This window comes from Ascaphus truei (assembly GCF_040206685.1).
Source record: "Ascaphus truei isolate aAscTru1 chromosome 12 unlocalized genomic scaffold, aAscTru1.hap1 SUPER_12_unloc_1, whole genome shotgun sequence".
NCBI lineage: Eukaryota > Metazoa > Chordata > Amphibia > Anura > Ascaphidae > Ascaphus > Ascaphus truei.
In genome coordinates this window covers 1,267,911-1,339,999 of record NW_027453837.1, presented here as the reverse complement: position 1 = coordinate 1,339,999, position 72,089 = coordinate 1,267,911, and the positions used below count along the sequence as shown (strand labels likewise).

The 72,089-nt window shown below is 46.8% G+C and overlaps 3 protein-coding genes and 1 long non-coding RNA gene across 4 annotated transcripts in view; 2 read left to right on the top strand and 2 right to left on the bottom strand.

Annotated features, from left to right (window-relative positions):
* Window positions 1-4,382, bottom strand: part of LOC142473445 (uncharacterized) — a 17,572-nt gene extending 13,190 nt beyond the window's left edge. The window contains exon 1 of the long non-coding RNA XR_012790080.1: window positions 3,269-4,382. This is a non-coding gene — a long non-coding RNA (uncharacterized LOC142473445). The remainder of the gene's footprint in view (window positions 1-3,268) is intronic.
* A 36,290-nt stretch (window positions 4,383-40,672) lies between these two features.
* Window positions 40,673-43,202, top strand: LOC142473417 (histone H3-like). Its single transcript, XM_075580662.1, has 2 exons — window positions 40,673-40,690; window positions 42,810-43,202. Exons 1-2 carry the CDS (start codon window positions 40,673-40,675, stop codon window positions 43,200-43,202), a joined length of 411 nt encoding a protein of 136 aa, XP_075436777.1.
* LOC142473444 (histone H1.4-like) lies at window positions 43,137-44,601 on the bottom strand. The gene has a single exon (XM_075580685.1). It carries the CDS (start codon window positions 44,575-44,577, stop codon window positions 43,945-43,947), a length of 633 nt encoding a protein of 210 aa, XP_075436800.1. The 5' UTR covers window positions 44,578-44,601; the 3' UTR covers window positions 43,137-43,944.
* A 15,244-nt stretch (window positions 44,602-59,845) lies between these two features.
* LOC142473415 (histone H4) lies at window positions 59,846-60,157 on the top strand. Its single transcript, XM_075580661.1, has one exon. It carries the CDS (start codon window positions 59,846-59,848, stop codon window positions 60,155-60,157), a length of 312 nt encoding a protein of 103 aa, XP_075436776.1.
* Window positions 60,158-72,089: the final 11,932 nt, after the last annotated feature.

The window sequence follows — 72,089 nt, the reverse complement described above, 5'->3', positions numbered from 1 at the left end:
CGCTCTGATTGGTCGCTCCTCCTAACACCATGCTAAGTATAGCTTAGTGGAGTGTATGTAAGGAGATGACCAAGGCAGAGAACCAGACCATCCAGTGACTTGTGTCGATGAAGGTAAGGTGGGCTTTTCAAAGTTACTCTTTTCGAAAAAGCAGAGGAACCGGGGGTATATTCCAGTCAGGGTAAGCCCACTCCAAGCGGGCGCCCAGCACTTAGGAAAGTGTACATTACCCCCCAGACCTCCATTAAGTGTGCTTTTGTTGTCTGTCTATTGTGTATATCTTCTTGTTGTACGCAGGTTTTCCAAAATAAACTCCATTTTGTTTCTACTACTCAGTTTTGCCTAATGTATGATCAATGAACAAATATAAAAGGTGTTACAAGTACCTGGTCTCCCATGACAACCTCTCCACGCTAGCCTGAGCGAAGTCTCTAGAGCTGAGATTGGCTGCCCTTTTTACAGATTCCCAGCCTCCATAGGAAATCATGGAGAACAGGGCAGAACTGATCACAGCTCACATACCGTGAGTTGGGCCAATCACAGCACGATGGGCAATCTGGGCGGCGAGTATGATGAGGAGGCTGAGGTAAGGAGGGTGTAATTATAAATCAAAAATGAGAACCGCTCTTACCTGCCAATGTTCTCAATGCTGACCCGATATCTCTTTATACGCCTCTCTGTCTGGGCAGACTGGCACCCAGATAGGAGGTCGACCAATCCCCACTCTTTTTTGTCATTAACACATTACTCAAAAACAGCAAGCTTGACCCTACCTGTCTTTCTAACTATTGACCTGTCTCCCTCCTGCCTTTTGCCTCAAAACTCCTTGAACGTCTTGTATTCTCTCGATTGCTCCATTTTCTCAATACCTATTATCTCCTAGAGTCTCTACAATCTGGCTTCTGCACTGCTCACTCCACGGAAACAGCCCTCACTAAAATAACTGACGACCTCCATGCTGCCAAAGACAGAGGTCATTACACTCTGCTAATATTACTCGACCTCTCTGGAGCATTTGGCACAGTGGACCACCCTCTTCTCCTCCACATTCTCCATACTCTTGGTATTCGGAACAAAGCTCTATCCTGGATCTCATCATACCTCTCCCATCATACTTTCAGTGTCTCTTCTGCTAACACTTCCTCCTCTATTGATCTCTCTGTGGGGGTACCCCAGGGCTCTGTACTGGGACCTCTTCTCTTTTTTCTGTACACACTCTCTCTAGGTGAACTAATAACATATTTTGGGTTTAATTATCACCTCTGCCGACGACACACAAATATACTTTTCAACACCTGACCTTACACCTGCTGTACAAACCAAAGTTTCTGAATGTCTCTGCTATGTCATCCTGGATGAACCCTCCGACGCCTTAAACTCAACATGGCTAAAACAGAGCTCCTCATACTTCCTCCCAAACCTGGCCCTACTACCTCCTTCCACATTACTGTTGGAACTACAGTCATTCACCCAGTAGCCCAAGCACGCTGCCTAGGGGTCACACTCGACTCCTCTCTCACATTCGCCCCTCACATTCAAAACATTTCTAAAACGTGTCGCTTTTTCCTCCGCAATATAACAAAGATACGCCCTTTCCTCTGTTGCTCGACTGCTAAAACTCTGACTCAGGCCCTCATTCTCTCCCGTCTTGATTACTGTAACCTCCTGCTGTCCGGCCTTCCTGCCTCTCACCTGTCTCCCACACAATCTATCCTAAATGCTGCTGCCAGAATCACTCTACTCTTTCCTAGATCTGTCTCAGCATCTCCCCTCATGAAATCCCTCTCCTGGCTTCCGATCAAATCCCACATCTCACACTCCATTCTTCTCCTCACTTTTAAAGCTTTGCATTATTCTGCCCCTCCTTACATCTCATCCCTAATTTCTCATTATGCACCATCCAGACTCTTGCGTTCTTCTCAAGGATGTCTTCTTTCTACCCCCTTTGTATCTAAAGCCCTCTCCCGCCTTAAACCTTTCTCACTGGGAGGCGCATGCGCGACGGTACAGAGTATGGACGTGTAAGTTTCATGCTCCGTGCTCCGTGCCCCGCTCGAGAAATAAATGATAAAATAACCACAGAAACGAGTAAAAAACAGCATATACAACACAGTTATAAAGCACAGGATCCCAAGATGTCCAAAAGAGGGGTGCGAGTAACAAGAAAGAAGGGGCTGCCAGAATACTTCGGAAGAACGTGGCCGGGCAGAGCGGAGTCAGAAATGGCGCCGATTTTAAACGCGGGCTCAGAGTCAGAGCCAGACGGAGAAGGAGAAGAAATCAGCGATCAGGGCCTTGGGCCGGTCCGGCAGTGCGACTTCATGCGGCTTTCTAACGATCTACGGTCCATGTTACAGGCTGAGATGCGGGATCTTAAAAAGGAGGTATCAGGCCTGGGAGAAAGGACGGGGGTCCTCGAGACGAAAATGAACCAGTCCATCAAAGCCATTAAACGACAGGACAAAAGGTCTGGGGATTTACAGGCACAAATAAATGAGATCCGAGACAGGCAGGAGGACGCGGAGAACCGCGATAGGAGAAACAACCTGCAGATCAGAGGAGTGCCAGAATCAGTCCTGGACTGTGATGAATACATCACGCGGTGGATGGAGTCAATACTGCCGGAGACGCAGCAAAGGCTGCTGGCTATGGATCGCTGCCATAGGGCACTAAGGGCCAAACCGCTGCAAAATGAGCAGCCAAGGGACATTGTGATCAGACTGCACCACTATAGAACGAAGGAGGCTGTGCTCCAGAAAACAAGACCACTACCAGCAGTGGAGTTTGAAGGGGCCCGGTTACTAATATTCCAGGATCTTTCCCCAGTAACGTTGGCTAGGTGGAGAAACCTGGGCCCCCTAACCAAAACTCTGAGAGACAATGGGGTGAGGTACCGGTGGACCTTCCCCTTTGGCCTTTCGGTAACGAGAGGTGGCAAGACCATGCTAATAAGAGAGCCAGAGGAAGGCCCTGCCATGATGCACAAGCTAGGGCTAGGGGAGGCCCCCGTGCACTCGAGCCCCCATGAACCAACCCTGGACCCAAACTGGTCACAGAGCCCCAAAGCTCCACGAGCGAGAAGAGACAATTAAAGGCCAAAGAAGTAATAAACAAAAAGCAAAGAAAGTTAAAAAGTTACTCTGTTTTAAAGTTTAAGAAATGTCCCCAGCAGCTACAGATGTTGTGCAATTTATTAGCCAGTTTTAAGGTGATAATCGCACGCCACCAAAGACTCAATCACCGAGACCTGCAAAAGAAATAAAGGTACCTGGAATCGCTGGCCTTCAAAGCAGAGAAAGCATGGTCTCCAAAGATGGCGGTGTAAATGGAGGCACCGCTGGATCCACGCTGAACCGCAGGAGCAGGAAGGTAAAGGAAGGCGGGAACCTGGAGAGAGCGCGAACACCTCCGTCCGGCCGAGCAACGAAATCCAAAATGGCGGCGGAGCGGAAGGACGTCATCACCCTGAGTCGGAAGATCGGGCGCCATCTTGGAGGTGGCAGCCACGGATGCGCACGGCGGGCCCGGATGACGACAGACGGAGGAAGGCAAGACTAATAAGGACTCTAGAGGTGGCCGAACATTGCCGGACCGGCTTTTCTACACTAGTATAGAGGAGGAAGTGGACGGGGAAGGGTAGCGGAGGGAAGGGGAAGTAGCGGGAGATAGAAGGGGTATGTTAATAGTAGAAAGAAGAGGGGAGAAGGCACTCCACAATAGAAGGATAAGAGGAAGAGGCTTAAGAAGGTTAAAGTAGGTTAGACAGCAAGGGGTATCAAGGAGAGGAGAGGGAGGTACGGCGATAAAGGGGAGGGGAAGGAAGTCAGAGCTAGGGAAGTGAAGAAGTGGGGCAGTAGCAGATGAGAGGAGGGGGAAGTTACGACAGGGAGGCAGCAGGTGTACAGAAGGGTCAAATAGGTAGATAGAAGGGCAGCGTAGGTGATGAGGGAAGAGGTAGGTAACACTAGAGAGGGTAAGATTGGAAGAGGTAGATGGGAACAAGGGAGCTGGAAGGCAGGGAACAAGGGAGCCGGAAGGAAAAGAAAGATAGAAGGGAAGTCAGGCAGGGAGTAGAAGACCGGCAGCAACACGGAGCACGGCAGCGACCATCTAAGCGATAGAGGGACCAGGTGAAAAAGAGAGGAAAGCACTAGTGAGGAAGGTGCAGGACTCAGGAGCAAGGGTGGCGGGTCAAGAATGCTAGGAGGGGATAATTAAGTTTCTATGTGGTTTCAGTTTCAAATTTAGGGGAGGGAGGCTCTTCGCTGGCCTAACAAAGTCCTTTGAGCCTGAGCAGCTGGAGAGGGCTACACACACTCCAGGATGTCGGAACTAGCCCCGCAGACCGGGCTGGAGCTCAAAGGCAGCAGTCTCGGAGCCGGAGGAGGAAAGAAGAGGCTCCGAGAAATGTCATTTTATGTTAATTGTGGTCTTGTGTTTATGTTCCCCCAGGTTCCCCCTTTTGTGTGTTCCCCATCTCTTGTTTCCTCAGGGGAGCGGGTCAGATGGAGTGAAGAAAGAAGAAGCGAAGAGGATCAGTGGCATGCGAGGCCAGTAAGAATACGACAGAGCAAAAGGCTGAAGCTCACAAATGAGTAAGGAAATAGTCTTAATCTCGCACAACGTTAAGGGTTTCAATAGTCCAGCTAAAAGAAGGGTTGCATTCAGGGACTATAAGCGGAAGGGAGCAGAAATACTGTTTATACAAGAAACGCATTTTTCAAGGAATAATAGGCCAAACTTTTTAGATAAAGATTTCCGGACGAGCTTCCTGTCCGTTGCACAAGTTAAAAAAAGAGGTGTAGCCATCTTAGAGGTGTAGCCATCTTAATCCATAACAAACTACCATTTATAGCTGACAGAACATACACGGACAGGGAGGGACGGTACATAATAGTGACCGGGACTATTCAAGCCCACCCCATCACTCTGGCGACAGTATATGCCCCATGTGAATCTTCCAACGACTTTTTCACAGTATTTTTTTCTAAGTTACACAAGGTAGCGACCGGCAATATCATACTGACAGGAGACTTGAACCGAGCACTCAACAGCGACTTGGACAGATGCTCTAGCACTAACAAAGCCCACAGACAGGACGTACTAACCATATCAAACGGGATGAGACAGTGTCAACTCTTGGATATATGGAGGGAACAACACCAGGGAATGAGGGAATATACGTTCTACTCCCACCCACACAACAGTTACAGCAGGATAGATTATTTCCTTGTGTCTAATAGATTGGTTCCTGGGGTCACTCGTTCAGAGATACATGATATTTCATGGTCTGACCATGCATCAATAGAGCTGCGATGCACCTTAATTCCACTAGACAGACCCAGAGCAAATTGGAAACTAAATGAGATCCTGTTAAAAATACCGGCTGTAGAATAGGAGGTAGGGGACAAAATTGAAGAATATTTTCTGGAGAATGAGGGGAGTGTGACCACACACTCCACGCTGTGGGAGGCCCATAAGGCAACCCGCAGGGGGATATTAATGAATTGGCCACCAGACGAAGAAGGGAAAGAGAAAAAAAGATAAGAGAGTTAGAAAAACAATTAGCAGACCTTGCAGCCAATCATAAAGCGAACAAGCAAGATCATATTCTGAAACAATTACTAGATTCCAAAACAAAGCTCAGTCTCCTGCTCTCCTCCCACGCAGAGAAGGAAATGACTTGGTCTAAGCGCAAATTTTATGAAAAAGCTAACAAGCCAGATACCCTACTTGCCAACAAGCTAAAAAATAAGCTTTCAAAGTCCCACATTCACGCAATACGAACCCAGAGTGGGGAACTGACATCCATTCCTGGGAAAATAGTAGAAGAATTTAAAACCTACTATGAAACACTATATATAATGGAGATAAAGCCACCCACACTCGCAAAACACAAGAGATGTTACAAACATTTCTGACAGAGGCAAAACTACCCACACTGAGCAGGGATGAGAGAGAGGCGCTACAAGCTGACTTCACGTTAGAAGAGCTGTCAGAGGTGATTAAAAATCTCAAACCAGCTAAGGCACCGGGGCCGGACGGCTTCTCGAACCTGTATTACAAAAAATATCTGAAATTATTGGCCCCTCACATGCTCCGATTATTTAATGAGATTCTAGCGGGGGCCTCCTTCCCAACTCAAATGCTGCAAGCCTCAATATCAGTGATCCACAAACCTGGAAAGGACCCGGCAGACTGTAAGAGCTACCGGCCTATATCTCTGATTAATTCCGACATTAAAATATACTCCAAACTCATAGCCAACAGAGTGGGTAGCGTCCTTCCCGGGTTGATTCATGCGGATCAAGTAGGGTTTATCGGGGGTAGGCAGGCGGCAGACAACACCAGGAGGATAATTGATTTGATTGATCTGGCCAAACAAAAACATTCACTCCATGGTGTTAAGTCTGTACGCAGAGAAAGCCTTCGATAGAATAGACTGGCCCTACCTAACAGCAACACTTGGGGAGTTAGGTTTTGAAGGACGCCTCCTAAAAGCCATTTTGGCACTATACGAGAGCCCAACGGCTCGGGTGAGACATCAGGGATTCCCCTCCGAGCAATTTAGTATTAAAAGTGGAACAAGACAGGGGTGCCCGCTGTCCCCACTGTTGTTTGCCCTTTGTATTGAGCCCCTGGCAGCCCACATCAGACATAGTCCAGATATTGCAGGAATCTCGATCGGTGATCAAACACACAAAATAGCCTTGTATGCTGACGACGTCATTTTGACGCTGTCAAAACCTCTCACATCCCTGCCCAATGCATTTGAGGTATTAAGTTAATTCAACCAAATTTCGGGTTTTAAAATCAATCAGGCCAAATCGGAAGCCCTCAACATAAATGTACCCAAAGAGGTGGAAAAATTGATAGAAATAAACTTTAATTTCAAATGGCAACCCTCCGCAATCAAATATTTAGGGGTATATATTACACGGGACTACAAAACGATATACAAAGCCAATTTTCCCAGGTTAATTAAGACGCTGAGAGAGGATCTTCGAACCTGGATGAAAGGTAGTATCTCATGGATCGGGAGGATTCATAGCGTGAAAATGAGCCTCCTCCCAAGGATGTTATATCTTTTCCAGAGTCTACCTATACCTTTTGTAACAGCAGACATCCTCTCTCTGCAGTCCCAAATTATGAAATTCATTTGGAATAAGAGAAACCCAAGAATCGCAAAGGGGATCTTAAAGAGACCCACCGTTAGAGGAGGACTAGCGGTACCTTGCTTGATAGCTTACTATAAAGCGGCCCAACTAAATCAAATTACACAGTGGCACATGGACCCACAACTAAGGAGATGGGTTGAATTAGAGAAACACTGCTGTGCACCTATTGATATACATAATGTGATCTGGATACCCAAGAGGGGATTAAACAAGATGGGCACGCCACTTCAGACCATAGTCAATTCATTAAAGGTATGGGAGGTCACTAAATTCAGATGCAATCTAACCCCCAAGGACTCACTTATGACACCGATCATTGGCAACCCAGACTTCGCTCCAGGTCTGAATAGAAATAATTTGCTAGCTTGGGAACAGTCGGGTATTACACGGCTCAAAGATCTGGAGGGTAACAAATATATACACACCTTTGACCAAATTAAGGCCACAACAGCGATATCAAAAAAGGAATTTTTTAGATACCTTCAGATCAGAGACTTCTATAACAAAACCCCAATTAGACCTGTAAGAACAAATTTTGAGCAGCTGTGTTCTAGGGGTACGGACACAATGGACTAACATCTAGAATGTACATTGAAGTGATCTGTCCAGAGACCCCCAATGACCATCGATTCACGTACATTAGACAGTGGGAATCAGACTTAGGTGAGACGCTAGAGGACGAGGAATGGGACAAGATCATACAGGGAGCGGCGAAAAGTTCAATATGCACCACATTAAAGGAGAACGCATATAAAGTCCTTATGCGCTGGTACTACACCCCGTTAAGGTTAGCTAAATTTGTTAGGGGCCACTCCCCTCTCTGCCCAAAGCAGTGTGGGGAGGTGGCGGACTTGCAACACATGTTGTTGTCCTGCAACAGAGTAGTCCCGATTTGGGAACAAATTAGAGATTGGCTACAGAGGATTCTCGGTTTGGAGATCCCCCTGGACCCGTGGTTCCTATTGGGCAGGCGGATCCAGGGTATATCAAATGCGTCGCATAAATTGATGGCGCATTTGGCAACCGCCACTAGATGCGAGATCGCAGCATTATGGAAGCAACAGAAAATACCAATCATCCCCACAATTAGAAATAGGATTTGGCATGTCTGCCGGATGGAACAATTAACGAGTCTAGTTAATGACACCGGCAAAAATTTTCTAAAAGTCTGGACGCCATGGCTGGCCCAGACAGATATTCCAGGGTTAAGTGCCACAGCAATCTTCCAATGATAGCAACAAATGCATTCTCCTTTGAGGGCAGCGAGACACGACATCACACAGCGACGGACAGGTAGGCGGACATCAGACGACGGTCCCGACCACACTTAGGGAAGAGATATGTCGGGCTCAAGCTAAACCCCCTCCGCGAAAAAGTTGGAATGAGACTCCACAGGAACCCAAGACGGATCCAAAAAGCCTCAGAGGTCGACACCTTACCTCGCACAACGACTCCTCATACCCACCCACCCTCCTCCTCCTCCTTCCCCCCCCGGCCCTATGTCATGTATGTCTGGTGTGTCGCGTCTATTGTGTTAGGTAATTCCCAATGTTCGTCGTGTTTAATATGGTGTTCTTTGTTCTACTAACAAAAGAAATGGTGTACTCTATAATGGGTTGTGATATACTGTATGCTTTAAAACACCAATAAAAAATTGAAGTTGAAAAAAAAAAAAAAAAACCTTTTTCACTGACTGCCCCACACCTCTGGAATGCCCTTCCCATCAGTACCCGACTAGCACCCTCTCTATCCACCTTTAAGACCCACCTTAAGACACACTTGCTTAAAGAAGCATATGAATAGCACTGTGGATATTCTGAACACATGATACATAAAGATTGGCCCCCTGTAGCGCGAGGCACAGTCCAGGTGAGTATAAATTATGCAGTATTGTGTATGTTTGTCACCTTGATAAAGTGCTTAGTGCACGAAACGCGTAGGTGCGTTAGTGTTGTTCCGTTGTCCCCTTGCTGCACCACCCTGCAATAAAACCTGACCTGTTGTTCAATTGAAAGCTTACCTCATCATTTTTCCGGTTTCACTGGGAGCTGGAAATTGCGGCAGTGCTACACATCTATACTCTTCTTCTTGCTGCATACTTACCTGGATGAACAGCACGCCCTGGATATCGAGGAGTACTGCTAGCACCAAGGTAAAGGGCCATAGTGCCCCCACATATATGTATATGGTTACCGGTGCCTGTTATTACGTCCTATTGGTTACTAGGAGGGGCCGTTATGGGGTTTCTTTCTGTGATGGTCAAGTGGACCTCACTAGACTCCTAGCCCTTACCTGACAAATTACCACATCATTCATGGACTTTCTCATGTTATCCAGTATTATCTACATATGTCATGGAGGAATTCTGACCGATTTTGACGCATCACAAACACATTTTTGTTTTAAGTGTATTACCAGCCTAGCATTCCCAGGGAACAAAGAAACACACACAAAGAAACACACAATTACACAGGCACAAATACATTTCACAGAAAATACAAGTTTACACATAACATGCTGGCCACATGAGCCACAGGTAGATAGGTGTACAAGGTAATCCTGTATATCCATCAGACAGATATGGGGCCAGGGAGTGGGCTTACCTTTAATACTCTGGTTTCTGGGACCCTACCGTTATAGTGAGCACCACATTGAAGGCTTACCAAGGGTTTTCTTCCACACCCCATTGGGTTGGGATCGTCCAAACCTCTCTGGAAAAATTTGCAGCAGAAGACTTTCCAATCTCCTGCTTTAAAGTCCTGCTCTCCGCTTCTCCGGCAGAGCCACAGTTCCACAACACAAATCATGTTTGAATTTCCCGCTGGCAAGGATCTCAGCCTCGTTTTCAGGTGGCACAGCATCAGAGCTCAGCGCTTTGTTCACCACCATGTTAGGATCAGAATGAACTCTGGAGCGCTAATCGGGTGCCACTTATCTAGCTTTCCCGCTACCGTAGGAAAGCATGGAAGAGGGGATGGGACCAATCACCGCGTGGAGTTACTCTTGCAGAATACTTTAGAGTAAAACAAATAACTCTGGGGTTAAGATAATTTAATGCCTACAATATTTAGTGACAATAAGTGATGTTGTAACGCAAAAGAAAGTGCTTAGGCGCTACAAACCATAAAAATAGAAATACAACCAATATAGAAACTAAATAGAACATGTAACAGTACACAATGTATGCAGGGCAGCCAGGAACACTAGCAGAACACCACCAGAGAAAGCACAAAGAACATATACAGACCAGCGCCCAAAAAGTCCAATAAGTCCCAAATAGAGTCCAAACAAATGAAGGGGGGGAGAATCCAGTACTTCTCCAAGGCGCCGTGACCTCTGACCCTATGCATTTCGTGACTGACGTCACTTCCTCAGGGGAACATCCCCTGAGGTAGTGACGTCAGTCACAAAACACGTAGGGTCAGAGGTCACGGCGCCTTGGAGAAGTACTTGTTGTGAGAACGTGTCAGTCAAGTAAAGCAGAGAACAGCGTCATCGAGACATTGCGAGAGAGGCTGTTTTGCATGTGTGTAGGTGTGTGTGGATTTCCCTTCCTCGGCATCCATCTTGGAGAGTGCTCCGAAGTCAGAGGAAAATGGGACATATATCACACATTGGGGAGCCCGCAAGGACCCTTACTGCTGCCGGCGTCTACCTTACTTGGTCACACACACACGTGTTATTCCAGTCCTGCTGTAAGTAGGGTTTTGGGTTTTAACCCCCCTGATGACCCGCTGCATCAGGCTCCGTTTGTTTTAATAAATAGTTATTTTATTTTCAGCTTGTTTGTTTAGTGTTATGTCTCTTGTTATGTGTTCTATGTTGTTTGTTTAATTTTAATATTACGTATTACACTTATATTATTTTTGTTTCTGTCCCTATGTCACTGACCACCGGATTGGAGATCTTTCAGTGATTGGACCATCTGGATTCTCTCCCCCTTCATTTGTTTGGACTCTATTTGGGACTTATTGGACTTTTTGGGCGCTGGTCTGTATATGTTCTTAATAAGTGATGTTGTGACAAATGTGAGAGAATTCTGAATAAGTGTTCTTTCGATATTATAATCCTAACCATCGAAGAGATCCAGAAACTGCCACAGTACTGATATCTAAAGAAAAAAAGCACAGAATTGGAGAGCAAGATACTACAGAAATTCACCACTGAAGAGATTGAAGCCTTAAAATGTAAAATCAGGCGTGACGGCTGAACTGCATGGACGTATGAGCCATTAGCTCCGTTCACAGCCGGCGGCAAATTTAATAAAAAATAGCATCACAGCGTAAACACCAACACCAGAACCTTACCCAAAGCTGCCTTATATAGCCAGAATGTCAAAAGGGACCCATTCAAAGTGAACCTCCACAGTCCTGACTGATTATTTTGCGAAAGGGGACTCAGCACACGCCAAAAGCCAAGAGGGAATGGCGCGAAGTGACTCAGACTCGGAGGAGGAAGACAGAGTGGAGAATCCCAGTGACAATCAGATTCTGAGAAGGAGGGACATGAGGGAATTCTGTCTCGATATCAAGAGATGTTTACAGACAGAACTGGCTGCATTGCGTGCTGATATATGCGGGATCGGAGAGATGACAGACTCCCTAGAGAAGAAAATGGACGCCACAGTGAAAGCGCTACACAGAACCGACAAGCAAGTGGCACAGGTACAAGAGTCGGTCAGGCATCTCATGGATAGGCAGGAAGATGCCGACAACCGAGACCGCCGGAATAATGTGTGAGTCAGGGGAGTGCCAGAAACCGAGACAGACCCAGAGGAGTTTATGGGAAGATGGCTCAAACACTTAATGCCCGATCGAGCAGAACAAGACCTGCATCTGGATCGTTGCCACAGAGCTTTGAGGTCACGGCCTCAGCAAGGGGACCCCCCACGAGACATTATCACTCGGTTCCATTTCTTCAGAATAAAGGAGGCGTTCGGACAAATGACCAGGAGTGAAGTGGAATTCGAGGGCTATAAAATACAAGTCTATCAGGACATCTCCCCCACCACCCTCTTAAAAAGGAAGCAGCTAGCCCCCGTCACCAAAGTGCTGCGGGAGGAAGGAACCCGGTACAGGAGGCAACACCTGTTTGGGCTACTGGTGGTCCAAAACGGAGCGGCCAACACACTGAGGCACCCTGAAGATGGAGCAAATTTCCTCACCAAATTGGGGCTCCAGGACAAAATACCGGAGGAGATGTCCGCAGGGGGATCAGCCCCAGAACCATCCTGGAAGGATAACAGGAGAGGAGACAAGAAAAAGCAATCCCGAAATCCAAAGTGAGGTTGTGCTCCAAGTTGCAGATCAGTGCCTTCACCTACCTGTTCCAGTTGATGTTTCGTCGTTGCGAGCCTATTTAAAGACTTGTTAAGGTCAGTTGACGCTCCCGTCCCTCAGCCCCGACAGCGCTCCTCTGAGAATGGCGGCCATCTTGGATCGGCTTTCGCTCCACACTGGAGAGGGGGCGGAGCAAGATGGCGACGTAGGAGGAAGTGCCACTTCTCGCGAGAGGCCGGATCGCTAAGAGACTTGCCACACACAAAATAGCGCCGGAACCGGATGGAGAGGATGACTATACGATTACCTTCCGGAAGTCTCCTAAAGGGTACTGGCCGGGACCAGAGGCAGCAGTAAAGCTCGGAAGTAACACCACAAGGCGAAGGCACAGTGGGCTATGCACGACACGGGATGAGGGGGAGTGGGGGAATGGGCAGCAGCAACATGAATATAGGACCTACTGTCTCTATTAGTAAATTAAAAAGCTGGAATGTAAAAGGAAAAGGGAAAGGAGTATGGGAGGAAGGGAACGCTAAGGGGGCTCTCAAAAAATAAAAAATATTTCATAAAAAAAAAAAAATGAGAATCCAATCACGCAGCAATATATCATAGCACCCCTAGCAAGAGAGAGTAGCAGTTGGCTAGACATATACATGAGACATAGTAGGCACACCAGGGCTCCCTGCTCATAGAACCCCCACATTACTATCTCCCATTTACTGGGGCTCACTTCCGAGCTACTCACGCTGAGGGTAGCAGAGAAGGAGGGAGTATATAATTCAGGACACAGGCCCCCCGAGCTTTACATTAGGGCGAAGTTACTAGAGTAGCAGGTAGGGTTTAAATAAGTTTGAGGTTAAAGTTGGTAGTTAATGTTTGAAGTTAAACAAACAGAGTTCAATAGAGTCTCAAGGAACAACTAAAGCGAGGAATAGAGAGTAACACTACATGCAAATTCAGAGGTAGTTGCAAATCTGAAGGGACCGTGACGGATGTGGATCAAGAAGAGTTTAAGATTGGATTATGAGATGAGAACTAGATTTAACCGAAAGTTAGGGGATAGGTTAGACATCACACAGGACCTATTCAGCCACTATCTAACAGCTACAGTAAATATTGTATATTAGGAAATATAGATGAAGAGGGATCCATCGAGGAGCATAGAGAGGGTAGCTTGCATGTAGCAGGTCATGATCATAAGAACAACAGTTGCTAAGATAATTCCAGACGCAGTCGCCGGCTGGAGCTGCAGTCGCCGGCTGGAGCTGCAGTCTGGTCGGTTCCGTGGGCCTACAACCTCGACTCAGGGCTTTCACCCCGAAGTCTGAGAAAGTCATTGGAAGGAGTGGGATCGGAGCCACCAGGTCGGAGGGAGGTGTACTGGAAGAGGCTTCAAGGGATCCCCACATCCCAAAGGCATGGGAAGGACAATGGTCATGGGCCATTGATTTCTTTCCCATTTTGTGTATCTTTCCTTATGTGTCCTTTGTCCCTTGTGTGTCCTCCCCCTCCCCCCCTATCTTCTGCCTAGGTGGAGCAACGTTGTGGCCCGAGGCACTGCAGGACATCACAGGACGGCAGGGGCTCCCGGGGGGTCGACGCGTCACCTAGCATGGGATCTCGACGGACGAGAGGTGAGAAAAGACACACACCATGACGCTGACGGTTATATCACAACGCTAAAGGGTTAAACTGCCCCCGTAAGAGAAAGGTGGCCCTCACGGATTACAGGAGAAAGGGAGCGGATGTGGTCTTAATACAAGAGACTCATTTTAGCTCCACCAGTTTTCCAAAATACTTCGACAAAAATTTCACGCAGGTATTTCTATCCTCTGCAAAGGAGAAGAAACAGAGAGTTGCAATACTCATACATAATAGAGTAGATATGGTTGTAGACACAATCAAAAAAGACAGAGAAGGGTGGTTCCTCCTGTTGACAGGATCAATACATCAGCAACCCATCACACTAGTGACGATATATGCTCCAAACGGTCATGATACTGATTTTTACGCAGCAGCTTTTAAAGCAATCCTGAAGCACGCCAAGGGCACCCTAATAGTAGGCGGAGACTTTAATGCAGTGCTGAACACAGACCTAGATAGATCAGGGCCCCCCAGGACTGGATCGCAGACAAGCCCAAAAGCTCTAGAAAAGGGTCTACGAGATTTAGAATTGGTAGACATATGGAGGGAATCTCACCCCCTGGACAAAAACTATACATTTTATTCACATCCACATAACTCCTTCAGCAGAATCGATTACTTCTTTGTCATTAGTAGACTGGTCCTGCAGATCTCCCATACTGGGATCCACAATATTTCATGGTCAGATCATGCACCCATTGAGCTAAGGTGCGCACAAATAGGGCTGGACAGGCCGGGAGCAAATTGGAAACTGAATGAATCCCTAATTAAAATACCGGAATTACAAGAGAAGATAGGAAGGGAAATTACACATTTCTTTAGAGAAAATACAGGAAGCATCAGATCTCATATCACCCTTTGGGAGGCACATAAAGCAACACTAAGAGGGGTCCTCACCAGTATAGCGGTCAAAAGAAAGAGAGAGAGAGAAACACTGAAAAACCTGTGGGATCAGCATAAGCGGGATCCTGATTCACTTCTGATCCCTTCTTGATTAGGAGCGGAATGAGGCAAGGCTGCCCGCTCTCCCCACTTCTCTTTGCATTATGCATGGAACCCTTAGCTGCTCAGATACGAGACAGCAAAGACATCTCAGGTATTGCCACCGGAAGCCAGTCGCATAAGGTGGCACTGTATGCAGATGATGTTTTCCTGACAATAACTAGGCCCCTTACCTCTCTACCAAACTTATTCAAATTACTGGGGAGATTTAACAGGATCTCCGGATTCAAAATTAATCAATCTAAATCTGAGGCCATGAATATAAACTTACCAAAACCGTTGGAGAAGCTGATCACCCTCAACTTCAACTATAAATGGCAGCAAACGCAAATTAAGTATTTCGGAATAAACGTAACTAAGACAACCAAACTGCTGTATCAGGCCAATTATCCCAAATTGATACACGCCCTGAAAGGGGACGTGAGGCGATGGGCCACCTACTGTATAACATTTCTTGGATAGGGAAGATCCACTGCATTAAGATGAATCTGCTACCTCGCCTCCTATATCTCTACCAAACAATACCGGTGACACTTCGATTGAGGGACACCCTCGTGCTGCAATCAGAGATAGATAAATGTATCAGGGGAGGGAAGAGAGCGAGGGTGGGCAAGCAGATAATGCGTAAACAATCAGGGGCAGGAGGGCTAGCGGTACCTTGCTTGTTTTCCTATTACAAGGCGGCACAATTATGCCAAATTGTGCAATGGCACACCGACCCGGACTCAAAAAGATGGGTCGAGATAGAAAGGGAGATTTGCTCCCCAATTGAACTGAAAAGTCTAATTTGGCTCCCCAAAAAGGTGCGATCAAACACCAAAATGCCGCTTTCCTCAATGACCAACTCACTCTCGGTGTGAGAGAGCATGAGGATCAAATGCAACTTGGCCCACAAAACATCGGGTATGACCCCCTTATGGGATAATCCTCTATTTGCTCCGGGACTGATCAGTACCGATTTCACAATCTGGAAAGCTAAACACCTTAATAGATTAGTAGGCCTGGAGGGTAGAAGAGGCTTACAAACATTCGATATCCTTAAAACCAATAAAAACAGGATGCGCATGCGCGGCGGGCTGGAGATGGCAGTGTGAACGCGCGGCTCCATTACCCGTCGGCAGAATTATAAAATTATATCAGTGAAATACCAAACAGAGCAGGGGCAAAACACCACACACAGAACCCCGTTATCCCAAGGCACATCTTGATCCCATCGGCGGAGCAATGGCAACACGGAGGCAGAAACCAAAGGCAAAGGCAGATGTCAGGTCTTACTTTGCCAACGCAGGTAAAGCGGGAACCACAGACCACTCTGCAATCTCGGACTCGGATTCGGCCCAGGAGGCAGAGGGAGCCCAAGCAGGTCACACTAAAATCATTAAAAAGGAGATAGCAAGGCTCCTCACAGACCTGAAAACGTTTTTTAAAGGAGAAGTGGAAAGCCTCAGAAAAGACATAATCCAGATAGGCACCCGCACCAGTGAACTGGAGGACCGCATGGAGGACAGCCATAGGAGACATCAGGAAACGGGCACAAAACTGGGGGCTCTAGAGGCCAGGATTGCGGAATTGGAAGCCAGGCAGGAGGACAATGAAAATCGAGACCGGCGCAATAACCTGCGAGTGAGGGGGATACCAGAAGAAGTCATAGACCCAGAAGCCCTGCTTGCCCGGTGGATGGCATCCCTGCTACCGGGTAAGGCGGAGGCTGAACTAACCATGGACCGCTGCCACAGAGCTCTGCGTTCAAGGCCCCTGCCGTCGAACCCCCCGAGGGATGTCATCCTCCGGCTACACCACTTCAAAACGAAGGAGGAGGTGTGCAGAATAACAAGGGCCACCCCACACATAACATTTGAAGGGATTACCTTGTCCGTCTTCCAGGACATCTCCCCCCTAACCCTTGCCCGCCGAAGAGCTGTGCTCCCTGTAACGAAGGAGCTCAGGGATAGAGACATTAGGTACCGGTGGGCCTTTCCCTTTGCCCTGGTGGTGATCAGGAATGGCCGCTCTCATGTGCTGAGGCAACCCTCTGAGAGCGTGGCCTTCCTCAAAAAACTGGGAATCAAGGGGGCTCCCAATACCCCGCGAGGGGCGAGTAATGCCCAAACAGAGAGGCAGGAGACGGCCCCAGCGTCCACGGAGCCCTGGGTGGAGGTGCCCTCCTCGGCGCGAGAGAAGAGAACAGAGAGGGTGACGAGCGAAGAGAGAAACAGCTAAGGCCCGGAGCGGAATACCAACAAATAAAAAAAAAAAAAGCAAAATAACAAAAAAAACACACCACTCTACTCAGGGGGGTTCCAGTCACGGTTGACACCCACCCTCGGAGTGATTAGAAGACGCCCTCCCAAAGAACCAGCTGTCAGAGATGGCAAAATCCTGGGCAATAAAGAACTATCCAACAAAATGGCCGGTTGATCATACCTGTATCAGAATAGGTAGAGGAGGCGCGGAGCTTCAATGGCGGCGAGGAATTGGCGCGAAGGTTCTGCTCCGCTGAGACGGCCCGCCCTCCTCTCCGCCCTCTCTCGTCCAGAGACAGCCCACGAATGCGAACCTCCCGCCTGGCCAGATGACGTCATCAGCAGAGTCGCGCGAGACGCGACTACTCCGCAAGACCAACGCGAGACCTAAAGAGCCGGTGGAGCCCGCGAGACCTCAGAGGAGGGAGTTCCGGTGCCTGCAGCCTCCGGAGTGGAACTTCCTGCTGGACGCACTCGAGCTCTAGCCCGGAGGAGATAAAGGAGGGACAATACTAGAGAGAGCAAGCATTTAGGCGCCCACATACGGGGGGAGGGCGCGAACACTAGGGGGAGCTGGGGGAGGTCCTGGGAGTTGTATTACCAGACGGACAGAGGAAGCTGGACATGGCCAAAAGAACCTGCACAGGGAGTTTAGAAGGGGCGGACAAGGTTACTAGGGAGTGGGTAATTGTTACAGGGGTTAGGGGGGTGGGTTACTATTTAGGGGAGGGGGGAAGTGGTAGTTATAGAAATAGTTATAGTTGTGGATAAGTTAAAAAGTTTGGTTGCTGACAGAAACAGATGCCGGCGGGGGGAAGAGGCGCGTTGCAGATCCTACCCGCAGGCATGCGCTTCACAGACGAGGTCGCGGCCCTAGGCCGTACCCACGTCAAAGTCCCGGGAACCCGTGGTCGACAAGAGAGGCCATGGGGTTGGACCAGGAGGGAGGGGGGTCCGGAGGAAGAATATCCTTCCTGGGCATCGAACCCGAGGTCCAGCCGGACCAATACGGTTCTGTATGTTGATATATGTTCTTTATGTTTTTCCCCAGTGTTTTCTTCCCTCCCCACCTCTGGTCCTCACGGCGAAGAAAAGGAGTCACCCCTTCACATCGGACGACGAGGCACTTCCTGCTATGCAGCATCAGCCCTAGGTAGGCACGAGTCCGGCCATTTGCACAGCCACCCACCTCTCACAAATACATGGCGGTAACATTCTTATCGCAGAATGTTAAGGGGTTCAATAGCCCGACTAAAAGAAAGGTCGCCTTCTCCGAATTTAGGCGGCGAAAAGCCGACGTTTTATTCTTACAAGAGACACATTTTAGCGCCCAAAACACCCCGAAATTCTTAGATAAGCAGTATGGTCAGGTATTTTTGTCATCGGCCAAAGAAAAGAAAAAAGGGGTAGCAATAATATTCCACAACAGGGCCCCCTTTCAAGTGGAGAAAGTCAAACGAGATCCTGGCGGGAGGTATATCATCCTAGTGGGCCTTTTAAAACAGAGCAGATTGACACTGGCGAACGTCTATGCCCCAGGCTCAGGGGAACCTCAGTTCTTTGCCGAGTTCTTTCAGACACTCCAGCGAATTGTGGAGGGACAAGTAATACTGGCAGGGGACTTTAACAAAGTCATGGACCCAAGGATAGACCGCTCCCCACTAGCTCAGACCCAGAGGAGAGAGGGTAACGGGCCAATGCTAAAAGGCCTAAGACAGATGGGCTTGATAGATATTTGGAGAGAACATCACCGGGGAGAACGCGGATACACATTTTATTCCCACCCCCATGACAGCTACAGCAGGATTGATCACTTCTTTGTATCTGGTAGAATGGTCCCACAGATATCCGATACTCACATACATGACATAACATGGTCGGATCATGCATCTATAGAGCTGAGATGCGTGCAAATTAATCCGCCTAGTTCGGGAGCAAATTGGAGGCTAAATGAATCGCTGATTAAAATACCAGAAATCGCAAAACAAGTTAAGAGTGAAATCTCCCAGTACTTCCAAACTAATCTGGGGTCTGTGGAATCCCACACAACGCTGTGGGAGGCTCACAAGGCCTCGATGAGAGGGATATTAATTGGCATAGCTGCTAGGAAAAAGAAACAGAAAGAGGCCAAAATGACCCAGCTTTATCAGAGGTTGCACGAGCTCTCTATACTACATAACCGATCAGGTAGAGAGGAAACATTAAAGGAGTTGAAGGATGTTAGGATTGAGCTCAACCTCCTCCTTACGTCCCGGGCTGAGAAAGATCTGAGTTGGACACAGAGGAAGTTCTTTGAGAAAGCTAACAAACCGGACACAATGCTAGCCACCAGACTCCGAAACAGACAGCCAAATTTCAATATTCACTCTATTAGGACAACAGAGGGGAAGTTCTCGTCAAATCCCAAAATTATCGTAGACGAGTTTAAAAAGTTTTACGCACAGCTATATAATGGGGAGAAGGTGGTCCACAATGCCAGGACAAGCAGTAAACTGCGGAAATTCCTGGCAGGCGCAGAGTTACCACAACTGGGCAACTTAGAACGAGAGGCAATCCAGTGCGACTTCACAGGGGAAGAACTGTTGACAGTGGTTAAGGGTTTAAAACCCTCTAAAGCCCCGGGCCCAGACGGGTTCTCAAATTTATACTACAAAAAATTTATTGGAGTTCTCGCTCCACATATGCTCCGGTTATTTAACGGAGTGCTGGCTGGAGAGCCCTTCTCGGAACAGATGCTCCAGGCGTCGATCTCCTTGATTCATAAAAGGGACAAAGACCCCACAAATTGTCAAAGCTATCGGCCTATATCATTAATAAATACAGATGTTAAAATCTATTCTAAATTGCTGGCCAATCGTTTGAGTGTCATCCTGCCGGGGCTTATCTATCCCGACCAAGTTGGCTTCATTACCAACAGACAGGCGGCCGACAATACTAGACGGATTGTAGATATAATTGACTTCGTGGAAGCCAACGGGGTCGGGGGTGTTGTTTTAAGCTTAGATGCAGAGAAGGCCTTTGACAGGATAGACTGGCCATACCTGGAGTCCACGCTTGGAGCGTTTGGGTTTGGGGGCAAGTTCCAGAGGGCAATAAAAGCGTTATACAGTGCGCCTGCAGCTCGGGTGGTTCACCAGGGGTTTCCCTCAGAGCTGTTCCCAATTAAAAGTGGTACGAGACAGGGTTGCCCGCTATCACCCTTGTTGTTCGCCCTATGCATTGAACCACTAGCAGCCCAAATTCGTAACAACAAAGATATCACTGGAGTACAAATACACTCGCAAGAACACAAAGTGGCTTTGTACGCAGACGATATTATTCTAACACTGACGAAGCCGCTAATCTCGTTACCTAACCTGTTCGGGCTTCTAGAACAATTTAACCAGATCTCGGGGTTCAAGATTAATCAGACAAAATCAGAGGCCCTAAGTCTTAATATTCCCCGAGAAATGGAGAAGCTGATTGAACTCAACTTTGAGTTCAAGTGGAGACCCTCCTCCATAAGATACCTAGGGGTGTATATCACAAAAAAGATAGGCTCCTTGTATCAAGCAAATTACCCCAGTCTATTGAAAACTCTAAAAAAAGAATTACAAGACTGGGCAGCATATGGTATCTCATGGTTAGGACGGATCTATAGCGTCAAGATGAACATCCTCCCCCGGATTTTATACCTGTTTCAGACTCTCCCGATACCCGTGGTTCGGGCAGATATTATGGGACTCCAAAAAGAGATCTCGAGATTTATTTGGAAGGGGAAAAAACCACGGATAAATGCCAAAATGATGCAGCAGTCAAAGGAGGGGGGGGGTCTAGCTGTCCCGAGTATTATGTCCTATTACAAAGCGGCACAATTGTGCCAAATTACGCAGTGGCATGGGGACCCGGAGCTAAGGCGGTGGGTGGCACTAGAAAAGGAGATGTGTGCCCCTCTGGAGCTCGGGGACCTAATCTGGTACCCGCGGAAACGGGTAAAGGACATAGACAGGGCACTATCCTCTGTTCTCAACTCGCTCTCGGTCTGGGAAGCATCTAAAAGTAGTCGCTCGTTGACCTCCAAACATACGCTCATGGCCCCCTTATATGGTAATCCAGATTTTGCTCCCGGTCTAGCGAACAAGAGTTTCCCATTGTGGCGCAAATTGGGGTTGAGGAGGTTGAAGGATCTGGAGGGTAGTAATACAATTAAATCTTTTGAGCTTTTAAAGTCAGAAACGGACATCCCCAACACAGAATTCATTAGATACCTCCAGGTCCGGGCTTTTTACAACGCACATCCGGTGAGACCACCGCTAACAAAGTTTGAACAGCTCTGCGTGAGAGGAACAAACACGCGGGGACTGATTTCTACCTTGTACAGAGACGTGGTCGGTACTGACAAACCAGTTACAGACAAACCTAGATTTATGGCCCAGTGGGAGTCGGACCTCCAGTGCACACTAGAGGACGAGGACTGGACGGCGATTTTTAGAGCGGCAGCGAGTAGCTCCATCTGCACGACCTTGAAGGAGAACTCATATAAGGTAATGTTGCGCTGGTATCTCACCCCAGTTAGATTAGCTAAATTCGTCCCAGGCTCTTCCCCGCTTTGCCCTAGGCAGTGCGGGGAACGGGGGGACTTGGTGCACATGCTGTGGTCTTGCCCGAGAATAGTACCGATTTGGACACAGATTAGAGATTGGCTACAGAGGCTCTTCCTGGGCCTCCAAATTACGCTTGACCCATGGGTGTTCCTATTAAGCAAACCCACAGATGAGGTTTCGCGCTCAGGGAACAGATTAATAGCACATTTTGCAACGGCTATGAGGTGCGAGACAGCAGCATTATGGAACCAGAACGTAATCCCATCACTAGCAAAGATCAGGAATAGAATTTGGTTCATATGCCGAATGGAAAAATTAACGAGTCTAATCAACGACTCCGGCGACAAATTCCAAAAAGTCTGGCTGCCCTGGTTGGCACAGACGGACATCCAGGGAGTGAACGATGCCACGATATGGCTATAATTTAAAGGAAGTGAGTTCTCCTATGAGGGGTGCCAGGGAGTGGGATGAGAAGGACGGTCCGGACGTAGGGATCCCCCAGGTAGCAATAATTTGGCAGAGGCAGTGCAACCTTAGTCGAGAGGGTGGCGCGGTATCACGGCGATGGCAACTCGCTACTGGCGTCGGTTGGAAGGACATAGGATGAAGATTCTTCGCATATCCCCCTCCCCCTCCCCCTTCCCAATCCCTCCCCTCCCCCACTCTCCGTTGTAGTCATGTCTGAATGTTTGTGATGTCTTGTCGTATCCCCATCACGTCGTCTGTTTAGTGTTGTATGTCCCACAGATGGAGTTTATTTGTGTGCGTACTGCAAAAGTTGACATTATGTTTATTTCTTCAATGTATGTATACAAAAACCAATAAAAAAGAATGTTTAAAAAAAAAAAAAACCAATAAAAACATCCCAAATGCTGAATTCTTTAGATAACTCCAGGTCAGAGCATTCTACCAGGCTCAACAACCTATAAACCAATTAACAAACTTTGAAAAGCTCTGTCGACAAGGGACGACTACCAAGGGACTCATATCGCAGTTGTACAGAGAAGTAACGGGTTCGGGCGCTGCAGTGACAGAAAAACTAGGTGATATGACCAAATGGGAGATGGACTTAGGGGAAGTCTTGGAACTGGAGGAGTGGACGAAAATTTCAGCGGCAGTTTCCAAAAGCTCCATGTGCACGACCCTAAGGGAGAAAGCATATAAAGTTATGTTGAGATGGTACTAGACCCCCACAAAATTGGCTACATTTCTGCCTAGTTACTCCCCATTGTGCCGGTAGACAATGTGGACAGCAAGCAGACTTGTTACACATGCTGTGGTCTTGCCCCAAAATAGCTGTGATCTGGGACTCAATCAAAGATTGGCTGAACTGAATCCTAGACGTAGAGGTCCCTTTAGACCTGGGGCTGTTCCTCCTTAATAGACCGTTAAAAGGCGTACCCAAACATGCTCATAAATTGATAACACATTTCGCAACGGCAGTACGGGGGGAGATCACAGCACGTTGGAAACAAAATGAGATTCCATTGATAGCTAAAATTCGGAACAGAATTTGGACAGTCTGTCAGATGGAGAAGCTGACCACAGGCGAAAACTACCTAAAAGTCTGGATGCCGTGGCTGGCCCAGACGGATATACTGGGGGTGGAAAGGTCCATGATTTGGCAGTGATAGAGAGAAATGCGTTCTCCCCTGGGGTGGTAGCGCAAAAATAGATGGACATGATGATTCAGAGTTATCATGACTGATCTGAAAGGAGTCCCGCGAGGGAGGTGCAGACCGGGGAGACTCCAATCCCCCCAGTAAGCGATGAGACGGAAGTAATAGAGCTCACAGTGGAACCACGGCAGAAGATACCACCCCCCCCAACCCCCTCCAGACATCCCTACCCCCCTTCTATTAGATTAGCGTTGTATGTCTGTTTGTTTGTCTCCCCAGTACGTCTTGTGATGATATGTGGTTAGTTAGAATGCATGGACACTGGATAATGTTCTGACATTGATGTGGATATTAATGTATTAACAAATCTACGTAAGTACCAGCACTCACTGTCTAATAGCTAAATGATGAAAACAGTTGTAATGCAGAATAAACATTTAATAATAAAATGAACCAGAAATAAATCAAATGTGTTTGCAGAAACCAGTATCACAAATGGGTATGTCACAAAGTGAGGGGTGGGGTGGGGAAAGAAGGAAAAGGGGGAAAAAAATGAAACACAAGGAATATACACAAAAAAATAAAAACGGAGAACGGAAAGTATGCTAGGGGGGCGACGTTTCGAGGGACTACCTCTTCATTTGGCCCATTCCCCCTGGTCCAAAAGGACCGAGAGGTACTTCCCTAAGCCTCCCTTCCCCTATACCTGGTCAAATCAGACACCACTGAAAATAGCTAGTAAACATATAGTGTAAGCTAAATACAGCTAAACAGCTAATAGCAGGGCAGCAAGAATCCACCATTTTTTTTTTTATTTTTTTTTTGTGTATATTCCTTGTGTTTCATTTTTTTTCCCCTTTTCCTTCTTTCACCCCCCCCCACCCCTCACTTTGTGACATACCCATTTGTGATACTGGTTTCTGCAAACACATTTGATTTATTTCTGGTTCATTTTATTATTAAATGTTTATTCTGCATTACAACTGTTTTCATCATTTAGCTATTAGACAGTGAGTGCTGGTACTTACGTAGATTTGTTAGTACTATACAGGGGAATAAGGGTCCCGTTTTGTTCCGTGCACCCTGCAATTGCATATATTTAACACCATCAGAGTGCTGTCTATCGTCCCCTTTTACCCTTGGATATTAATGTATGCACTGCCTGATGTACATGTGAATTACCAATAAAATTCAAGTTGAAAAAAAAAAAATGTAAAATCAATGAATGTATTGATAAATTCCGGGTTAAGCCCATCTGGTTACCTCTGAAACTGTTGGTCCCTGGCAGCTACATAGCACCATAAGCCATTTCCATGGGTTATAACATGTAAAATTTAAAGTGTCCCCTGCTTTTCCACTTTTCATGTTCACTTTATCCCAGACTCATGACACTTTCTGTGTGCAACTCTTATGTGGGAATTTTTGGTAGAAATGCAGTGGTTTTGTTTGCAGGAGTTTGGGGGACAAATATACCTGTAGTCAACTAATTCTCCCCGGTGTGCAGGCATGATTTGCCGGTATGCGGGTTGAATTACACCGTGGCTGCCCTGTATCCCCCAGACTCCAGGTTTTCAAGCTCAGATATCCCAACTCTATTTCCCTCATATATATGGGTTTTCCCAAAGTATATCATGTATTTAAATATGGTTTATCATGGTTGTGCATTTTCTGTAAATGTCTATTCAGTCAGTACAGGCTCCATACAAGTTCCGGGAAGTCTGGATAGATATCGGAGTTCAAAGAGGAGACAGGATGTGGAGAGGTGTTGGGGTGTGAAGTGGCTAGAGCATGGTGAAGTACTGTATCCGGAGAACAGAGACCCCCTGTGGGGAGGGCACTCTGATCTGCCAGAGTCAGTTGAGCCGCAGTAGGTGGCAATGGGTTGACTGGGGGAATCCAGAGAATATCAGTGCATTTCCCATTGGTCAAATCATATGCCCCACCCATTGGGCAAGCTCAGCCGGCTTAACTTGCCCCCTCCTCTGACGTCAGCCAAAGAATGAGCCCCTATTCCTAATAGGTAGTGGGAATAAATTCCCACACTCTGATTGGTTGTTCCTCCATGCTGAACATAGAACAGTGGAGGGTATGTAAGGAGGTAGCCGACTGAGAGAGCCATACCATCAAGTGGCTTGTGTCGATGAAGCTAGGTCACGCTTTTCAAAGTTGCTCTGTTTAAAATTGCTGAGCAACTGGCTTTGTTTTGAAGCTAGGACAGTCTGCCCTGCAGGGACTAAGTCAGACGTGAAGTCAAAGTTCTGAGAATTGAACATAGCGGTCACGGCTAGGATCTTTAGCCAAAAAGAGGACCAGGAAGCCCGGGTGTATATCTTGGTCAGGGTAAGCCTTCCGAAGCAGGCACCTGTTTGAGCCTAGATTTCACTACCCAGACCCCCAGTAAGTGTGTATGTTGTCTGTATTTTGTGTATTCATTGTGTGCATGCGGGTTTACCCGAATAAACTTCATTTTGTTTTATTACCTTGTTTTGCCTAGTGATTGATCCCGGTATAAATATGTGACAAATCCTGGTCTCCCGTGACAAGATGTAAGAAAATAACGTTCCAAAGGGATCTTTAGGGCTACCAGTCGAGCAGAGTGTATCGTTGGACATACAGGTATCAATGCTTTGAAGCACAATGTGGTTCATGGCCCTTCCCGAGAATATTCCACACTAGAAGTGATTATCAACAATCCTCAGACTCTAATTACTCTGATTTTTTAGAACGAGGATACTCACAACATCCCTCACCGATCATGACCAGTCTCATTGGAGACCAACAGTATTATCACACTACCACTGAGATCACTATCACCAGACAGGGCACAATAGTTGAATAAACAAAAAATTATTCTGGCAAGCCAGCAAACACACAAATCACACAATCACAGTATGACACTCACCAAGTGGGGCAATAATCTAGCCTCAGGCAGGTGCAGGAGCCTGCTTCGGAAGGCTTGGCATTAACGGCTTCTTCCCCGGCTTCTCTGTGCTCTTCTGCAAGCAACACTTTTAAAATAGCCCACCAGCCGTGACATCACTGTCTCCGATGCACTCTGCAAACTTGTATGGTACTGTGATCGGCTGTGCTCCTTACATAGGCCTAAGTCTCCTATCTTTTTTTCTGGAGCAGAGACCGCCGGCCAATCAGAGCACAGATTGTGACGGTGCAGCCAATCATAGGATGAGTTCTTGTCCGGTTGCATCAATTAGGGCAGGAGTCTGGCTTATTGACTCTGGACTGCTTCTCGGGGTGTGAGCTGCTGGCGGGTGGGAAATTAGATCTGGCCAATGGAAATCATGCCTACGGGGCTGAGACCCAGTAAAGGATCCCCTGGCCAGCCCAATTTCTCAGTGTCTCGGGGAACAAAGGCTCTGAACTGTCGATTACCAGTTCCTGGACCTGAATTACAGCCCTTACCCACTCACCATTGTCCAGGTACTCAGCTGCTCCCAAGCTCTGTCACGGACAGACATTGCTCTGTATGCAGCCCAGCTAAGTGAATTACTGTGTCTGCATACAGATAAATGCTAGCAACACAAAGGACAATGCTGGATTACTAACTGTGTGGGGAAAACATAAACACAGGGAATGACAGTGATTTTTTACAATCCCGGCTCCCCAAGACACATAGTTTTCCCCCCTTCTAGATATCACACAGTGATTATCTCTTTTCTGGAAGAGATTTACACAAAACACATTGCACAAAGGCCAAAATGACCCTGACAGAAGTGGCAATTAAACATGGATTTGGGGTAGCCTGCCTGGCTTAACTTTTATTATGTTAGACTGGCTACCCCTACAGTCACAACCGGTCCAACGTGGAAAGAAATTATATCGGATAAGGACACAAATGCAGGTCAGCTAAGAGTCGGATTGTCACAAGATCACAAAGCCTCAGGTTTTACCAATGGTGAATATTTCTGATTTATATTCTCACGGACATAGAGACTAATAAGATGCAAAAATAACTGATTTGTGCCCACAAATCGGGTTATTTTTTTTTAACTTGATTTGGATTTGATGAAGTTATTTCGGAACTTGCTTTGGAAAGCATTATTTGTGCCTACCGGAGTACGCTCTTCTTCGGACATGGTAGGTACACAGGTTAACATACTTACCAACAGTATGACTACAAGCATTGATAATTATGTTATTAGTCAATGAACATCTACCAGGGGTGCTCGGCAACGGCTTCCCCAGCTGACAGGATATCTCCCCCTGGGCTGGCACCGCTCTGGCTGGGGAGGCAGCAAATGTGCATGGCCCGATCTCCGCCCCTGCATGCTGTTGCCTTTGTACTCTGCCCCTCTCCTCCCCCTCCAGACCCTGCAGTTACTATTTTATTTTGAAATGCTGGCTGAACAAAGGGTTTCTCAGCCCTGCATGCCCAGAGATGTTAAATGCATTTATTTATTCCCTGGGCATGCAAGCTGGAAAAATACAATTACCCAGTCTCCACGACCATGAACCCTGGTTAGGCTGGTTCCACAGGGAGTTTGTAGACAATAGAGGATGGGGATGGGCAGGCCTCCAATCTCACAGGCGTCGGTCCGAAGAGCAAAGTCATTGTCTGCCCAGACAGAGGCCAGAGGGAACACAGAAGAATTCTGCTGCCGGTGCTCAAGGGCCAAAGCGTAGAATGTCTTATTCTTAGAACATAATGGCACACATCTGCAGCATATAACTATCACTCTAAACAAGCGTATTAAGCGGACCCAGTGGAGCAGGCTGGGGCAAGGGGTAAGGTGAGGTGACGCTAAGAGGCGCCAACCATCCAGAGAACAGCCAGGCTGACGCTAAGTCACCCACCGTCTCCTCTGCCAATGATAATATCTGCTGTCACGCTGCTTGATCCGGTGTAGCCAAAAAGATAAAGTTGAAGAACCGTTGAGTGAATGCCTGCAGTGATGTGTGTCCTGGAATCCACATGCAACCAGCAAAGGTTCCGGAACAGCCAAACAAAGAAGCGGTGCACTGAGGTAAGAAGAGAACCACACGCAGTTTTAACAAAAAAACGACTAATTTATTGAAAAAAAGGGAACAAACATCATGAAGCTAGGAACCTCTTACGCGTTTCATCCCGTAAGGGACTTTGTCAAAGAGTGAGTGGTGAACTATCTCATACACCTCTATATACCACCAGCTTGACTGTGATAGGTCAATAATAAATTGATTTAGAACGGCAACTCCTATATGCAGCTGCAGGTTAATTAATGAGACTGCCGTTCCATCTATACAAGCATAGTGGTGTGTAGAAGGGGAGAGAAGGATAACAACATACAAGTGTATACATAGTACATATATAACAACAAATAAACAACTTATTGCAAAACTACTGTAAAATAGTATAAACAGTAGTAGCAAAAGATCATTTAAAACCAACATTCAAGCAACATAGATGAAAACAAGGAATGGATTAGAATATAAAGAAATGATATAATAAAGAAAGATAAAAGACAGGTACAAAATATATATTATATTACAATAAGCAATATTGAAAAGTATATTATAATCACTCAACATAATAAAACAATTATAATAATCATAAATAATAACCTGTCTTATATCAATATAAATGAAAGAAATAAAAATAAGAAATTGTCAAAAATGAAAACCATAATAAAGAAGATAAATATAAAAATAAATATATTAATAATAGAAATATAGCATATCATAAATATACTGATAATAAAGTATACATAATATCCCATATGGTGAGCAACAACATATATCTAAATGACATTATAACAATACCAGAGAAGCAAAAAGCAGAAGCAAGCAAAAACTTAAACATATTTCTTTAGTTAGATTAGGAAATGTTTAAGCTCCCAATCGGTATTAATACCGTAGGGATGCAATGTATTCATGATATAGATCCAGTGCCCAGACACAGGCACCTATCTCACCAAGAGATAGTGAGCTGGCACTGAGAACAGGAGGGAGGTAGGCGCTGTTGTCATTGTCTGGTTCATAATTCCCACCTTCCTTGCCTCAGCCTCCCTGTCACAAGCTCAGACCGGATTGGCCAACACAGATGAGCCCTCATTCTGTGATTGGCTCCCCATTCAGCATCAATGCTGGGATTGGTCGTTGCCCCGTTCTCCATGATTTTCCATTGAGAACTGCAACCTAGAAAAGCAGCGAACAATTTGAGTTCCACAAACCTCTCCTGGGTTGGCGTGAAGATAGACTAAGCGGGGGGCTCTGAGGATGTGCCAGAGACACCTGAAGTCGAGGCTGCTTGTACGCCAAGCTGGAGATTTGAAGTTACCTTTCCACAACTTGCATCCAGCGGTGCTTGGAAACTCATGACCTACGGCAAAAGTGGAATCTGCTCCGTTAAAGTCATGTTGGTGGCGTCGGCCGAAATTAATACCCGTTTATTTGTTTATCTCTGTGTCCTCTCTGGTGCTTGATCCCACAAAAGAGTCCCGGTCTCTTGACAGAACACATTAGAAATAAAGCATTCCATTTACATGGGATGCAAGGTGCAACCAGGCATGCAAAAAACACCCTGTATCTCAGGGGCCTTGGAGCCAGATGAACCCAAGTGACAGGGCGTAACCTTTATTAACCGGTCCCTGGGCCTCATTCCATCACAAGCATAGCTAAGGTCTCTGTACATGCAGGGCTGAGAAACCCTTTGTGCAGCTCGCATGTCGAGAGAACTGGCAAATTCTGCGACTGGAGGTGAAGAGCGGTGCAGGAATACAAGGGGGAGTGACCGTGGGAGAAGATCAGACCAGGGGGCAATCAACCCAAAAAGCAGAACATTGTGTCATCCATCCAAATATCCGGATGCCGAGCCCAGCATGGGACATCTTGTCAGCCATGGAAGCCATTGTTGGGCCCCGTTGGTGGATGCTGCTCCCATTGGCCGATTTATATTTCTATCCGCTGCCCTTTAATTTGCAATCACCCACTTCAAGCCCTGATTGGCCATTTCAGACAAGACCATGTGTCCTGAATGGCTCCTGTGCATCATTAATGCTGTGATTGGCCACAGCCCTGTTTGCATGATTTGCTAGGGAAGCGTGAAATCTATGAAATGGGAACCCAATCAGTTTCAGATCTTATTCTGATCCTAACGTGGTGATAGATTAAGATGTGCCCCCTGAGACTGTGCAACAGACACTCGAAAATTAGATTGTAAGCTCCTTGGAGCAGGGACTCCTCTTCCTAAATGTTACATTTGTCTGAAGCACTTATTCCCTTCACCTGTTATTTATATATTATGTGTTATTTATATGATTACCACGTGTATTACTAATGGGAATTGCTATGTACATTAATGGTGCTATACAAATAAAGACATAGGGGGTCATGCACTAAGCTTCGTTAAGTCGTTTTTAGAGCGCAAAGTGCTCTTAGAACGTGATGTTACGCTGAACACGATGCACTAAGCCACGCAAACAGGCACTTTGCGCTCTAAAACTGACTTTTCTCAGGAATATTTCAAAGTCCAACTTTGCTCGTTCGTTACCCTGTTAGCGTTAAATTCTGCCCTTAAGCGGGATGCACAAAGCTACGTAACTTTAGCATACGCGAAAGTTGCGTTCAACAGAACACGTCAGCTCAAGGTAGACGCAAAAAAAGCTGGACTTTGAAAAATTTCTTGCTCTACATTTTTGCATGCGCAACTCCCATACAACAGGCCGGCGGGTGTACCCGGCTGACCCCACGGGGGTCCCCGAGAGAGGTCGGGGGTCGCGCAGGTGTCCCCGGCTGACCCCGCGGGAGTCCCGTGGTACCCGCGGGCCTGCGGTACCAATGTTGTGCCTACAAAAATACTAAACATTATTTCTAACTAAATACACCCCCCTAACACATACAGTACAATAATGTGCAAAATAACTATTATTCAGATATGGATAATAGATTATTTGCCCATTATTAAATACTGCATTAGCATACATAAATAAAGTAAATAAATACAGTTATACTTACCACAACAACAGGTCTGTCTGTCCTCCGTTGAAAGAAAGCATACAGAATATACATAATAAAGACATTCTAATGGCCCCTAACCCCTTAATCACCTTAGCGTTTACTAACCGCTATAGTCATTAAGGAGTTAACCCAGCCTGCCCCGATACAAACCCGGGAGGCCTAAGCACCCACCCTGAACTGACTATACCCACCCTGTACCCATTGAGTAGTATAGTGGTACATCATACCCATATAATAATAATAATATGGGCATGATAAGCCTCTATAGCACTCAACGGGCACCCTAATTACAATACATTAATGCACCAGATACACAATAATAAAACCTAACTCCAAAAAAACATACTTCACTAAATAAAAACAGTAGCCAGCTAATCCAATGAATACAATCAATAACAACATCAACAATGAATTAATTAAACCATTAACCAATCAAAACAATTAATTCCTAAACCAACTCAAAATGAATAGTAACACTAACCAATTAAGCCAATTAATTACTACAACATTAATGAATGTAAACATTAAAAGACAAAGAAATACATTCAAACAATATCTGAAATAACCATTAAATGCATTAGCTAACATAATACAACATTAACTACAAACGAACATGTTAACTACAAACGCCAATCTGATTGGCTGGCATCATTCCCTTTAAGTGACGTCATGTAAAAAAAAAAAAAAAAAATTATAGTCGGAACATGGTTTTAACAGCCAATCAGGTGACTGTTAACCATTTTGAGGCTAAATGTGACATCACAAGCCGTATTTAAGACCGTGACGCCTCATTTGAGCCGAAGAAGACGACGAGACAACAACGGTTGGGATTCACCATGGGGTTTTTTGGACTGACAGATGAAGATAGAAGATGGTGATTAAAGAAAGAAAAAAGAAGATTTGGGTACCTGATCCGAATCTTCATGGCGATGGCATCGGATGCTGTTTGAGGCCTTCAAGGTACGTGAGCTTCCTATTACCCCGGGAGTCGGAGGGGCACCGCTTCTAATGGTAAGTACTATATTGAATGTTTGTAAATGTCTATTATTACAGGTTTCTTCTTTGGATGTGTTTTTTTTATTTTTGGGGGAGGCACATTGACTGATAATATATTAATCTGTACCACTTTAAGGTTCAGATGCATACATTACTATGACAATATTTGGGGGGCATTTGTGGCTTGGTATTGCTGTTGGTTGTTTTAATTTCAATTTCTTATGTGGATGTGATTGTTTGTTTGTTTCCTGCTTAATGCTAATAAAATGTTTGCGATTGGTGTTCGTTTGTAGTTAATGTTGTGTTATATTAGCTAACGCATTGTATGGTTATTTCAGATATTGTTTGAATTTATTTCTTTGTCTTTTAATGTTTACATTCATTAATGTTGTATTAATTCATTGGTTTGATTGGTTAGTATTACTATTCATTTTGATTTGGTTTAGGAATTAATTGGTTTTATTGGTTAATGGTTTAATTAATTCATTGTTCGTGTTGTTTATTGCTTGTATTCATTGGCATAGCTGGCTACTGTTTTTATTTACTTTATTTAGGTATACTAATGCAGTGTTTAATAATGGGCAAATAATCTATTATCCATATCTGGATAATAGTTATTTTGCACATAACTGTACTGTATGGGTTTGGGCGGAGAGTCGTGTATTGATGTTTGTTAAATCTTTTTTTTAATATACATGTGTTTCATAGTGTAGATGTGCAGGTGGTCTCCGGAGCTGACCCGCATTGGTTTTATGTCCGGTGACCCCCTGCTTCCCGAGATACAGGCACCTTTATGGGGTGCCGGTATCCCCTGCAGTTTCAAGCTTCCACGTCACGTGACCGGGACATTTAAATGCTGCAGGGGATACCAGCACCCCATAACGGGGCCTGTATCTCCTGAAGTAGGGGGTCCTCGGACCTGAAACCAATGCGGTTCAGCTCCGGAGACCCCCTGCTCATGTACACTATTATTAAAATGATTTTAATTAGTGTACAATCACCTGTAACAGCCTTGCATGGAGATGGCAAATCACCATGCAAATGTTACATGCAGCTTTTTTTTCTATCAGCTAGCGTATGGGAAGTTTAAGAATGCTAGCAGGGGGGAAAAAAGCAACACGTACGCTGTGGGTGTTTTGAGCACATACGTTAAAAAATGGGCTCAAGGCCTTAGTGAATCGCGTCCCCGGCCTCACTTTTTTTTTTTTTTTTCCAACATTGAGTTTATTGAAAGAGTTTTCAATACATAGAGTATCACAGTACACATCAAATGAGTCTCTCAAACATAACACTCCTGTGCGATACCAAAGTACTCCCGCGAGTACCTATTCAGTCTGGATCGTAACATAACTCCGGTTTTGCATTGTGTGATACAATTAAGGTGCTGCGCTATGGGAGAAATAAAATAAAAGTGAGGCTAGGGGGGGGGGAGGGGGGGGAGGGTGTGGTGGCCCCGCGAGTGCGGTCCTCTCCGGCTTTTAGGCTAAAAATTGGTACTCAGATCATGATTTACATCATCCCTCAGCTCTCGTTGGCGTATCTCTTTGGTCTTTTATGTCTTATTGCTTCCCTGTGTGTGCCTGGGATGCCTGCTGCAATGTTCCCGTCCTTCAAATGGAAACGCATTTTGAACTATTATTGCCAGATTGTGGTAACCTCAATCCCCGGGATATCGGTCTGTTCCAACCAAGGCAACCAAACTTTTAGATATTTATCACCAGTGTCATTAACTAAACTCGTTCATTTCTCCATCTGGCATATGTACCACATTAGATTTCTAATCCTGGGGATATTTGGGGTTTCGGGTTGTTTCCACATAGCTGTGATCTCGCACTGCGTTGAATTTGCGAAATGTCCAACCAATTTATTACCAGTTTTAGAGAGTCCCGGCCATGGTCTATTCAGGAGGAACAGCCACGGGTGCGGGGGAATTGTGAGATCAAAAATCTTCTGGATCCAATTTCTAATTTCTTCTCAGATGGGTGAGATACGGGGGCAAGACCACAGCATGTGTAACAAGTCGGCCGATGCTCCACACTGTTTTGGACACAGCGGGGAGTATCCTGGCACAAACCTTGATAATTTCAGTTGGGTGAGGTACCATCTCATCATTACTTTATATGTGTTTTCCTTTAAAGTCGTGCAAATAGAGCTTTTGGCTGCCGCCTCAAATATGGCCGTCCAGTCCTCCTCTTCCAGGACTTCACCCGGATCAGTCTCCCACTTAATTCTATATGCCAGTTTTTGCTCTTGTCGTGTGTTCCCAGAACCCACTATTTCTCCATAAATCTGCGATATGAGTCCCCGTGTGTCTGTTTCAGTCAGTCAGAGCTTTTCGAATGTAGTTAATGGTGGGTATGGCGTGTTCTTGTTAAAGTACGCCCTGAGCTGGAAGTACCGGAAAAATTTGGAATGTGGGATGTTTTTCTCAGATCTAATTTGTTCAAATGATTTAATTTTATTTGGTATCCCCTCCAGGTCTCTCAGTCGATTATATCTATTTTGTTTCCAAATTTCTGAGGTGTGTTCTGGTAATCCTGGTGCAAAGTCGGGGTTACCCCATAACGGGGATATCAGCGAGTGTTTGGATGTTAGGGCATATTTAAATTTAGCGGCCCCCCAAATCACCAATGAGTTGATCATCGAGGAAAGCGGCCGGTCAGTCCATTTAACGGCTGTTTTAGGTAACCATAATATATTGTCTAACTCCAATGGGGAGCAGACTGATGTCTCCAGATCTACCCATCTTTTCAATGCTGGTTTGATCTGCCATTGTGTGAGTTGACACAATTGCGCCGCTTTGTAATAAGATACCAGGCAAGGTACCGCTAGTCCCCCTGTCCGAATTGTCTTTCTCATAATTGTCTTGTTTACTCTCGATTTTTTCCCACCCCATACAAAATTGGAGATTTCAGACTGAAGTGAGAGTATTTCCTTCAGTCTCAGTGGCACTGGTAGAGTCTGAAAAAGGTATAGGATACGGGGGAGGAGATTCATCTTTACACTATGTATCCTACAAATCCAGGAGATCTTATATGGCATCCACTTTCTCAGATCATCTTTTAGGGTTCAAATCAGTTTGGGATAATTTGCTTCATAGATGACCTTATATTCTTTAGTGATATGAACTCCTAGATACTTAATATGTTTTGGTTGCCAATTGAAATTGAAGTTCAGACTCAGTAGTTTTTCTGTTGCTTTTGGGAGGCTGATATTCAAGGCCTCTGATTTGGTTTGGTTAATTTTAAATCCAGATAGCCTATTAAATTTATCCAACAGGTCAAATAGGTTCGGCAGAGAGGTAAGGGGTCTGGAGACCATCAATAAGATGTCATCAGCATACAGGGCAACCTTGTGGGATTTCGAGTCTATATTGATCCCTGAGATATCCGGGTTGTTGCGGATCTGCGCTGCTAGTGGTTCCATACACAGGGCAAATAAAAGGGGAGATAATGGGCACCCCTGTCGTGTACCGCTTTTAATTTGAAATGTATTTGATGGGAATCCCTGGTGTATGACCCTAGCAGCGGGGCCAGAGTACAACGCCATTACAGCGCCACTCACCTTGTCCCCAAAGCCAAACGCCCCAAGCGTCTTTCGTAAATAAGGCCAGTCAATCCTGTCAAAAGCTTTTTCTGCATCCAGACTCAACATCATAGCTGGTATTTTCTTATTATTGGCTATCTCTAGCAGATCAATGATTTGTCGGGTGTTGTCCGCAGCTTGTCTACCTTTAATAAAGCCGACTTGATCTGGATGTATAAGTCTGGGCAGGATGTGACTCAATCTATTGGCTATTAGTTTGGCGTATATTTTAATATCAGTATTAATGAGGGAGATTGGGCGATAACTTTTGCAATCTTGCAGATCCTTTCCATCTTTATAAATCACTGAGATAGACGCTTGGAGCATCTTCTCCGGGAACGGGGCTCCCGCCAATACGGCATTAAACATTCGGAGCAGCCATGGGGATAGGTTCTTAATGAACTTCTGATAATAGAGCCCTGTGTAGCCATCAGGGCCTGGAGCCTTAGATGGCTTGAGGTCAGTTATGACCTGGGTAATTTCGTCCATTGTGAACTCCGCTTCCATCACCCCCCTGTCCACCTCATCTAGCCCCGTCAGTTTGGCGCTCGTCAGAAAATCTTCTACGGCCCTTGTGGATTTGATACTATGTGCCGCTTTCTCTCCATTATATAAATTTTCGTAGAAAGATTTGAATTCTTCCACTATGTTTTTCGGATTTGATGTAGAGGCTCCAGTTTTTAAGCGAATCGCCTGTATGTTATAATTTGAGTGTTTGGTTTGTAATTTGCCCGCTAGCATAGTATCTGGACTGTTTGCCTTTTCATAGTATTTCCTCTTTGACCAACTCAATGATTTGTCTGCCTGCGAGGTCAGCAGAAGGTTTAGTTCAATTTTGGTGTTCTTTATTTCCATTAATATCTGCGGGTCAGGTCGTTTTTTGTGCCTTGTTGTGAGGGCATGTAGTTTATTTTGGAGCGTCACCAATTTGGTGTTTCTCTCGCGCTTTCTGCGCGCTGCTATACCAATTAATGTGCCCCTTATGGTTGCCTTATGGGCTTCCCAGAGGGTAAAGTATGATTTTACTGAACCATGATTAATCTTAAAGAATTGGTTAATTTCCTCGCCTACTGCTCTGCAAACATCTGGGATTTTTACCAGCGATTCATTAAGTTTCCAGTTCGCACCAGGCCTATCAGAACGAATATGATGAGTGCACCGTAGCTCTATAGGTGCATGGTCAGCCCACGAAATATCATGGATCCTCGTAGAGGAGACCAAGGGGACCAGTCTACTAGAGATGAAGAAATAGTCGATTCTGCTATATGCGTCATGGGGATGGGAATAGAAGGTGTAATTTCTCTCTGTGGGATATAACTCCCTCCAGATATCAGTCAGCTGATTTTTCTTAAGTCCCTTCTTTAGTGCTTCTACTGCTTTTCGCTGCCCATATCTGGGTGTGCCCGACCTATCCAGGTTTGGGTTCATCGCGAGATTAAAGTCACCAGCCAGGATAATGTGGCCTTTGGCTATCTGGGCCAATTTTTGGAAGAAGTCTCTGAAAAAGTCATGACTTTGCTCACCAGGAGCATACAGCGTTGCTAGGGTGATCGGTTGTTCGTGGATAATTCCCATAACAATCAAGAATCTGCCTGCCTTATCCCTCCTGAGTGTCTGCATTGTAAAGGGTACACTATTATGAAAGAGGATCCCCACTCCTCTCTTTTTCTCTGTGGCAGACGCTAGGTAGAATTGCTTATAATGGTTATCTAAATATTTAGGGGAGCTGCTAGTACTGAAGTGTGTTTCCTGCAAGAGGAGCACGTCTGCTTTTTTCCTTTTGTAATCTATGAATGCGGCCTTCCTTTTTATGGGGCTGTTAAAGCCATTGACATGGTTAGAGATGATATTTAACGCCATTTAAATCGTATTATGTGTATGCATTTTCCTGGTGTGTAACATTGTTGATACCTCATGATCTGCATGACCTGGGTGGTCCCAGAATGGGCCTGTAGGACCCCGAATGGAGTAGGTGTGGGTGATATTTTATTATGTGTGTTCTGCGCATCGATATGGCGAGGTGGCCTGGAGGGGGAGGGTATGGGGGGAGCGTGGGAGCACGCAGGAAAAATAAACAAAGTGGGAAGAGCCTTGTCTGGGGTGAGCCAGTACCGGCTCTGTGGCCCTACGGACTGGACAGTTGCCTGGCACCACTGGGTTGTGCTACCAGGCCTATATAGATCTGTCCTCTGTAGGGGAGAGCGGTCCTCATGGGCTAGCTCCATGAGGTACCTTTTTTGAGGCGCCGACGAACTAATAGGGTAGTTCGCACCGGCAGGTCAACAAAGTGTAAGAAGTGAGATAGTGTAAGTGTAAAAGTGTAAAACCTCTAAACAGTTCTAAGTAGTTTCAACTAAACCTGACTTAGCTTTAGTTGAACAGCTGTGGCTGGACGACCGGAGACCCCTGTCGATCGGCCGCCCTCACTGCCTCACCTCCTCCTGCAGTGCTGCATACGCCAATCTCTGCTTCGCCTGTATCCTTTGGCAAGGACAGGGCTGGGTCAGGTTCCACATAACCCTCAAGCAGAGGGGTACCCGAGGCACACATCCCCACGGGCGTCTCCGGGCTCCCAGCCACACCATCTGCTGCAGGGATAAAGATAATGAACATAGAATAACATTAGGCTGTCTCTTAAACTAGACGGCAAACAAATGGGGTATTTTTCACCACGAGCAGGGCAAATGGGAACAACCACCTGTAGCGGGTCCCCTTTTCTTGCAGGACTTTTGTTATAGGGCCTAGGCTCCTGCGTCTGGCAAGGGTAGCTGGCGACAGGTCTTGAAAGACCTGAAGCCTGAAGCCCTCAAACTCCAGGGATCTCGCCTCTCTCGCCATCTGGCAGACAGCATCTTTTATGCGGAAATAGTGGAACCGCACTATTATGTCCCGAGGGGGGTCTCCCGCTTGCGGCCTTGAACGGAGCGCTCGGTGGCAGCGGTCCAAGTGTAAATCCTGCTCCGATTTATCTGGGAGCCAATGCTCCAGCCATTTTTGAACAAAGTCCTCGTGAACTGTAATAGTTTCTGGGATTTCCCTGATGCGGACATTGTTCCTGCGTTCTCGGTTTTCAGAGTCCTCTTGTTTTGTCTGCTATCTCTCGGACCTTTTCTGCCAATTGAGATACCGTTTTATTAGTTTGTACTATGGCCCTCGTGTTGGTATCCATTTTTTTCTCAAGGGTCCCGGTCCTTTCACCCACCGCGTCCAAATCTCTCCGCAGATTCCTGAGTTCTTTGCGGAAAAAGGTCTTCATTTCCCCGCAGAATTCACGGAGATCCTTTCTCCTGACCAGTTCCTGGTCATCTGCTAGTGGGGTTAGTGTCTCGCTGTCGGACTCTGACTGCATAGTCGGTGTGGGTGATACAGAGCCTCCTGCTGCTGACGGTGTGGCTTTGTTGAAATATGTCTTGACCGAGGGGTCTTTTTGCTTTGATTTAGCCTTGGCTGGCATCCCCAGGTATTCCGCCAAATTTATCAGCCTTCTGGAGGTTTTTATGGTGATTTTTATTGTCACTTTGCTATATGATTCTTGCCAGTGTGAAGGGAGCTAATTCCCTAAGCTGCCATTCACCCTGGCTTCCGGGGGCGAGTCCCCCGGCCTCACTTTTTAACGGACATGCATTTTTTTAACATCAGAACGCAAACCCATTGAGCTTAGTGCATAGCCCCCATATAATACAATGAGGCTGGAGCTTTCAGGCTTTTCGTTCTCTCCCTTTATTTACATTTCACAAAACAATCTAAAAGCTGTTTAGATTACAGATATTCTAAGACATACTAACATATGTTTTAGAAATATAAACTATATTTTAAACATAGGCAGAATTAAGGGATGGTATCCCTATAAACGGGTCTCAGCTGACTCAGGGCAAAGTGCATGCAGACTAATAATAATAACCTCTGTGATCAAGGTATAGGAGCAAATATAAGTGCTGGGGAAATGCAGATAAACCATGTGTAATGGTACATGAAGTGGTATATGTGTACTGATGGCGTTGTGTGGCTAGCTCAGGTCTCCATATATGCCATAAAGTCCCCAAACAAGCCCCAACAGAACCAAAAAGTACATACCAAAGATGATCTTCGTTTCAGTGAGATTCCCCTTTTGCAGCACAGCTCTTTCCTTGTAGTGGGTGCTTCACGTACATAAATGTACATAAAAAAGTATTCCCAAGGGGGGCACAGGCGGAGCACTGCCAAATCAATGAGGGAGAAAAGGGGGCTGCATCCAGTAGTTATTAAAAATGTATTTATTAAGTGGTCAAAGCAAGAACATAAACACTTTTACGCGTTTCGGGAATTGCGTCCCTTTCTCAAAAAGTTTTTTTGAGAAAGGGACGCAATTCCCGAAACGCGTAAAAGTGTTTATGTTCTTGCTTTGACCACTTAATAAATACATTTTTAATAACTACTGGATGCAGCCCCCTTTTCTCCCTCATTGATTTGGCAGTGCTCCCCCTGTGCCCCCCTTGGGACTACTTTTTTATATATTTTAAACATGATGGAAGTTATACGATATATAGCAAGCTGTGCAAAAAAAAATCTGTATAATAAGGCAGAACTATGCTTATAGGAGATCATGTTAATATGGATATTAAGTTAAAGGTGACACTGTATGCTTATATGTGTATTTATTTCCCAGAATCCATAGCTGCAGTGGAAACATGGTATAACACAAGAAAATGGTGATATGCCAGGTTACAGACAATATACGACATACAATTTTTCCTCTACAGAGGAGAGTAGAAAGGTATGCAGATTGATACATTGAATCAAACACTGAATGTTTTCAATTTAGAGAGATACCTTCCCCCTGAGATTATTATTGTAGATTGGTTGCAACATATATCAATGTTACACTAGTTTGTAAGAGTAGCTAATTATAGCAATTGTATAGGAGATAGTTACTTAGTAGGATTGGTTAGTGGAGATTGTGACACATTTGACTAAGTAGTTATTTGCATAGAAAATGATCACACTAGTGTTATTAACTTGGTCGCTTGAGCACCTGTTTAGGTAAAAGTAATCACCATGTTGGTTTAGGCACATAATAATAATAATAATAATAATAATAATAATAATAATAATAATAATAATAATAATAATAATAATAATAATAATAATAATAATACTATTATTATTTGTTAGATTTCCTTCACTGAGGTTGTCACAAACAATGTATTAATTTTATTTTACTTATTTCTGTGGGGCAAAACTATGGTCTCCAAGAAATTAGAGTATTTAATGTATTGATTCCAATACATATGTAATGCATTTTATCTATAAATAATAAAAGAACAAAAACAGCATTGGATACGTTATAGATAATATATTAATTAGAGGAGGTGAACTATTGGAAAAAAACAACTGTTTTTCTCTTCACCACTTAAAATAAAGATTGGTAGGTTCATGTGTAATGTTTGTTCATAGTAATAGTGTAACAAGTATTAAAAGTGAAGGCTTATTAAGAATGGGATATTGAGTGCTGCTTTGGGGAAACTAGCTCTTCAATTTGTAGTTACAATTAACTAACTGACTTATTCAGGATAAATATGAAATCTATAGTTTAAAAAAGAATGAACAGTATGAGAAGATACATTAATTAATAATAAAAAAAAAAAAAAAAAACATATTGAAACAATGGAAATATATCCTTATCCATATCTGCCTAAATGGTGAAATAGTTTGACAAGCATTGGAAAATAGATGCAAAAACACAGCAACAATTAATGCATAATTAAATAGTCAGCTTAAATGCTAATATTGTATCTGAAACATAAAAAACAAGTCTTGATATAGTTCAGCTTATGTTTAAATGTATTAGATGGTGTTTATTTACATTGGTAATTTTAATATTTCATATTCAGTAATATAGTTCAATAAATAAGGAATGAGGATAAGTTTAATAGATATCTTTAAATACAGGCCCCTGTTCAGTCTAGTTATATTACTCTAACATCAGATGTTCATCTTTATTTAGAAAATACATAATACATTATGGAATATTTAATTTGTGCTTAAACTATAACACATTGTGTATACACATATACAGACTTGGTATTTTAATTAAAAGCAAACTACTGTGACTGGAGCATTAGAGGGAAGCCAAAGAGCCCGGTTAGGAGCTGATCAGATCACACAGAGCAGTGACAGCGAGAAGACATTGAGGGAAGCCCCATTTATAGCGCAGCACTGCCACCGTGTGGTGCTCTGGGAACTGCAGGCATTAAGGAAACGAGCCGCGCGGTTCCGCCTCTTTGTGTCTCTGTGTTCGGGTTTATAATAATAACACAATGTGAACATTAGAAGAAGAGGAACCAAGAAAGTCCCATTGAAGCAATGATCTGGGAAAGAAAACCCCTCATATTACATTTCACCGATTAAAGATCATTTGAATACTTGGTATAAGTACATGTTCCATGTCAGAGAGCTCTGTGCTGTATCTGTGCAAACACTAATGTTATCACATTAAATCTTTTTAATTGTCCCACTTACAAGCACTAAATATATAATAACTTTATTAGGACGATATCGGTCTGAGGCGGGATTTTTGAACATCGCAACGGCTTTCACAGAACCAATCAGAGCGAAGGGCGGGACCAAAGCAGCCAATCACAGCGATCTGCAGTCCATAAATACGCAGCTGCAGCGTTTTTTTTCTTTATTAGTTCCTGACCGGAGACGCGCACTGACACAGCAGCACAGGATGGCCCGGACCAAGCAGACCGCCCGGAAATCCACCGGAGGGAAGGCTCCCCGTAAGCAGCTAGCGACCAAGGCTGCCAGAAAGAGCGCTCCGGCCACCGGCGGAGTGAAGAAGCCTCACCGCTACCGGCCCGGTACTGTGGCTCTCAGGGAGATCCGCCGCTATCAGAAGTCCACCGAGCTGCTCATCCGCAAGCTGCCCTTCCAGCGCCTGGTCCGGGAGATCGCCCAGGACTTCAAGACTGACCTGCGCTTCCAGAGCTCGGCTGTCATGGCTCTGCAGGAGGCCAGCGAGGCTTATCTGGTGGGGCTCTTCGAGGACACCAACCTGTGCGCTATCCACGCCAAGAGGGTCACCATCATGCCTAAGGACATCCAGCTGGCCCGCAGGATCAGAGGGGAGAGAGCTTAGGCCGGCTGCACCCTGACTTCGTTTACACCCGAAAAACAAAGGCTCTTTTAAGAGCCACCACATTTTCAATGAAATGGCCTGATCAATATTAACACACGGATACTGATCTCAATATAGAGAATGAAAGAAGTGTGTTATCCTTGTACCAACATATGTACTTGATGTGTGACAATATAGATAAACGCACCTTCAATATTTGTGTATTCTTTGTCATGTGATATATAGACTTGCATGCATAGTCACCATTTCATGCTGTATATGGGTGCACGTAAAGACAAACCTGTAAATGTCCCCCTCCCATGTGCCACTGGTGATCAAACTGAAGTGTTATGGAATAGCATGTGCTTGATGCTTTCAATGTGATGTAAACACTTTTTTTTAATAACATGGTGATAAATACGTTTTTCTGATGTAAACTACACTTTTTTTAATTTTATATAAACCGTGTATGTGAATATTATGTAGACACAAACAAAACCATAATGTCACCTAATATGTCAGTTTGTCTGAGAAAAAATGTATTCGTGAAATAGGTTAGGGACTACAAACTTACACATGCACCTTACAGTGCTCGCAGTATCAATGCATATACACTTATGCTCTGGCAGTGTAACACAAACCCCTGCATGGGATAAATTGGAGAAACATTCCCAGTTACACATTATGTGCACAGCTCTCTAAGTGGGGTTGTGGTGGCTCTTAAAAGAGCCTTTGTGTTTGTAAGAGGCTGAAGTTGTCGGTCTCACTTCTTAGGAGCTGCCGCCCTCTTGGGCTTTGCTGCTTTGGGTTTGGCTGCCTTGGCCTTAGCTGGACTCTTAGCAGCTTTTGGCTTCGCAGCCTTTTTAGCCGCCGGGCTCTTCACAGCCTTCCTGGGCTTGGCAGCTTTAGACTTCTTCGGGCTTTTTGCTGGCTTCTTGGCGGCCGCCGGTTTCTTGACCTTTTTGGGGCTTTTCTTCACTCCCGCCGGAGCCTTTTTGGGTTTCTTTGCCACTGGCTTCTTGGGTTTCCCCACATCCTTTTTCTTGGCCGCCTTCTCCTTGCTCTCCAGCTGCTTCTTATTCAGCTTGAACGATCCGGAGGCTCCGCTCCCTTTCAGCTGGATCAGAGTTTCCTTGCTCACCAAGCCCTTGAGAGCCAGCTTGAGGCGGCTGTTATTCTTCTCCACATCGTAGCCTCCTGCAGCCAGAGCCTTCTTCAGAGCAGACAGGGAGACCCCGCTGCGCTCCTTAGAGGCGGACACAGCTCTCACTATCAGATCGGACACGCTGGGACCGGACTTAGCTGGGCGGCTTTTCGAGGCTCCGGCCGCTTTCTTCGGCTGCTTCTTCTTGGCGGCGCTTTCAGCTGGAGGAGGAGCAGGAGCGGTCTCGGCCATTGCAGCTGCAGGTAAAATATCCCAACACACTGACAGAAAGTTATACTGGGGGCGGGGACCTGCCGGGACTTATATACAGAGCCTGCTGCTCTGTGATTGGTTAGTTATCGGAGTGAGCTTCTTTCTCATTGGGTATAATCACTAAGCCCCGCCCCTGACTCTCATCCTCCCGGATCACAAACACTGCTCTGACTTTGTGTTTCTGAGGCTGCAAGAAAAGGGCATTTTATCCCCTAATTATTACTCACATCCCCCCTTCTTGCATGCAATTTATAAGGAATTATATTATCTTCACTGCTGTATCATTTTTCTGCTGGGAAAGTACAAACACAATTAGGAATAATGGGTGAAAGTTCGGCTCTGTAGCCTGGGATTTGCCAGATTTCATTCATATCTGTCTATTTCTGTCACTTTTACTTTGCTCAGACTAAATGTGCAACCTCCATCCTCATACAGTGACACTAAGAACATATTATTCTACAGTATCAGTTTAAAATAATGTGCATATAAATATATAAACATGGTCTGGGGATTCACTATATATGTACAAGTAGCACAATAATTCCTGAGCAGTGTACATTGCTATTTCATGTTGTTCCATTTCCCCAGTACTAAGCTCTGTATTATTCCATCGTCAGTTATGAATATTGGTTATTAAATGGGAGATTCGAAAAGTTTTGTATTCCATCTGTTCTACAAACGAATAGTTTAGAATTATATGTATGTAACATTATGTTTTCTAAAAACAAAATCATAGTAACATACACATCATGTGAATGACAGTAAATATATTTTAATAATGTAATAATCAAACATCTATTTTGTTTAAGCTTTATAATACAATTGGGAAGTGTTAAAAATATGTTTATTTGTCGGTTACAAAAAATATATATATGTGATATTAATGGAAGATTAGGTTATTTTATTAGTCACCCTGTGTGTTACATAACTATGTAATGTCACTATTAGCACTGTGTATAGGAACTGACATGTTTTGTGACCATTGTCACCAGAGACCAGAACTTTTAACATCTTTACATCAGGATCACTATCACCAGAAAATAATAATAATAAAAATAATAGTACGTTCTTGTATAGCGCTGCTAGTTTTATGTAGCACTTTACAGGGACATTTTGCAGACAGTCCTTGCCCCGTGGAGCTTACAATCTATTTTGTTGGAGCCAGAGACACAGGGAGATAAAGTGACTTGCCCAAGGTCACAAGTAGTTGACACTCGGAGTTGAACCAGGCTTCAAACTCACTCTCAATGCCAGTGTGTTTTACTCAGTGTTTACTCACTGAGCCACTCCTTCTCCCGAATGACACACTAGATGAATAAACAAAAGTTTATTCTGGCATGCCAGAAAACACACAACACACATGTGACGATAGGGGTAGCCAGCCTCACATAATAAGGTAAAGCCTGTCTGGCTTCCCCTAACACAATAGGCTTCCCCTGCAATAGGTCCCTCCGGTCAACCCCAAATATCCCGCTGGGAAGGCGCCACCAGGTCTGCGGGAAACCATTGGCTCTAGCCCAGTGAAAGCCGGACCCCAGACCTTATTTCTAGCCCTTTCCTGCTCACCATTTTTTTTCACCATGAGCCTTAATGGTCCCCAGGCCTGAGCCTGGGGTGGGCATGCTTTCCCCCGATGGGGAACAATGACAGCCCTTGTGCTTTCTTCTCCTCCCAGCACAAGACTGACTAAATGTGATACTGTGAGGATTCGCTGTTCTGCTGCTCCTGCCCCTTTAACCCTCACTTGCCCATTGGACTACCATAACACTCAAGAGTGGCAAACTGGGGTGGAACTTACGCACGGTGCGCGGTTTCTGTGCAGTCCCCTTCGGTCTCTGGGCATGGAGCGCATTCTTGCTCCTCCTGTTTTGATGCGCAGCGCGCATGCGTGGTACACGGTCTTCCCAGTGGTCTGTGGTCTCCGCCCCTCTGTCCGGCCCCCATCCTGGCATCACCCCTATGCAGCACGGTTACGCCCCTCACTCCGCCTCTACCTCAGCGGGTCCTGCCTCTGGTACCCGGCCCTGTCCTGATATCACTGTTATGCGGCGCAGTTGCGCCCCTCCTCTATCTCCACGGGTCTCGCCTCTGGTTTCCGCCCTCATGGCGGTGCGGGTGTCGTGGCGCACGATGACAGCGTGTGACCAGGTCACCTACGGGTTTTGCGGGGGGCATGCACACATTCTGACGCGGTAGCTATTGGCTGTGTAATAGGACACACCTGCATGATCCAGCAGCCTATCCTGTCCGCACGTCTGCTTCCTGGTTGCCTCCCATTGGTGGGAGGTCCTATAAATATGCTCTCAGAGCTCCCAGTCATTGCCGAGCATAACCTCTGTTTGTGTGACGCTGCACTCATCACCTAGTTCCTGTCTGCCTGAACCCTGCTGCCTGACCCTGCATGGATACTACTCTGTGATGCTCTCCTGCACTGACCTTGGCTTTGGCAACGACTACTCTACTCTCTCCTGCACTGATCCTGGATTTGGAACCACGGCGACGCCACTCTCTCCTGCACTGACCCTTGCTTGGCTCCACGACTACTCTACGCTCTACAACCCTGACCCTGGCTACGTACCCCAACAATCCACTGCTCTATACTCCAAGATTCGCAAGTACCTCACTTACCCTGTCTTCTGTTACCCTGATCCGGCCTGTACGACTGTCCTATACTCTAGATGTGCCTTCGTGGGTGTGGTTGGCATTCTATACAAATCCCTACCTCAGCCCCATGGTCACGCCTCATTTGTAGTGAGCTACGGGTTACAGATATTCCCATTTGGAAGTCTCTGCAAGGGGCGGGCTCATGGACTGTACCCATCTTGGATAGGCTTACACAGGCCATGAGTCACCACCTTACTTCCTTCACTGGGGGGTCACTGGCTCATAGATTAACCTGTTACTGCTCTGAACATAATAGGGACTTGCATAATAGATACACTATGTGGGAAAGAGAGGTATTATGGGACATACCCTGTTACACTGGATAGGGGTAGTTTGGGCAGTTAACACGCAGGTGGCCCAGCCAGTTACACAAGGAGCACTGGCCCTCGTGGGCAACCTCCATCGGCTCTACTTCAACACCCCAGGTTTTTGACTTCTTCCCCCCTAGTTTGGTGGCCTGGGGAGGGTCAGCTACCTTAGGTCTTTTGACCGCCAGCACTGGAGTAAGGGAAAGGAAACGCTTTTCCAACTGTGGCCGTGTGGCCACTGTCACGATGGACGGAACGTATCAACAATTTTATATTTTAGGGAAATAGATTGAGCACACAAGTTGAGCAAAATAAACTGACATTTATTTCCTTAATAGACAGACACACGACAACCTTAGAATATACTTGACAAAACACTTACTGAGGAAGAGAATGGGATAGAATGTCCAGAAGTAAAACAAAGCACCAGAATATTGTCTTTTAAAATGCTGTCCTTTTGCAAGGGGTGTAAATTGCCAGCCCAATAAGTCTGTGAATATTGCAAAGTTCTTTCTGGTCCATTGGGGTTCGTTAGATAACCCCCAGCACTAACGGAATCCTGAAGAAGAGTTATGTCCTTGGTTCTGATGTAATTAACTTGTTGCGTTAGGGAATCGTTGCTGCTGCTCTTATCCGCTTGTAGAAGCAAAGTGGAAATTTGTTCACATTGTAAAAGGGAAACAAAAGACAACGGGGATAGCTTAGGGAGCATGTATATAGGGTCGGCTAGCATATCTATAACATACCCGCCCAATCCCCTTCGTGGGAACCTCCATCCCACCAATCTCCATCTTGCCCCCAGTTTACAGAGTGGGCACTACAGGGATATCCAGTTGATACAGCGCCTGTGCAACTCTGACACCTGGGCTGCTTACCATATGGGTACTCCCCTTTTTACCTGGTGTCTCCCAGGCTAGGAGTTGGACCCAAGGTGTTAACTAGCCCAGCTGACTAACAGGATCTCCTGGTCAGCGAGCATCCCGGCTAATTCACACTTTGCGGCTCTGGGGCTTTCATCCGCAACACTTCCCGAGACCCATAGCCATTTCCCTAAAAGGGGGTCTCTGAAGTTTGCAGAAGGAAGTGCCCCCAGCTCATCGGTGTAAAACATGTGGTTACTGGTTGCATTACAAAGGCAAGTAGAAAAAGCCTCATCCTGCCTGTACATTTAAAACTGCAGCCAGAAAGGCACTTTATTAAAAATATATGTTCTATTTGTCCTAAAGTTATCACAGGAGATATCGGCATTCGGCCGTGCCTGGGATGTCTGCTAGCAAGTAGGCAAGCCAGGTGACAGTGCGAAGGCTCCCCTTAGACCACCAGCGGGGCTAGGTAAGCCCTTTCAGCACAAGGTTGTTCAGTGGGACGGCGGCATTCACTTTCTGTAGCCCATCGCTGGGAGTTCTGGAGAGCCGGATCCTGCCTGATGTCCTTGGAGAAGCAAGGCAGGGAAGCTCAGTGTAGCAGGCCAGGCTCTGCCCAACGCCCTGGCAGTAGCAATGGGAGAAGGCTTAGTGGAGCAGGGTGATATAGATCTGAAGCTCGCAGCTCCCCAGTGAGAGTGAAAGCAATGCACGGCTCCCCAGTGAGAGTGAAAGCAAAGCACGGCTGACTACCCCAATACCGTGTGCAATGGCCACCTCTGCCAGGCTTATTGTGCCCAATGTATAGGTTTTTTTCTTTGTGTAACCCTTCCAGAAAAGAGCTAATCACTGATGTCTGGAAGTGGAAAACTGTATAAAGTGGGGATAGGGATGTGGTAACTACACATCAACACACACATTTTATCATGCCGTGATGGTCTTCACCTACCGCTGCCGCCCGCCCACCCCCAGTCTTTACTTCAATCCTCTGCAGATGTGGGACCTGTCCTGTCAAGGCCGCCCGCTTCATCCTCCGCTGACCTGGGACCTCTCCTGAAACCTGGTAAGTGAGAAGTAATGTTCCTTGATTGTAAGTGTCAAATCTATGGTGCGTCTTACAATCACTGGCAGCTTACACAAGAGGAAATACAGTAATACAAATAACACATATAGTCCAGGTCCCCTCTGGACTTCCCCCTTGGTCCCCGGCCCCCTTGGTTCCCCATATTAAGAGATACACCATTGCTTATAGTTTATGTTATTGTTTCTTGTTTATTTATTGTAAGGTTCGGGGGAACAGCTCTCTCTAAAGGGGCTCCCCCCGTGACTTTACTCACCCCGCTCCAGCTCTGCCTTCTCGCCGCTGCGGGCGGGATCTCCCTTCTCCTCCGCTTCCTGCAGCAGCTACTGATCTCGCGTGTGCGCGCGCACGGCTGAGGACTTTTACGTCCTCCCTCAGGGGGAGTTCCCGCCCCCAGCTGAGGCCGCGCACGCCTCTCCCACGCGGTGCACATGCCTGATGCGCGTGCACCGCTCACAAGCTGCACATCTAGCACAGCTGTGGTGAGTTTCTCCCTACCAATCTCTATCTTTCCTGGGACTGCTCCCTCGTTACTCCCCCTCTCCCTATTGGTCCTTCCTCCTACTTATACCTTGCTCAGCCATTCATTCTTTGGCTGAGCATAGCTTTGTATGACCTGTGTTAACCACGATCGTGCCTGCCTCAGTTCCTGTCTCTTTGTCTCCTCAGTGATCCCTTGCGTACTGAACCGGCCTGGCTGTGGATCCGCTCTGGTCTTCTACCCTTGGTTTGTATCCTGACCTCCTGGACTCCCCGACCCCTTCACCTCGGTTTGCGGATTCCGACCTACCTCCCGGCTCTGGACCCCAGGCTCTCGGTACCATCTATCTTCTGGAACCTCCCTTCTCGTCTGGCGAGTATCTTACTTTATCTTATACTCCCAGACGGTTCCAGACGCCTATTTTCCACTTTCCAGGTGTGTGTCCGTAGCTGTGGGTGCAGTTTGTTACCCATCTCACCTCAGTTTCTGGGTCCCTCCTTGTCCGTGGTGAGCTCAGCGTAACATTATGCTCAGCCCCACAGACATGGACCCCGAAGAAGTTGAGCAACCAAGCCCCATGCAGCGACTTCTCCAGCTAGAGGCGCAGCTTGCCTCCATGACACAGGAGCTCTCTAGACTCTCCTCATTGCAGCCTTCCCCAGGCTCCTCTGCCATGGCAACTGTGGCGTTTCCCTCCCCGGTTCTTCCCGTGGCTGTGAATCCTCATCTCCCGGCTCCCAACCGCTATGCAGGGGATCCCCATAAGTGAAGAGGGTTTCTTAATCAGTGCGAGATGCAATTTGAATTATCTCCTTTGCGCTTCCCCACTGCTCGTTCAAAGGTGACCTATATTATGTCTCTCTTGAACGGAAAGGCCCTAGCCTGGGCATCCCCAATCTGGGAGCGGGAGCCTACCATGACGCATGACTATTCTCGCTTTCTTCGAGAATTCAGGCAAGTATTCGATACGCCTGGTCGTCAAATTACGGCAGATTCTTCTCTCTTCCATATTTCGCTACACGCAAAGGAAACCCGCACAGCTTGTGTTAGACCACAGTGAGGTGCTGACTGGATGGAGACGTGATTATATCATATGAAAGAAAAAGGACCCAGTCTTTCAGCACTCAGTCACAAGGATTGTAATGTTGTAAATTTAAAAATATGCTTTATTTATAACCATGAGTAAAAAATAGGGTGTTAAAACGTAATTAAATAGTATTAAACAGCACGTGACTCTATCCTTAATAACCCACCTGCAAGTATGTGGGTGGATATAATAAGATCCCTAATGAATGTTGGGAATCAAACGCTACTGATAGTAGCTACCTAATGATATAGGCAAGAGGAGCCTGTGAGAGCCCACTCAAAGACACTTTCCATATAAGTGTATCCAGGCGTGTGCTACACACTCAATTGATACACTGTGGATAAGTACAGTAATACTGTGTGACGAAATGCGAGCTAAGTTAGACCTATATAATGTCTGTCCCTGATTAAGATATGCACTGGTGACTAAATCCATTCATCAGTGCTATCAGAGCCAGGTCTATGATGAAAACCTGTGTGGCCCACACTGTTGATAATAGGTGCACACTTATTAACACATTGGATAGTAGGATACAGAATAGCATGTCAAAACTGGAGCGTTAGATAAGGTCATCTAAACACCTAAACTGCAGATAGTGTATAGGGTGGAAACACCTGTAAGTAGCAGTGGAAACAGTGGTGTTATACAGGTGTTGTTAACCAAGGTACACCTAAACTAATGTCAATAATATCTGCTGTTGCCGCCCAGTATACGTTATAGTGAGAGCAAAATGCAGACACTTAGCACATATGGACAGTTTACCCTTAAGTGAGCGTAGTAAAGTGTTGCACACAGAGGGTAAATGATGGCATGGAGGCAACCTCCACAGTGTCTGCAGTAGTACAGGAGGGTTCACACTACTCTGTGAGTAATGATGTTGTTAGCTGTGACCCCCTGTGGTACTGCTCAGCACATAGTGCGTTAAGGCAAAATAGAATTGCCAAAATACTCAGCTTGTGACTGAGTGGGGTATAGAGGTGGTTAATGCTGTGGTTGAACAGTAAAACCCATAGACGCACCACCCCCACCCTCTCAATAAACAGCTGGTCTGTCTCTGAAGCCAAGTGAAGGGAACACCGGTCTAACTGGTAGAGGGGCCAATGGTTTTATCACTTCTGAGACAGGCAAGACAGGCAAGTCCTCGAACACATCAGTGCTGATATAACCAAGATCAGCGCTGATGTAGGGGACTGTGCGGCTACCAGTTAGACCGGTGTTCCCTTCACTTGGCTTCAGAGACAGACACCAATTGACCCTAGACCAGTCATAGTTCAGGGGCAGGAAGAGTTCGAAATCCAGTCTATTGTGGATTCCAGGAGGACAAGGGGTTCGGTACAATACCTGCTTCGCTGGAAGGGCTTTGGCCCAGAGGAAAGATCTTGGGTACCCTACCATCAAATACATGCCCCCAGACTGCTGAGACTCTTTAACTCCAAATTTCCCCAAAAGCCATATTGGAGTCGTCCTAAGGCCGCTTCTCAAGGGGGGGAGTACTTTAAGGTCCGCGGGAACACCTCTCTATAAAGGGGCTCCCCCCGTGACTTTTCTCACCCCCACTCCAGCTCTGCCTTCTCGCCACCGCGGGCGGGATCTCCCTTCTCCTCCGCTTCCCGCGGCGGCTTCTGATCTCGCGCATACGCGTGCACGGCAGAGGACTTTTACGTCCTCCCTCAGGGGGAGTTCCCGCCCCCAGCTGAAGCCGCGCACGCCTCTCCCACGCGGTGCACATGCCTGATGCGCGTGCACCGCTCACAAGCTGCACATCTAGCACAGCTGTGGTGAGTTTCTCCCTACCAATCTCTATCTTTCCTGGGACTGCTCCCTCGTTACTCCCCCTCTCCCTATTGGTCCTTCCTCCTACTTATACCTTGCTCAGCCATTCATTCTTTGGCTGAGCATAGCTTTGTATGACCTGTGTTAACCACGATCGTGCCTGCCTCAGTTCCTGTCTCTTTGTCTCCTTAGTGATCCCTTGCGTACCGAACCGGCCTGGCTGTGGATCCGCTCTGGTCTTCTACCCTTGGTTTGTATCCTGACCTCCTGGACTCCCCGACCCCTTCACCTCGGTTTGCGGATTCCGACCTACCTCCCGGCTCTGGACCCCAGGCTCTCGGTACCACCTATCTTCTGGAACCTCCCTTCTCATCTGGCGAGTATCTTACTTTATCTTATACTCCCAGACGGTTCCAGACGCCTATTTTCCACTTTCCAGGTGTGTGTCCGTAGCTGTGGGTGCAGTTTGTTACCCATCTCACCTCAGTTTCTGGGTCCCTCCTTGTCCGTGGTGAGCTGAGCGTAACATTATGCTCAGCCCCACAGACATGGACCCCGAAGAGGTTGAGCAACCAAGCCCCATGCAGCGACTTCTCCAGCTAGAGGCGCAGCTTGCCTCCATGACACAGGAGCTCTCTAGACTCTCCTCATTGCAGCCTTCCCCAGGCTCCTCTGCCATGGCAACTGTGGCGTTTCCCTCCCCGGTTCTTCCCGTGGCTGTGAATCCTCATCTCCCGGCTCCCAACCGCTATGCAGGGGATCCCCACAAGTGAAGAGGGTTTCTTAATCAGTGCGAGATGCAATTTGAATTATCTCCTTTGCGCTTCCCCACTGCTCGTTCAAAGGTGACCTATATTATGTCTCTCTTGAACGGAAAGGCCCTAGCCTGGGCATCCCCCATCTGGGAGCGGGAGCCTACCATGACGCATGACTATTCTCGCTTTCTTTGAGAATTCAGGCAAGTATTCGATACGCCTGGTCGTCAAATTACGGCAGATTCTTCTCTCTTCCATATTTCGCTACACGCAAAGAAAACCCGCACAGCTAGTGTTAGACCACAGTGAGGTGCTGACTGGATGGAGACGTGATTATATCATATGAAAGAAAAAGGACCCAGTCTTTCAGCACTCAGTCACAAGGATTGTAATGTTGTAAATTTAAAAATATGCTTTATTTATAACCATGAGTAAAAAATAGGGTGTTAAAACGTAATTAAATAGTATTAAACAGCACGTGACTCTATCCTTAATAACCCACCTGCAAGTATGTGGGTGGATATAATAAGATCCCTAATGAATGTTGGGGATCAAACGCTACTGATAGTAGCTACCTAATGATATAGGCAAGAGGAGCCTGTGAGAGCCCACTCAAAGACACTTTCCATATAAGTGTATCCAGGCGTGTGCTACACACTCAATTGATACACTGTGGATAAGTACAGTAATACTGTGTGACGAAATGCGAGCTAAGTTAGACCTATATAATGTCTGTCCCTGATTAAGATATGCACTGGTGACTAAATCCATTCATCAGTGCTATCAGAGCCAGGTCTATGATGAAAACCTGTGTGGCCCACACTGTTGATAATAGGTGCACACTTATTAACACATTGGATAGTAGGATACAGAATAGCATGTCAAAACTGGAGCGTTAGATAAGGTCATCTAAACACCTAAACTGCAGATAGTGTATAGGGTGGAAACACCTGTAAGTAGCAGTGGAAACAGTGGTGTTATACAGGTGTTGTTAACCAAGGTACACCTAAACTAATGTCAATAATATCTGCTGTTGCCGCCCAGTATACGTTATAGTGAGAGCAAAATGCAGACACTTAGCACATATGGACAGTTTACCCTTAAGTGAGCGTAGTAAAGTGTTGCACACAGAGGGTAAATGATGGCATGGAGGCTACCTCCACAGTGTCTGCAGTAGTACAGGAGGGTTCACACTACTCTGTGAGTAATGATGTTGTTAGCTGTGACCCCCTGTGGTACTGCTCAGCATATAGTGGGTTAAGGCAAAATAGAATTGCCAAAATACTCAGCTTGTGACTGAGTGGGGTATAGAGGTGGTTAATGCTGTGGTTGAACAGTAAAACCCATAGACGCACCACCCCCACCCTCTCAATAAACAGCTGGTCTGTCTCTGAAGCCAAGTGAAGGGAACACTGGTCTAACTGGTAGAGGGGCCAATGGTTTAATCACTTCTGAGACAGGCAAGACAGGCAAGTCCTCGAACACATCAGTGCTGATATAACCAAGATCAGCGCTGATGTAGGGGACTGTGCGACTACCAGTTAGACCGGTGTTCCCTTCACTTGGCTTCAGAGACAGACACCAATTGACCCTAGACCAGTCATAGTTCAGGGGCAGGAAGAGTTCGAAATCCAGTCTATTGTGGATTCCAGGAGGACAAGGGGTTCGGTACAATACCTGCTTCGCTGGAAGGGCTTTGGCCCAGAGGAAAGATCTTGGGTACCCTACCATCAAATACATGCCCCCAGACTGCTGAGACTCTTTAACTCCAAATTTCCCCAAAAGCCATATTGGAGTCGTCCTAAGGCCGCTTCTCAAGGGGGGGGTACTTTAAGGTCCGCGGGAACACCTCTCTATAAAGGGGCTCCCCCCGTGACTTTTCTCACCCCCACTCCAGCTCTGCCTTCTCGCCACCGCGGGTGGGATCTCCCTTCTCCTCCGCTTCCCGCGGCGGCTTCTGATCTCGCGCATACGCGCGCACGGCAGAGGACTTTTATGTCCTCCCTCAGGGGGAGTTCCCGCCCCCAGCTGAGGCCGCGCACGCCTCTCCCGCGCGGCGCACATGCCTGATGTGTGTGCACCGCTCACAAGCTGCACATCTAGCACAGCTGTGGTGAGTTTCTCCCTACCAATCCCTATCTTTCCTGGGACCGCTCCCTCGTTACACCCCCTCTCCCTATTGGTCCTTCCACCTACTTATACCTTGCTCAGCCATTCATTCTTTGGCTGAGTATAGCTTTGTATGACCTGTGTTAACCACGGTCGTGCCTGCCTCAGTTCCTGTCTCTTTGTCTCCTTAGTGATCCCTTGCGTACTGAACCGGCCTGGCTGTGGATCCGCTCTGGTCTTCTACCCTTGGTTTGTATCCTGACCTCCTGGACTCCCCGACCCCTTCACCTCGGTTTGCGGATTCCGACCTACCTCCCGGCTCTGGACCCCAGGCTCTCGGTACCACCTATCTTCTGGAACCTCCATTCTCGTCTGGCGAGTATCTTACTTTATCTTATACTCCAAGACGGTTCCAGATGCCTATTTTCCACTTTCCATGCATGTCCCCGTAGCTGTGGGTGCAGTTTGTTACCCATCTCACCTCAGTTTCGGGGTCCCTCCTTGTCCGTGGTGAGCACAGCGTAACATTTATTTAACACAGATATGATCGCACAGATTAATTTACATTAATGTTTTATAAAGTACAAGTCATTTTATTAAAATCTATCCCTATTAAAAATGTATTCTATATTTTATCAGTGAGTAATTATATACATTTTGTTTACCCATTACACCTCTACAAGGGTTCAAAACACAACACAACACACACACCATACAGCAAAGTGGTTAGGGATAAATGCGTGCAACTGCGCGCTGAGAGGCAATTGAACCTGCGGGCTGTAGGGAGCGGGAGCTTGAGCGGGAGGGGGGGGTGTGGTTTGAGCGGAGGGCTCTCCGTGCTGACCCTCCTCCCCCTCCACCTCCTCCCCATCCCCCTTACCCCTCCCCAGTCGGTCCGTCCCCACACACACACACACACCATATTTATATATACACATATATACAAATATATACACATATATACACATATATACACATATATACACATATATACACATTTATACACACATATATACACACATACATACACACACACACACACACACACACACACACACATACACACGCATACACATGCGTGTAGTGAGCCTCGCCGGAAGGAGGCAGCGGGGACAGATGGGCAGGAGGTAAGGGGCTGGTGGTCCGCTCGCGTGGCCGTCCGCAGCGGGTCCTCAGCCTTAGGGCCGTTCTATAGTGGTTGGGGTGCGCGCGTACGGCAGTTATAGATAGACTCACCAGCGCACCACGTGACGCGTCACCGCTCGGGATCGCAATTCTCTTGCTTCCCCAGGCGGCTGACGCGTCACAGCGTGTAGTGAGCCTCGCCGGAAAGAGGCAGCGGGGACAGATGGTCAGGAGGTAAGGGGCTGGTGGTCCGCTCACGCGGCCGTCCGCAGCGGGTCCTCAGCCTTAGGGCCGTTCTATAGTGGTGGGGGTGCGCACGCACACCAGTGTGCGGGGAGCCGACAGACAGCGGCGAAGGAAAATAATCTTTTTACGCTGCTACTGGCGCTGAATGTATGTATATGTGTGTATGTGTGTGTGTGTGTGTGTGTGTGTGTGTGTGTGTGTGTGTGTGTGTGTGTGTATTTGTGTGTGTATTTGTGTGTATATATGTATGCGTGTGTGTGTGTGTGTGTGTGTGTGTATTTGTGTGTGTATTTGTGTGTATATATGTATGCGTGTGTGTGTGTGTGTGTGTGTATTTGTGTGTGTATTTGTGTGTGTGCACAAATGTAATACATTTGTGCACGGCTGCACACACTATATAACAGCCTCTAGGCCGTGCTTATAGTGCCTACAACAGCGACACAACATCTCACAACACAAAAGCTTTGCCGCCGCCGCCGCGTGCGCTTATAGTGGAAACTTGAAGCCGGCAAATTTGATTTTTCAAGGGCCGTCGTGTCACGTGACGGTCCTTGAACCAATTAAATGCCCGGAATCCCGCGCCGTCGCGGCGAAACATAACTTTCCCTCTCACCCTCCCTATCTCCCTGTCTCTCTCCCTCTCCCCCTGTCTCTCTCCCTCTCCCCCTGTCTCTCTCGCTCTCCCCCTGTCTCTCTCGCTCTCCCCCTGTCTCTCTCGCTCTCCCCCTGTCTCTCTCGCTCTCCCCCTGTCTCTCTCGCTCTCCCCGTGTCTCTCTCGCTCTCCCCCTGTCTCTCTCCCTCTCCCCCTGTTTCTGTCCCTCTCCCCCGTCTCTCTCCCTCTCTGCCTGTCTCTCTCCCCCTGTCTCTCTCTCCCTGTCTCTCTCCCCTGTCTCCCTGTCTCTCTCCCCCTCTCTATCTCCCCCCTCTCTCTCTGTCTCTGTCTCTGTCTCTGTCCCTCCCTGTCTCTGTCTCTGTCCTTCCCTGTCTCTGTTTCTGCCCCTCCCTGTCTCTGTCTCTGCCTCTCCCTGTCTCTGTCTCTGTCCCTCCCTGTCTCTGTCCCTCCCTGTCTCTGTCCCTCCCTGTCTCTGTCCCTCCCTGTCTCTGTCCCTCTCTGTCTCTCCCTCTCTGTCTCTCCCTCTCTGTCTCACCCTTTCTGTCTCTCCCTCTCTGTCTCTCCCTCATCTTAACTGCCGTATACCTACACCGAAGTAACCTACCCTGCTTTCTTCCAGATCTGACTCAAGTTTCACGCGGGAGACATCGGAAGACAGGTAGGGAACACCTCCCCTCCAGTATAGTACCTTGAGGGACTGTGGATCAGGTAAGATCCCAGCCGGGATTGCTGCTTTAGAAATTGTGAAGAGGGGGCATCCTGACACTGGTTAAGGGGTACAGAAGTCATTCACATCTGGCTTTTTTTTTCGTTCGATTAGTGAGGCCATCCGACACACACTCACGTAACTAGGACTAATGGTAGTAAAGTATAAGTGTAATACGATAAATAAACTGTTAATGTAAAAAAAAAAAATTGTGTCCCGGTTTTTCATTTTCAAAATCTGGTCACCCTATTCACATATATAGGCAGCGGGGACAGATGGGCAGGAGGTAAGGGGCTTGTGGTCCGCGCGCGCGGCCGTCCGCAGCAGGTCCTCAGCCTTAGGGCCGTTCTATAGTGGTGGGGGTGCGCGCGCACGGCAGTTATAGATGGCTTAGGTGAGTCAGCCCTTCTATACAAGGGCCGCGCGCGCACGCCAGGGAGCGGGGAGCCGACAGACAGCGGCGAAAACGGGAAAAATAATCTTTTACGCTGCTACCGGCGCTGAATGTATGTATATGTGTGTATGTGTGTATATATGTATGTATGTATGTATGTGTGTGTGTGTGTGTGTGTGTGCATATATGTATGCATGTGTATGTATATATGTGTGTGTGTGTGTGTGTATGTGTGTATATATGTATGCATGTGTATGTATATGTGTGTTGTGGGTATGCATGTGTATGTATATGTGTGTTGTGGGTATGTATGTATGCGTGTGTGTGTGTGTATCTGTGTGTGTGCACAAATGTAATACATTTGTGCACGGCTGCACACACTATTTAACAGCCCTTAGGCCGTGCTTATAGTGCCTGTGATTTCATGTAACTTCATTCCCACGTGACTTCAATTTCGAAGCAGCACTGCCACCCTGTGGAGTAACTGTCAACTTCAGACATTTCTACTGGAGGATTTGTGTTTGCTGAACTTGTTTCCCCGGTCTGCATTTCTTCCACGTGTCACCTCATGCAGGGTAAATTAGAAATAAAAGCAAATTTATAAAACAGGGGTATTTATATAAAAAAAATACTGATGAATGTAGTTGATCATACACATCTAAATATTACAAATGAATTACATTTACAGATATATAGATGCAGACACAATATAATTAAATACATGAAATAGATGGCACACAAATGTGTTCGTGTGAGTTGGGCAATACTAGGCAAAGCAAATGTGATCACAGTTTTAATGAGATAAACTTCCAACCAATCCCATTACCACGCGGCCTTTTTTTATAAACAGTAACGGCTTTCACTGAGCCAATCAGACGAAAGACTTTTTCAGCCAATCAAAATCAAGGAACGTCTTCCAGTGCAATTCACTTTCTCCCCTCATGGGGTGTCTGTGGTTTTCACTCAGGTCCGCTCATACTGCATATAAGCAGCAGCTTTACCGCAATTACCTCATTCGCTTCTTGTTTTAACGTTTTGCAGAATGACTGGTCGCGGCAAAGGAGGAAAAGGGCTCGGGAAAGGAGGTGCCAAGAGGCACAGGAAGGTTCTTCGTGACAACATCCAAGGCATAACCAAGCCTGCTATCCGCCGCCTGGCTCGCAGAGGAGGAGTGAAGCGCATCTCCGGTCTCATCTATGAAGAGACCCGTGGGGTGCTTAAGGTTTTCCTGGAGAATGTGATCCGGGACGCGGTCACCTACACCGAGCACGCTAAGAGGAAGACAGTCACCGCTATGGACGTGGTGTATGCTCTCAAGCGCCAGGGCCGCACTCTCTATGGATTCGGAGGCTAAACGGTGACACTTCTTACCAACTGAGAATACGGAATTCACATTCATTTAACCCAATGGCTCTTTTAAGGGCCACCCACATTCTCCTGTATAGAGCTCTGGTTACACCGCCATCTTATTCTTACCCGTTTTCATGTTGCTGTCTCTGACGGGACTCAATATTTCATATTGGAAACTGGTTAGAGAAATACAATTCACTACAAAACCACCAGTATGTGACCGCATTTTGTTACAGCGCTTTATGTACGATTCTTTTCTATGAATTGACAAGTACACTCGTGAGTTATATAAACTTTGCTATACTCCCTTCATGCTATTAACTGCTCATTCATAAAGCAAACTACAAATATTGGTTTCACTTTTTGATATAACTTCTCTGAATTAGAAGTGTCTGCACTTGACATAGATTTAAATACGTGATTTTAATTGCTCGATCCATATACACATTTTTTTACATTACACATTAGTACAATCTGCAAAAGAAAATGTATCTGATAAATGCCTTATCTGTATTGATTTTAACCGCTATGAAAACAATTACATTTTTATAGACTTGCATAAAACAATGACAATGTTTGAGCATTCATTCATTATTATTTTGCTGTCTTTTCTGCTCTTAAAACAGAATCCCCAATGCAAATGTTTCATAAAATAGTCACTCTTTTTATATTCCATTAAATAGTCCCATATATTGGGCATCATGTATCAGCTTTTGATGAGAAAAAAATGCAATCGGATTTTCTTTAGCACTTTCTGTGACTTTTATGATTCTTTGTCACAACTGTAAATCTCATACATATTGAACACGTTTTTTGGTTTTATGATCATAAATACAACCCCGCATTTCATGTGTAAAACACTCGGTTTGGGGATCTCGGAACAATTATACAGAGAAGGTAAAAAGGCGCCAAAGCTTTACTATCTGTCATTCAAACAAAGACCACACGGTGGCAGTATTGTTTTGGAAATGACCTGGATTCTGGAGACCTGGATTTTTCACAATGATCTGAATCAAAGGTTTCACCTCCAGATATTTGTGTTAAATACGTTTTGCGGATTCCCTTAAATATAATTAGTGAATTAAGTTGAAAATCAACAGGACTCTAGCATCACTTCTTAAATCGCACAAATATGTGTACTGATGTGGGGGCTAAAACTGCCAATGATGCCACATTTCCCACACAATCTATACAGGGAAAACGCAGCAGCACCAAAATAAAAGCAGCAAAACACACACACGTGTGTAACTCACATTAATAAGAAACACTTGGGGTCTTCCTTACTTTTGTGAACAATGTTACTAAATCAATCTGTTCAATTAATTCAATGATCCTTTGTTTTTTTTATTTCAGTCACACTTTATCTCAAAGATTATCACGGAGACCAGAACGTAACCCCGGGATCAAGGCACCAGAACGGACAAAGCGTTTCAATAAAGAGAATTTATTCTGGCCGTATCCAGCACAGCACAAACTCACAAACCCCTTACACTCCCCAAAACAGGGAATACAGGGGATTCTAGGTGCCAGGCGCCACTTCCAAGGCTCCCCAGGGTTTGCTCCCACTCCTGTGGGGTTTGAGACTGCAGAGCTTTCAAACCTGTTTGCTTTCTGAGACTCTGTCCCGCAGCACGGAACCGTTTTCACATCTCCCGCTGGATGAAGCTCCCAGCGACGTGTGAAGGTGTCTCTGGCGCAGCCTTGGGGCGCACCGCTTAGTTCCCTGCACGCTGGGATCACACTGACCCTGAGCGCTGCTGGGTTCCCCTTACATACAGTCCCCGCTGCTATAGGAAATCGCTGTAGATGGAGCCGCGACCATCATGTGTGGATACTGCATGGGAGACAGGACGTGAGGTCACATCTGCATTGGCCAATCATGGCTGGGCGCGGGGTGGGTGAAAGTTAAAGGGCTTTTGGAGAAATATGAACGTCCCTATGGGAGCAGCGCCTGTCAGCGGGAGCGGCGCCTGTCAGCGGGAGCAGCGCCTGTCAGCGGGAGCGGCGCCTGTCAGTGGGAGCAGCGCCTGTCAGTGGGAGCAGCGCCTGTCAGTGGGAGCAGCGCCTGTCAGTGGGAGCAGCGCCTGTCAGTGGGAGCAGCGCCTGTCAGTGGGAGCAGCGCCTGTCAGCGGGAGCGGCGCCTGTCAGTGGGAGCAGCGCCTGTCAGTGGGAGCAGCGCCTGTCAGTGGGAGCGGCGCCTGTCAGTGGGAGCCTGGCAGCGGCTTCCCGGCCATCAGGAATATCTCCCATGAGTATCGGCGATATCTCGGGATACAGCGCAATGCTGCACTTTTAGGGTGTTTGCTCGTCAGCCCGATCTCTTCCCCAGCCACTCTCCCTTTGTTCCTGTCCCTCTCCTCCCCCTCCACTCCAAGCAATAGCAGTTCTCCGGACATGTGGGCTGCTCAGTGGGATTCCCAGCCCAATGTACAGAGACCTTGGCTATGCTTTATATATGCACACACAGTGTATACTTTGGTACAGTTTACAACACGAGAGTAAAGAATTACAGTTACAGGGTATGGAAGGGGTTGCATGGCACATTAAAATGGGGCAGCTCTAGGGTCTGGTGACCAGATGAGCCCCAGGAAAGGACAGGTAGGTGGGAGGGACGGGGTCCAGAATAATACAGGTTAAGCCTGGTCCCAGGGGTGTGTACTGAGGCCTGGGGAACTGTGATTGTTTCCACACACATCAGGCACTCTGATGGGTCACCACCCTATCTCCATGATTTGCTATGGAGACAGGAATCTAGAAACGGGGTGGCAGATATCAATTCCACAGATCTTTTCTGGACTGGCATGGAGATGGACTAAATGGTATTCTCTGAAGTCATGCCAGAGACACCCAAGACAAGGCAGTGTGCTTTTCTGAAGCAGAAGATTTAAACTTGCCTGCTTGCAACTTGTTTTCAGCACTGCCGGAATTCCTGATCCTCTACAAGAGTGGAAGCTGCTCCGGGTAAGCCATTTCTGTGGCACTGGGCACCTAGGACTGCTAGGATTCCCCCTGTATTCCCTGGTTGGTGCGAGTATAGCTCTGTTAGGAGATTCTGTGCTGTGTCTGATGGCTACTGCTGAAATAAACACCTCTTTATTTGATCGCTGTGTCCTGTCTGGCACGTGATCCAGTGAAAGAGTCCTGGTCTGCTGTGGCAACTATTGCTAGTAAGCAATATGTAACGAGAACTATGCTCCCCTCCTTACTATCCGGCGTGACCTGTTTCATATATTGTTCTCATTCTTGCTCGCCCAATGCTCAGAACACATTGTTCCCTCCCTCAGTGCCTTGTTTTGATTGTCCACTTCTCAAGTGTATCAAGATTTACCTAATTCTTGTTGTAATAGTTTGTGGGTTGCTCCCTTCCCCAGTGGTCCCACTCTGTATTATTTCCCGCCTCTACTTCCATGGCATTCCCAGTGCTTGGTTTCAAGTACTAAGCAATGTAGTGTCCCTCAATTATTCCTAATCTATTGTAGTGAGGAGATTGGCCCCTTCCCCTTTGTTATCTAATCAGATTGTTCCCTTTCAAAGTGTTCATAATCCATTGTTCCCCAGTGATTTCCGAATTCATTGTTCCCATCCACAATGCTTCCAAATTCTGATTATCCCCTTCCCAGTGCTCTCAAAATTTACAACTCCTCTCGCAAATACTAACACATGACTGTCCTTATTAAAATGATTCTCCCATTAACTGAACCTGTAAAACCCTACATAGATTGCTCCATTATTAACTGACACCTCCATTAATTATCCCCACTAAAATTACCACTAACCCTTGATGAACTACCACTGTTCAACCCAACCTTACAAACCATAATCAGTCCATCACCAACTATCCTCTCCTCCGCCTCATCCTATCACAGCCTCACATAATAAAGGGGAAGCTCGGCTCGCTGCCCCAAAACTGTGTGTAATGGCTGCCTCTGTGAGACTCATTTGGCCTGTTTATAATGTATTGAGTGGTAACTTCTTCCAGAAAAGAGCTAATCACTGTGTGATCCCGGGGGATGTGTGTAAAAGTTCTGGTCTCCTGTGACAGGCTTTTTATCTGGTGGATAGTAATGGACATCACTTGGCCCAGTTCTGAATCTCTTGCAGGACTTTCATTTCTGAGTAGTTTGTGATTTCAAGACCGCAGGACCGATAGTTCCACACATAATGAGCATAGTCCAGTGCACCTCTCACCGGAGTTCTATTGTGCCCAGTTCAGGGCTCTGGACAAAGGAGGCGGGGCACCTACATGGAGTTCAACTCCTGGCTAGACCTTCACAGCCCTCGGTGGGTAGCCAGATGCAGAGTCACCTCGCTCCTAGACAGGATGGACATCGTCATCCGTGAACAGTTTTTGCCCAAATGTGTACCAGAGGTGCGGGAGTGGGTCATAGAGCATAAGCCGAGAATGCACCAGACGACAGCCATGATGGCAGATGAATTTGTGACCATGCGGCCACAGTTGGAGAAGTGGGTCCTGACCCCCGATCCAGTGCCAGCGACAACACCACCTAACGTAGCTGACCCTCCCAAGGCCACTAAGCTGGGATGGAACAAGTGGAGTGCCGGAGGTGCTGCAGCCAAAGCCTGCAGAATTTGTCCATGAGCGCCGGTGCTACCAGTGCAATCGGCTAGGCCATCTGCGGGTGGACTGCCCCAACCCACCCTGCTCCAGTAACCCCAATATGGGGCAATGCTCACAAGCAGCGAGACCAATACCCTACGTAAGATTGGCCCCAAAAGCATAGCAAGTGGAGGCTGTGCAGAATGTGCAGCAGCAGACCTAGCAGCAGCAGTCAACGATGCAGAAGTGGATCTGGAGGGACATGGAATCGCAGCCATCGGGCTGGAATCCAATGATGTCCGCCAACAATATTTGTGCCCGGTTACCAGAGGCCATCTCCGGGTGGCCGGCCTGATGGACACCGGTGTTACGGTAATCTGGTGCAACCTGATATGGTCAGCCCAGAGAAACTTCTCCAAGGCACGGGGATGCCGGTGAGAATGCTGGACAGAGCCCCCAAGTTATTGCAAGTTGCCCGGGTGTTACTTGATCAGGGCACTAGTAGAGGAGTCTGGGATGTCACAGTGTAACCCGGCTTGGACACCAACATCCTGCTGGGCAATGACTTGGGGCACTTTATTTGCTCCTACGCTGAGGAGAATGCACCAGTGGCTGCGGTCACCCCGAGCAAAAGTCAGGCAGTTGCCCAGGTGGAAGTGCCTTTGGCGTTGCCGCACACCACCCCAATTATCTCTCCCCAGCTTTTGGAGCCAAAGAGAGCTGAAGTCCCGGTGGACACCAAGCAGGTAAGCCAGCACAAGCCAGACCTTTGTCCCGAACCCTGTCCCAACATTTCCCCTGACTGTTTGACAGGGCGAACCTACCAGAACTGAGCCAGGAGTTCATGGACATTGTGTGATCGGACCCCAAACTGGAGGGCATGATACTTCGTGTCCCATCGGTTCCTTTGGCACCACAGTGTCTCATAACAGGAATCCAAGAGTGCTCTGGTCAGATCAGGGACATGAAGGCGACAGATAGTTGTTACTCATGAATATAGGGCACAGTTGATGCAGATATCCCATGTGATCCTGCTGGTAGGGGCATCAGATAGTCACTCATACTAGAGCCCGGCTACAACAGACTTTCTACTCACCGGCGTCATGACAGGAGGTATTGGTGTTCTGCCATAACTGTAATCCCTGCCACCTAGTGGGCAAGTCGAGTGACCACACAAAGGCTCCCCTGAGACCGCTACCGGTGATCGGTGAGTCCTTCCAGCGTGTAGCTGTAAATATAGTGGATCCGCACATGATCCCAGTTGCTCTGTCCTTGATTGAAGTACGTCAATTGGCAGAGTCTTTGATTGAGATATTCACTAGGGTAGGTTTCCCAAGTGAGATCCTGGCTGATCCGGGGGCACAGTGCATGTCCGAACTGCTCCAATGTCTCTTGGCAATGTGCAAGGTCAAATCTCTCTGTACAGCCCCCTACCATCCCCAAACGAATGGATTATGTGAGCGGTTCAATGGGACCTTAATGTCAATGTTGCAAGCATTTGTGGAAGCTGAAAGGGTGAGACTGACAAGCTCACTTACATCACCTGCTATTTGGTATCTAGAGGTGCCAAAGGAGTTTACCATCCGTTCCCCCTTCAAGCTCCTCTATGGGTGCCATGTCCGTGGACCATTCAATCTGTTTCACACATCCTCTTTCTATCCATGCTTCTCCTCCTTGCTTCTGGGGATATCTCTCCCAATCCTGGTCCCTGTCTTATTTCAACTTGCTCTCATCCTCGCCTCCCACATGCAACTTCTACTCCTTCTGGTGTCAACCCCTCCAACCTCATACCCATCCCCTGCCACCCTCCCTCCTCTCTCCCTTTCTCCTGTGCCCTTTGGAACGCACGCTCTCTTTCTTACAAGTTCCTATCTGTACATGACTTCTTTCTCTCTCACTCCCTGCTTCTCTTTGCTATAACTGAGACCTGGCTCACTCAGTCTGACTCTGCTCTGGAAGCTGCCCTCTCCTATGGTGGCCTTTCCTTCTCCCACACTCCGCGCCCTGATGGCAGGGGGGGAGGAGTGGGGCTCCTGCTCTCCTCTGTCTGCCGTTACCGAACCCTTCCTATTCCCCCCTCTCTTGCTTTTCATTCCTTTGAGGCTCACACTGTCCAGATCTTCTCTCCTCTCCCTGTTCATGTGGCGGTCATCTATCGCCCACCTACCTCTACTCATCACCCTTCTGCCTTTCTCTCTCACTTTGAATCCTGGCTCTCTTTCTTTCTCTCCTCAGACTCCCCTGTTCTTCTCCTTGGGGACTTCAATTGCCACATTGATGACCCCTCTCTCTCTTGGGCTTCCCGCTTTCTTTCTCTTACCTCTTCTTTTGGCCTTCAATAGTGGACTGCAGCCAGCACCCACAAGGATGGCCACTACTTAGACCTGGTTTTCACTAAAAACTTCTCTCTCTCTGATTTCTCCATTTCCCCTTTTCCTCTCTCTGACCATCATCTCATCTCATTCTCTGTATCTCGCTTCTCCCTTTCTCCACCTCCATCTACCCCCCGGTTCTGCAGAAACCTGCGCTCTATTCACTTACCTGACTTTGAGTCCACTTTACACTCCTCCCTCTCCTCTCTCAGCTCTGCTACAGACCCTGACAACCTGGTCAGAAAGTACAACTCTGTCTTGTCCTCGTCTCTTGATCTACATGCCCCGCTTTCTCTCTGCCGCCCTCGCCCTTCTAACCCTAGACCCTGGCTAAATTCCCACACTAGCATGCTGCGTTCCTCCACCCGTTCCTCTGAACGCCTCTGGAGGAAGTCTCACACTCTCGCAGACTTCCTTCACTACAAATTTATGCTATCCTTTTTCAACTCTGCCCTCTCGCAAGCTAAACAAGCCTACTTTTCTGCACTAATCAAGATGCACAAGTCTAACCCATGCCGACTGTTCTCTGTCTTTGATACTCTACTCAAACCACCCTCAGCTGCCTCTCCTTTTTCCATCTCCGCTCAGGACTTTGCTGACTATTTTAAGGAAAAGGTAGAATCCATACGGCAGAACATCCCCTCTGTTTCTTCCCCCCATCCTACACCTCTTCCTAACTCTCCTCCTGCCTTCCTTGAGTCTTTTTCCACTGTCTCAGAGGAGGATGTGTCGCTGTTGATCTCCTCTTCTCCCTCTACCACTTGCCCTCTTGACCACATTCCCTCCCATCTCCTAAAACCTCTAGCTCCTTCTATAATCCCTACGCTTACACACATTTTTAACTCCTCCCTCTGCTCTGGAACCTTTCCATCCTCCTTCAAACATGCAACAGTCATACCATAACTCAAAAACAGCAAGCTTGACCCTACCTGTCTTTCTAACTATCGACCTGTCTCCCTCCTGCCTTTTGCCTCTAAACTCCTTGAACGTCTTGTATTCTCTCGCTTGCTCCATTTTCTCAACACCTATTCTCTCCTAGACCCTCTACAATCTGGCTTCCGCACTGCTCACTCCACCGAAACAGCCCTCACTAAAATAACTGACGACCTCCATGCTGCCAAAGACAGAGGTCATTACACTCTGCTCATATTACTCGACCTCTCTGCAGCATTTGACACAGTGGACCACCCTCTTCTCCTCTACATTCTCCATACTCTAGGTATTCGGAACAAAGCTCTATCCTGGATCTCATCCTACCTCTCCCATCGTACTTTTAGTGTCTCTTCTGCTAACACCTCCTCCTCCTCTATTGATCTCTCTGTGGGGGTACCCCAGGGCTCTGTCCTGGGACCTCTTCTCTTTTCTCTGTACACACTCTCTCTAGGTGACCTAATAACATCTTTTGGGTTTAATTATCACCTCTATGCCGACGACACACAAATATACTTTTCAACACCTGACCTTACACCTACTGTACAAACCAAAGTTTCTGAATGTCTCTCTGCTATATCATCCTGGATGGCCCTCCGACACCTTAAACTCAACATGGCTAAAACAGAGCTCCTCATACTTCCTCCCAAACCTGGCCCTACTACCTCCTTCCACATTACTGTTGGAACTACAATCATTCACCCAGTAGCCCAAGCACGCTGCCTAGGGGTCACATTCGACTCCTCTCTCACATTCGCCCCTCACATTCAAAACATTTCTAAAACTTGTCGCTTTTTCCTCCGCAATATAACTAAGATACGCCCTTTCCTCTGTTTTTCGACTGCTAAAACTCTGACTCAGGCCCTCATTCTCTCCCGTCTTGATTACTGTAACCTCCTGCTGTCCGGCCTTCCTGCCTCTCACCTGTCTCCCCTACAATCTATCCTAAATGCTGCTGCCAGAATCACTCTACTCTTTTCTAGATCTGTCTCAGAATCTCCCCTCATGAAATCCCTCTCCTGGCTTCCGATCAAATCCCGCATCTCACACTGCATTCTTCTCCTCACTTTTAAAGCTTTACATTCTTCTGCCCCTCCTTACATCTCATCCTTAATTTCTCATTAAGCACCATCCAGACTCTTGCGTTCTTCTCAAGGATGTCTTCTTTCTACCCCCTTTGTATCTAAAGCCCTCTCCCGCCTTAAACCTTTTTCACTGACTGCCCCACACCTCTGGAATGCCCTTCCCCTCAGTACCCGACTAGCACCCTCTCTATCCACCTTTAAGACCCACCTTAAGACACACTTGGTTAAAGAAGCATATGAATAGCACTGTAGATATTACTGGACACATGATACATAAAGCTTGGCACCCTGCAGACGCACTTACCAGAACTCCCTCCTACTGTCTCTGTACGTTCTCCCTACCTACCAATTAGACTGTAAGCTCCTCAGGGCAGGGACTCCTCTTTCGAAATGTTACTTTTATGTCTAAAGCACTTATTCCCATGATCTGTTATTTATATTATCTGTTATTTATTTGATTACCACGTGTATTACTGCTGTGAAGCGCTATGTACATTAATGGCGCTATATAAATAAAGACATACAATACAATACAATAAGGGCTGGGAGGGGGAGATACTGATGCTTTGGTGCTACATTACGTGGTGGGGCTCAGGGACCAGATAGAGGAACACATGGGGTTGGCACAGGCTAAATTGAGGCAGCTCAGATCAGGCAATAGCGCTGGTATGATAGGAGTTTCCGTAGTAGAGAATTAATCCCAGGGCAGCAGATGCTTGTTCTGAAGCCCACTTGGCAGAACAAGCTACTTGCCGCCTGGGCGGGCCTGTACACGGTTCACCAGCGGGTGCATGAGTGTAATTATGTGGTAAACCAGGATCCAGAGGCAGGTAGGCACATAACATACCATATCAATATGCTAAAGGAGTATCACAAGAGCGGGACGGAGATGTTTGTTATTTGTAGCCCGCTGCTGGGGGATCCGGCAAGCCAGGCTCTGCCTGATCTCCTGGGAGAAACCCGGCAGGGAGGCTTAGTGGAGCAGGTGGAGATGGGTCCCCAACTCGCGGTTCCCAAGCTGGTGCGAGAGATGCTAGAGCAGTACCAGGTCATGTTTACAGATAATCAGGGCATTACCCATCTAACCGATCACCCGGTCAACACCGGGGATCATTGGCCACTCCTTAAGAAGCGTAATGGATCTCTGCGGAGGTAAAGTGGAGCATTAAGGGGGAGGTTGAGGAGATAATGGCATTAGGGGTCATTTATCATGCTCAGTGTCCTTGGACTTCACCGGTATTCGTGGTGCCAAGGAGGGTGGGACCACTTGGTTCTGTGTAAAATAACGTCAGCTTAATACTCAGACCGTGGCAAATGCCTATCCTTTGTCCCACATGGATGAGCTCTTAGATGAGCTCATCAGGGCCAGGTATCTGGCCACCATGAATCTGTACAGATTCCATTGACCCAGCAGGCGTAGGAAAGGTCGGCTTTCATCAACCTTGGCTTGTAAGAATTTTTGGTCATGTCATTTGTGATGAAGAAAACGCCGGCCACGTTCTAGCGCCTTGTCAACCGGTTGCTGGAAGGGATTAAGGGCTATGTTAGGGCTTATCTGGACGATTTAGCCATTTGTTTTAATGACTGGTACACTCATCTGGTTAATGTAGCAGCAGTCCTAGATAGGATCAGGGAGGCTGGCCTGACACTAAAGCTATCCAAGTGCCAAGTCGGCATGGCGGGGGTATTGTACCTCAGCTACCGGGTAGGCCGGGGACATCTCAAGCCTGAGCCCACGAAAGTTGTGTCAATAGTGGACTGGCCGGTCCCCCACACTATAAAGCAGGTAATCACTTTTATAAGTACCACCAGCTACTATAGAATGTTTTTGCCCCAGTATAGTGCCCTGGCTCAAGCCATGACTGATTTAACAAAGAAGATGCTGTTGGTGCTAGTTGCCTGGTCTCCTGAGTGTGGGCAGCGTTACAGGCTTTCAAAGATGCTCGAGCCAGTGCTCTGATCCTGGTGGTCCTCGATTACATCAAGCGATTCTTGGTGCAAACCAATGCTTCATTTTATGGCATCAGTGCTGTGCTAAGCCAGGTAGATGAGGATTGCAGCGAGGATACGTTCACCTACCTAAGCTGCAAGCTGTTGCCTTGGGAGGTCACCTATGCAACAATCGAGAAAGAGGGTCTCAACAATGTGTGGGTTCTCAAGAAGTTATAGGTCATATTTACGGGAAGCCTTTCACTGTGATCACTGATCGCAACCCCCTTAGCTTGTTGCAGCGGGTGTAAGGTGAAAATGGGAAGTTGGTGTGACCTCCAGGAGTTTAATTTTACCATTCAACACAAAAAAGTGCAATGAGCACAGCAACGCCAATAGTCATTCCCAGCACGACGATCCCAGCCCCGACAAACGGACTTCCAGGTTCTTCAGCCTTTTAGAGACACCTGATGGGGTAGCTTTCCCAGAGCCTTCATCTTAAAGGGGGATATTTGATGGTATGGGGTAGCCAACCTCACATAATAAAGATGAAGCCCGGCTGGATACCCCAAAACTGTGTGTAATAGCCACCTCGGTGAGGCTCGTTTGGCCTGTGTATAATGTATTGTGTGTAACCTCTTCCAGAAAAGAGCTAATCACTGTGTAATCTCTAGAAGGGGGAAAACGGTAGGAATTGGGAACAGGGATTGTATCGGTAAAAAAAAGGCACTTTTGTGCCCTGTAGTAGTATGTTCCCCATACATTTAGTAAGGCAGCCAGCACTACCTTTTGTTTTGCTCGCATTTCGGAGAAAAGCTGCTTTGTGACAGAAGGTGGGGTCGGTGTGAGTATGAGGACAATGGTGAGCAGGGAAGGGATGGTAATCAGGTCCGGGAAACTGGTTCTCGTTGGTGCAAAGAATTTTTTCACCTGATAGGCTGAGGTGCCTACCCAGCGGGATGTATGGGGCTGGCTAGTTCAACCGTTGCCGGGTCTGAGTCCCATAGGCAAAATTTCCATTGGCTATTTCAAATTTCCCACTCGCTAGACCCTCCCTACTCG

Excerpts from the sequence above, each read along its gene's own strand:
- LOC142473444 (XM_075580685.1), bottom strand. The coding sequence starts at position 44,577 with ATGGCCGAGACCGCTCCTGCTCCTCCTCCAGCTGAAAGCGCCGCCAAG.
- LOC142473415 (XM_075580661.1), top strand. The coding sequence starts at position 59,846 with ATGACTGGTCGCGGCAAAGGAGGAAAAGGGCTCGGGAAAGGAGGTGCC.